Source organism: Corvus kubaryi, unplaced genomic scaffold (genome assembly GCF_017639235.1).
Source record: "Corvus kubaryi isolate FWS band 111438036 unplaced genomic scaffold, C.kubaryi_AGA036_p1.0 37385, whole genome shotgun sequence".
In the NCBI taxonomy this organism is placed as follows: domain Eukaryota; kingdom Metazoa; phylum Chordata; class Aves; order Passeriformes; family Corvidae; genus Corvus; species Corvus kubaryi.
In genome coordinates, this window is record NW_024581127.1 from 20073581 (window position 1) to 20145669 (window position 72089).

General features: G+C 35.0%; 1 long non-coding RNA gene across 1 annotated transcript; it reads left to right on the forward strand.

The window, feature by feature from the left end:
* Positions 1 to 38544: 38544 nt before the first annotated feature.
* Positions 38545 to 50279, forward strand: LOC121668406. Its single transcript, XR_006017364.1, has 3 exons — positions 38545 to 38790; positions 40986 to 41119; positions 47428 to 50279. It is a non-coding gene; the product is annotated as an uncharacterized LOC121668406 (long non-coding RNA).
* The last annotated feature ends 21810 nt before the right edge of the window (positions 50280 to 72089 follow it).

Sequence of the window (72089 nt, forward strand, 5' to 3'; positions counted from 1 at the left end):
TCTAGGATTTGAAAGCAAGAGGCATTCCACATCTTTATCAATCATATCTCTGATATTAGAAGGGATTCTCTATCTTAAACTGAGTCAGAAAAGTTTCATCTGATCACTTGTCATTTATTATACACAATATTTTGAAATGGAATCATCTAGCACTTAACTAGAGAGACTACTTGCAAAAAAACCCTACTTTGACAACTAGCCCGAGAAGCAGCATTTTGGTCCCACTGTCAACTGACTGAGCTCAGTGACCTCAGCCCCAGCTCATTATCTAATCTTAGGGGATGCTTGTGGTAGTAGTACCCATGTTATACACAGGCAGCTGCCTAGAAAACTTCTTTGCTTGTGTGTCAGAGAGTTCTCTTCTGGAAGAAACCTGCTTTTACACAGTATCTCTTGTCCATTGCACTGGAGGTAAGGATGCCACTGGATGATACCAGAAGAAAGCTTGTACAGATTCATCTTGTCTTTCCTCAAAGCTCATATGATGCCTGTAGTTCAGCATGGGCTTGGGGCCAAACTCTACTGAAAACATAAAAGAAACCACAATAGAAAAGCAATTCTTGCTTGAATTTTCTTATCAACCTTTATATTAAACACATTTACTTTTTATGTTTTCAAAATCCTGCTTGTTTTACCTCTGAGTTAATTGTATTATTATTTCCTATTTTTCTCTGTGTTAATTCTCTCTTGTTACTGTCTATTGTTTCTTACTAGCTACATTTAGTCCTTTCCCACAAAAATTACCATGAAATATCCCTTACTGCCATTCCATCCCCTATATCATCTTCTGATAATCAGTCTTTGTCTCTCTTTTAATTTCTTTGGGTTTTGGTTTTTGTTTAGTTTGTTTATTTGTTTGTGGAGTTTTTTGCTGTATTTCATATATATGGATATAATGTATGTATATATGTATACGTATTAAATATATATATGTGTGTATGTATATAAAATGACATCTCCACTAGTTTCCTCCTCACATTTTTCCCAGCCATTGTAAAAATGGTGAATCTGTACACTTTCATAATTTCTACACTTTCATAAATTACCCGAAAATATAAGTAAGGAAAATTGTTAGGAGCTGAAGTACTTCATTTCAGAGAGTATTTCACTTGTGTGTATGAAAACACATAATTACAAAGCAAGGCTTCAGAATACAGGGGAGTGGAGAATGTGAACACAGTGGATGCTTTTTCCAGTTTTTGTGAGGTGTTGGAATTTGGAAGATATCTAAGAATTTTTGTTGCTAAGGAAACTGCATCTTTTAGCTCTATTTGCAGACCTGTTTCTTCTGATTGTATTGCTATTAAATGTTTATTCAGGAAAAAAATCCATGTTCTAAATACAATAGAGTTAACATTTCTACCTGGGTAAAAATATTGGGAAAATGTATTTGGAGAAACACTTATGAGTAGTACAGAAATTGACATATACTGAAGAAAATGTATTCTGGCCTGAAAACATTCAAATTGCCATACTTTTTCAAACTGGTCCAGTCCCTCTATGTTGCCAATATTAAATGTTTAGAGATAGATGAATTTTCAGAAGGCACACTGAAAGGCCTCACTACAGGATTTTTAGTTCATTAGTTTTTTCCTAATCCTGGGAGGCCAGCATCTTTTCTGATAATAAGTTATTTGGTTAGTGTTTTCACATTGTTAATATTCTGTTGCACTACATTCTGTTGCTTATTAGGGCATCCCATGAATAGCTATTCTCAGAAATTAAAACATGTATCCCATTTGCTGTTCATTCTCTGTGTTCCTCTCTGCACATGTTATGGAAGAAAAATTAGGAACACACATTTTGCATTTCAAACCTATTTAGGTAAAATATGAAATAATTAAATCCTGATCAGATCCACTGTCTGGATATAAAGCATTTCTACTTCTATTTCATCTTCTCTGGGACAAGGTGAAAAGGATTGAACTTTGCATTCTGAGAAGTCTAACTTTACCTACCTGCCTTTACCTACCTTGACAACTCTTAGTAGTTTTGAAAACTCATTTATTACCCTAAGTATGGAATTGTTTTCCCTGCCAATTAGCTTTATACTCATTAAGGAAAACAGTGACTTATTTGGAAATTTATGTCTATTTTCAATAACTAGGACAATTAAAAGGCAAATTTGTAATTTTACTCAAAGAATTTTTATATAACTTGGTTTTTTGGGGTAATGTCTTCAGGCATTTCTCTTGACTTGAAAAAAGACTATGCACATAGAAGAACTCTTTATACAAAGTTCAGAATAGTTTATTTTGAGTTACAAGTTTTTTGGGGAAACCTGTTGTCCTGGAAAGCAATGGTTTGTATAATATCTGAGTTTGGAAATGTGTACTCAGATATATTTTCTGTAAATATTCTAAATGTGCTTTGACTTTGGCCTTGTAGGACTACTAAGGTGATGCATTTTCCATTTTGCTCATTCTCCCAGCTCTGCACCAATATTGCCAGTAATAGTTTGATTTATTTTCTGCTCTAGTTTTTGAATTAAATGCTTCCTTCTTGGAAAATTTGCAGCCTATAGGGAAGGTGTTAAGTATCAGAACAGTTATTTTTCATCATTATGAAGGCAATAAGAGCTATTATGAATAATCTTATATTGCTCCTATATTGGAGCACACTAGAAACTTCAGGGGATTTGAAGCAATATTAAACTGCCTGAGTCTCATGTTTGTAGTGAAAGCTGAAGGGGTTACACCAGTCCTTCAGTCTGCTGTATTATTTGGCTTGAGACACCAGATACTTGTAAAGCAAATGAAGTAGTGAGGTTTCCTTTTCATCACTGATCTCAACTCTCAAATTCTGAAAATGCACTTCTTCATTTTTGCCATTCTTGACATATTTCCTTTTCCTATCATATGTTCTTGGACAAATTTTTTTTTTAATTAATCTCTTACCCTTTGCTTAATATTTTAGATCCAATATCCTACACACTTGCAAAATCATTGGCTTAAAAACATAACTCAAAATTTAGGGTTCAAACTTAAGATCTTGCAAGGTTCCAAGGAATATTATCTTCTGGAAAATCCTAAATTCTTAGGTATTACAATCTCTGTGGAAAAACAAATGGGATTTATGTATAACCAAAGAGAACTATTTACTGTGCAATTGGTAGTCTTTCTCAATGCTAAAGAGAAATCAGATCAGTATATCTAGTGTTTATTTCACTGTTACAGAATTTTTGAGATGGTATATATAAGAAAATCTGTGGGTCAGTAGGAAGTGAGCAGAATGAGATAACAGAGCTGAACAAAACTCACATGATAAACTTTTCAAAGTACTGTTTTCTTCACAGAGGGTATAATTGTCCCCAAACTGGCAACTGTACAGATGGTCAAGATACCATGTTATTAGGATAATGCTGATCAGAACTATTATGGTGTTCCTGAGAAATGACTCTGCTCTGCTAGTCTGTCTCCAGTTAGTCTATTACAGTAACAATTACAGGTAAAAGAATAGAGTTGGACTGAGCTGAGAGAAATAGGAGAGGTGGGAAGAAATTTCTCTTGACGTTTGGATCTAACTGGTAACTTCACCTATAAACTGCTGTTCAGCACATTGGAAGAGCAGAAAATTTACAATGACTTCTAGAAAAAGCTTATTTCTCTGTATTGGCTGTGAAGATGAGTCCATTAACATAAGGAGTTTAGCTGAGCACATTGGCTCAGTTGGATGAATCAGATTTTCTTTTTGAAGATCTACATAAATGTAATGCTTGCAGTTTAAAACCTGTGGGATTATGAGCCTGGACTATTTGACATTTTAAGTTTTAGTTTTTGTATTTCAGAAAAATCAAATTATATGCTTTAAAATACATTTTAGGATCCTTAAGTTCAATTTGACAGAGCTAATATTTTTATGTAGAAATCTGTTAAAAACTGGATATATATTGATACAAAGTAAAGTTTTTCAGTTACCAGCAAATGCATCAGTTTATGCCTTTCTAAAACCCGTTTCCTTCTAGAATTTTTTGTTTGTTTGTTAGATAATGTAAGTGTAAAAGACTTATATTTTATTACTAGACAATTATATTAGCTAATTGTTTTGCACCCAGAAGTATACTGACAAAAAAAGCAGAGATTTTTTGTCAGTTTACAGGTGTTAAAATGTGTTGTAGGCATGAAGTATAATAGCTCACTGAAGTATAGTATTTCAGTAATAGCTTCTTGAAAGAGTTCTGAATTTAACCATAATGCTATTGTGTATTGTGTTCAGATTCTTATGCAATTACTTGGTTTTAGACTGTTGTGCTGTTGCTACAGAATTAATAGTAGTAGCAGCAGGTGAAGATGTACAGTGGTATATACAAAAAACTCATTCTCTTCCTTTGTGTTGTAACATGAGAAATGTTCAACTGCTTTATATTTCTGAGAGTAGCTTCCTGGGAACAGCTTAGGAGTTAGACCATTCCAAGGTTCATTCCTGTTAGGCTGCATGCAGCCAACCCCTGGTACAGCCCATGCTCTGTGAGCATCAGTTCAGGCCATTCAGTTATTGTCAGCCTCAGAAGCTGGGGACTTTCCTCAATAAGTATAGCTAATGCCAGCATGTTCTTAAGAATCATGCAGTACACTTATTAAAAAATAAAAAATGCCCTAACGTATATCACTGCGTCCCACAGCCGTAGGGAGGAGGAGAGAAGATCCAGCAGGCAGGAATTGTGCAGCAAGATTGATTTATTTATTTTAAAAACTCATTTATAGACTTTTTTCTTCATAGTCTAATTGGACAAAGGATCAGCCACCCCTTGGGGGTGATCGGCTAAAATCCTAAAACATCCATTGTCAAAATATTTTTCTACTATACCATAAACAAGACTTTCCAAGGTTGCAGGTGTTTGGTTGTTTACATAACTCTGCTACCTCTTCTGTGAGAGAGAAAAGTCTCTCACAGACTTAGAAAATAGCAAGAAAATCCTTGCTAGCAGCATTTTTGTATCTACATACACTTTTTTTTTGTATTCCTTATAAAGCTGTAATGACCCCCTTAGCCTCTTCATATATGCAGGCTAATAACACCTGGCTCCTTTATACAAGATATATATATAGATATATATATATATATATGTAAAATCCTGAAGTGTCACCTCTAAATACTTTCTTGTATCTGGACACAAGATAGTGACTTTGGAAAGCTTATGATGTAACAGTAAAAAAAAAAAAAAGAAAATAGTAGAAAAAACCCTGCAATTTTCCAAATTTATGAAACACTTCATCCTTATTGAGAGCTCAGGTGAACCCCCAAATCTGTTAATGAACTGCATACTATCATTTACCAGTATGAAGGTAACAATGGCTAGGAGTGGATAGTTTCAGACACTGAAGTTCTGCTTTAGGGAAACTCACCTTCACTCTGTTCTATCTAGGGCCAAGTACCAATATCCATGCTGGGGTTTTCCTTTGTAAATTAGACTTAAGACAGCCTATATGATGAATTGCTGCAGCAGTTTGTTACTGAGTCAGGCTTCAACATTACTGAGGTGATCTTACTTTAGTAAGTGGTGCCTGTGCTGGATTCAGCTGCTCAGTCATAACTTGAGTTGCTACGCCCATTGAAGTACACAGGTGGCACCCCTATGTCCCTGAGCTATGTCTAGATTAATGAAATAAACAGAACCATGTTTAATTACTGGGCATAGACATTATTTTTTCTTTACTAATGAATGATCAGAATAGTCTTTGACATTTAGGACTTTGGTACTGTGTAAACTAGCACTTCCCCAAGTGCTTCTCAGTCATAGTTTAGATGTTAGGTCAGTATTATCTCTAGCTGGTTTTGGAGAATGAGAGAGCTTATGAAAATATTTGCCCACTACTCTGGACCCATTGGCCTTTGTGTCTGGGAAAATGCCTCATCATACTTCATTTAGCACCACAAGTGTAATCATAGGGACCAGTGAGAAGGGAGTGGTGTATCTGCTCCATGTTAAAAAAGGTCTTAGTCAGTTTGAGTAGAAGGCATTGAACTGTATGTGTGAGATTCATGTTGTGTCTGAGTCACCTGGTCTAATGAAAGTTGTCCTTTCCTCATGACAGGCTAGCTGGAACTAGATGATCTTTATGATCCCTTCCAACCCAGGCTATTATTCTATGATTCTTATTTAACTTTTTTCTTTTGAATATATATTTTTGTGCTTAAGTATAAAAAAATTCAAGGCAAAAAGGCACCATGAAAGATATTTCCATATATAGATGTATATATTATTTTGTTTATGTCTTGTGAATAAATGTAGGAAATGTAGAAATGTAAAATGTAGGAAATAGAAAAATAATTTCAGTATATTTATTTACTGCACATTGTCAGTTTTTGTCTCCAAATTTCCAAATGGTATTTGATGTGAACAGAACTGATTTAAGTCTCGCTTTGGGCAAAAGGAGAAGAAAACAGATCCTGTCTAACCAGAAACTATAGAATTGAATAGGAAACATATTTTAGAGAGTTGTCTTTGCTGAAACAGTGTGACGCCTCAGCCAGTGGACATTAACTTTTAACACTGAGCTTCCCTGGAGTGCATTTCAAAAGAAGAATGTAGACTATGTTTAAGAAGAAAAGCAGGAGAAAAGGGAGGCAGACACCAGGAGCCATGGAGACTTCCAAAGCCTCCATGAATTTTAAAATATGATTTAGGTTGGTTTTGGCTCTGAGGACTTTCATTCTGTAATTTCCTAAATAAATAATGATTATTTGGTTCCAGGGAAAAAAACTATTTCTTAGAAATAATCACTGATGATCAGCTGAACTTCCCACTTTATTCAGAGCGAATTTAAATCCCTCTAGAGCACACACAATAAAAAGAGGTATTCTGACTCACAGTCCTACAGTTAGAGTCAAAGAAGCCATAAGCTTTAATAGTTAGCTTTGAGACTAATTGAAGAAAATACAAAAATTTAAAAATAAGAATTCTGAGCTAAAATCAGTTGTATAGTCCTTACAATGTAGAAATACCTTACTGAAATACTATACTACACCTTGGAAAATAGAGTGAGAAAAGCTGGAAACCCTGCTGTCATAGATAGAGTGATCATGAGAAAGGAGTGCCTTTCTCTAGACCTATCTGATATTTTCCACCACCTTGGGGAAAATGGAAGTAGATATGATAATCGAATAATCTTCCTACTTTCCTGTTCCATGCAGATAGATTATACTTCCAAGCTGTAGAAGCAATTATAAAAAGACTCTTTTGCTTCCTTGCAACTGTTTTTACAGTTGAGGAAGTCTCCAAACTCCTTCAAAAAAACTCAGTATGAGTAGGGAGAATCCAACTTTTCTGTATTACAAACCATAGATTTGGCTTGGAACAGCTGCAATCACCAAATTATTGAAAGAGTTAATCAAGATGTGAATCTGAGGCATCAGTTATCTGCCTCCTCACCTACTCCTTAGTATTAAAAGTGCCTTCAGCAATACACATTCCTCTAGCTGGAATGAAAATTTTTCCCAGGTATCTTATATTGTAAAAAATAAAAAGGTATTTAAGAACAATTTTAGAAAGCATCAAGGAAGTTGTAATTTAGGTAATTCATTTTCTGTTCTGGAATATTCTGCCAGGACTGATAAGATCTTCTGATATACAAATGAGCATTCATATATGGTTTTGCTTAATTAGAGAGTACCAATAAACATAAAAAGGTTTTGTTTAATTATAGACTCCCACTAAGAGTGAAAGAGGATTTTTGGGAAATATGAACAAAAATCATGATAAGACAGTCAATTTCCTCTTTTTCCAGGAAAAGTTAGTCAAATAGATTCTGCTTTTAGTTGTAACATTAAATTTTCTATTTTCAAGTGACCAGGTGCTTCCTTTTTTTAGTGGGGGAAAAAAAAAAATCAAAGTAAAACAGAAAGACAGAAAACTAGACTCTTTTTGGCCTGTTCTGCTACTGCTAAAAACAATCCAACTAAGATCTCATATCAAAGCTACACAATATATCTCATTTACATCTTAACAAATTGTAAAACAATTAAGATTTTAAAAGCAGGATAAAGCGCTTGTAAATTCTTGTAAGTGTTGGACAAAGGGCCATTAAGTATCTTAGAACAACAGTATTGTACTATAGAATATTGCATTTTAAAAAATCCATTCGTATGATGCACTTCCCTCTTAACAGGTACAGGAGTTTATCATGAAGCAAAGTGACCAATCATCAAAATCATTTATGATTGTTTATTACACCTAAAATTAACTATTAATAGCTTTCATAATCTCCTTTAATATTTTTAAGTGTCTTTTTGGCTTTTAATAAAGTAAAAAAAAATTTTAAAATCATTGCTTGCATAGAGAATATATTAGCACAATTCTTAGCAAAGTCATTAAAAAGAGGCAAATAGCTTCCTATATAGAAATAATATTTGCCACGATGCTGGCCGGGTGGCTCAGGGGCCGGGCACTGGGCAATAGCCTTGCCTGCCACAGTAGCAGAGGACAGGTGCCGAGGGAGAGCGGGAGGCTAAGCGAAGTCCAGGCAAGGCTCGCTTTAGCCACGGATGGAGAAGCCACAAGGAGAGACGAAGCAACGAGGGACTCTTCTTGAGGGGACAGGAATGGGTTTATTGGCGCTGGGGAGAGAGGGGCCGAGAAGAGCCAAGAAAACCTCTCTGACGGGGTTTTCTACCCCACTGCTCAGGGCAGAGCAATCATAGAACATACACTAACAGAGCAGACGAGTGTTACATGGGCGGGGATACATACAACTTAACCAGTGGGGAGAGAGGTAGGCAGAGAGGGTGAGCACGGGCCAATGACGGAGTGATGGGGTGACCAAGGGAGGGGAGAGCGGTGGCCATGGCAGACGTGCGTCTTCTGTGCCTTGGCCAACGAACTTTCTTGCCGGACAGCCTGAGGGTGTCTGTGTTGAGGCGGACAGCTATCTTAGGGTTCCTGGGCCTCATGGGAATTAAACCACTGGACCTTTTGTCGAGTGGGGTCCAGGACACCCTGGCAGGAGCCATGGCTCACCACAACAAATATTTTGTAAATCTTGATGACAGGCTTTTAATGAAAGGCATAAATCTAATCTTAATATTTGCAAAAAATCTGTTTCAAAAACTGCTTGGACACTAAAGACTTCAGTTTCATGTTGCAAATTAAAATTTCATAACCCAAAAGCTGTGAAGGTAGCTATAACAATGCTGTTTTTAAAGAGACAGAGAAGGGCTATGGAAATACAACTCCTATCTTATCTTTTAGGGGTTTGACTATAGAAAGTGAAATAGGAGAGTTTCAAGAGAATCTTTGTGATGAAAGTAGTAATTTCTAGGCACTAAGAGCAGGCTCATGTTCAAGAAAATTATTACATATGATAATATGGTTACCATTTGGCTTCATCTATTTTGCTAAAAGCATCTATCTCAGGGAGTAGTCTCTTCCTATGGCTAGTAATTTGAGCAGTACAGAGTGGATAACCCCTTCTGAGATGTCTAGTAACTTCACACCATTCAGCATATCAACAAGAGTCTACTTTGGGTTTCCTCTAATCTTAAATCACACGCACAGATACACACACACACACACACACACACATATACACATGCGCACACCCCTTTTTTTTAATCCCATAGAGAATGAAAAGCCTACTGGGTTGCCGTAGAAGCACATTTGTGCCGTTGACAAGGCACAAATAGGCAGACCTGCTGCAGTCAAACCCATATTTCTAGGATTCCCTTTTGTGAATAACTCCCCAAACCCAAAAGGTTTAAGTTGGAGGGAACTACTTAGGAGATACACATTCTTTTAGCCTTGGAATATGAAAGCATACATAATTTTTTCCCCTGATCTTCAAAAGCTGATAATGTTAGCAAATAAAAATAGGAATTGTAGTTTTAACTATATTTTCTGCAGATTTGGGTTATGCAGTTAATGAACCTTGTCTAGTGAAAGGTATCCCTGCCCATGGCAGGGGCATCTGGAACTAGATGATATTTAAGGTCCCTTTCAAATCAAACCTTTCTATGATTCTAGGAAATCTGAGACCATTTTCAAGCATATATAAAACACTAGTTTCAGCTTGAATTTGAAATATGTTTGCATTTCTGTTTGCAATACTCTACATCTCTTCCAACAAAGTATTGATATCCTGTATTTTAAATTAGATTTTTCTTTCATGCCACATACTTTCCTTACTTAATCTCAAAAGACTTTCTGAACTGCATTTCTGTTATTTAAACATCTATTTGTATTTTATTGCAAAATAAAATAGAAAAAGAATTATATACAAAAGCTGGAATGAATCATCTGAATTGGGTATCATGCAAAGTAACACAGTACAGAGTTGAAGAAATGAAACAGGTGAATAAATACAAAAAGAAGGATTATCCTCCTTTAATATTTTCTCTTTCTTTCCTATACTATAAAATTTATAACTATGCTGATGATTGAATTCAGAAGACTTTATGCACTAAATAATAACAGACCTTTTCTCTGAAGAGCAAATAATTCTTTTCCCCTCAAGTAGAAGTTTTTTCTTTGTAAAGAGAAAAAACAGGAAATACCCTTCTATTTCTTTGTTCTGAGAAAAAGCAACAAAATCAAGGTTTTTTACTAACATATTAAAGTGTCATTACTCCTGCTTCTGAATTGAACCTCAACTGAAGATGGAAGTAACTTCTTGCATATGTTATATGGCTTCTATGAAAGTGACAGCTGACTTGTATGTAGCAGGATTCCTATATATTCAGTGTGTCCCAGAGCCAGGATGTGAGAGCGTTTTCTTTTTAGACCAGCAATCACTAAAAGCCCTGATGCAAAACAGCAAGACACTTTCTGAATAATCTTTGTCTTCTAGATCACCACATGGTAAGAGGGAAAGAAATAAACAGTACAGCCAAATATACAGCTAATATGTCCAAAATATCCAGTAATAATTCAACAGCAGCAGCAACAACAGAAAGCAAGTGTTCACTGTGATGCTGACATGAAGTAAGCACTCATGCTGTGTTTCAGTAAAGTAATAATGATTTATAACGTAGCTTTAATGCTTAAGTTGGTGTTCACGTATGGTGCTCTTTGTTTCATGGTTTGAAGTATATGACAACTATAGTGGGAAATAAAATTAAAGATTTTAGAAAGAGATATAAATGTTGTGAGTATAAAGAGACTGTAAGAGCTGGACATGATGCATTGCAGCAAGGTTCAATCAATATTAAGATATGATCAATGTTTGAAATATAAGATCCTAAACCAAAACAATATAAATCAAAGAAAGGAGTTGTTCACAGTCTTAGACTATGACAAGAGAAAAAGCAATGGGAAAATCTAAAAAAGAAGGACTCCAAATTGTACAGAAAAAAACAAAAGAAAAAAAAAAGAAAGACTTATTAACAGGGAAAGTAGTCAAGAAGACTAGAAGACTCAGATTGCAAAGGAATTTGGGACAATCAGGATTGCTTGAAACTGTATTACTTTAAATAGTAATGAGTTCTCCAAAAAATGCTGAGGACCAGAATGTGCAATGAGAGAAGTCCTTCCTGATTCTGTCACTTATGATTCATTAGAATTTTTGTTTTCTTGATTTCCTTTATAATTCTCTCAGAAACGAACCTCTAGGCATTAACTGGATTAGATTACTTTATTAAAGTGTCATCAGTTTAGAAAACATTGTCCCTCAATCAAGTTTACTCTACGATCTACTTTCAGTGCTTTAGATGATTTTAATTTAGATTAATCTCCAGTGATTTAATTACATCCAAGTATTGTGGATGTCCTTATTTAATGTTGCCAGTCTTTTAGCTTTCTCACTGGAATTGGCTGCAGAAATCATACTGCCCTGGTTTATTTTGTCTGGTAGATGGTAGTTTCAGACAAGGCATGCTGCACCCCCACAGAGCCGTCACATCTGTATGTTCTCTATTTTGTATTGATTCTTGAGGTTTTTTTCTTCTTTTTTCTCTGGAAATGTGATCCAAACTTTACAGTAGCAATGCAATATTCATGTAATTCTGAAGATCAAAAATCTCTGACTTCAGTGCTCTCGATGAATACTTATTTTAGAATGGGGGAAGAGGATAAAATGGGAGTAAAAAAGCTAGTTCAGAAGTTTCATTGCACCATGCAAGGTTAAGGAAGCTTAAAATAAGAAAAAAGTGAAAAGATTTCAAACTTTGAATTTTAAGAAGACTAAGCACAGGCAGGAAAAACAACAAAAAAGAATACTTTATCTCTTACATTCAGAACTACAGCTCAGTTCTATTGCCACTCCTGTTCTCTAGTGCCATATTCCTACCCTTCCCTTATCTCAAATGCTCTTGCTTTGTCATTTCTTTAATCTATGGTAACAACATCTAGAGCTCATCTTCCACTTACAGGATGCCTCTATCAAATAAATCATTGATAAAGTACTTGAATCAAAAATTCCTTTTACTTGTTATTGCTCATGAGGTGTCACAGATTTCCATTAGTAAATCAGCATTTAAATTATGTGGGTTTTTTCTCAGTAAATATATTAATAGCAAAAATTGTTGCTATCTCTCCAAGAAGAGAGAGGGAATATTCTACTTTAAATATTTATATAAATACATGATACCTAACCTATTCTATGTATAACTGATAGTCAAATTAATATAACTTGTATCTAACCTTCAGAAACATCCTCTGTGACCTTAAGTACAATAAACACCTTTAAAATATAGATGAATGGTACTTATGTATTCACTTGCATTTCTGATGTCTATAAACACATCATATCAAAGACTGAGTGTGAGAACCCATGGTAATAAAACCTGGAATATCCTCTCCCTTTTTTTTTTTTTCTCTTCCTAAACATGTAGCTCATAAAACCTGATTTGTCTGTCATTGTGTTTGCACTTTTTTCTTTTGTACTGAACTTGCTTTAACATTTTTCACTGCCACATTTTAAAAATAAAATAAATTTAGTAAACCTGAAATAAATAAAGCAAATTTAAGCAACTGAAAACTTTTCCTTATCAGTAAGTGATACAACTTTCAATGACACACGTACATATCTTTTTCCTGCATTTGCATCAAAAGTGTTTGAATTGTCTGACCATTTAGTAGTTGTCTTGGAGGGTTTTTAATGATTAATGTCCCCATAGAGCTGTCTGACATCTCAATTCAATAGGTAATTTAGATCCCATTCTTCAAAAATACTACTCTTCCAACCAAAAGGCATGTAATTGTGATGAAATTTGGTGATCTAAAGTCACTACCTTACAAAATTATATTCAACTGTCACTTACCCAGACATGTCTGAAGTCCTTCAGTCTTGACTGATATGACCTACTGATATTTAGGGTGAATCTCAATGGGATAATTATCTGAATTATGTGATTTCTGTTTTATTATTTTTTTTAATTTGGACTTCGCTGTTGAAACTTGTCCTGAGACCATCAGCTGCAGCAATATTTGTGCTCACATCTATGTCTTAACTGCTGCTTCTCATTAGAGTCATCCAGCCTTGTCTAGACATCAACCATCCAGGCAGGGTCTACAGCAGTTTTGAGTTATGCTGGCTAGAACCTAAGCGTGCCACAACATCCTGAGCAGTCAGTGATACTCACAGACAAATTTGCCCACAGTTACCTTAGCCCTGGCCATACCACTCTGTTCTGTTGTATTCTTCAGAGCTCTCAGGAGAGCTTATTCATCAAGAGTGAAATCATCAAGGTGATTCTGATTCATAGTCCATCACCTCAGTGTCTTAACTTTTGTGATAGAAAACTAGCCAAGGAATGTATATATCATAGTATAATGCAGATGTAAGATAGTAAATGCTTGGTTTATGTGTTTGGCTCTTTCAGTTCTCTCTTTCAGTTCTTCTACTCTGACAAAATGAACTTTAATTTAGTAGTATGATGTAAATACCTACTTCAGATAACCCACACTTCAAGTACATGCTCCAGCTTTATGACATAAAACTATGTTTTGCTAATGGGGATGTAATTTATATTCCATTTGGGTCTTTTTAGAATAAATGGATGAATTGGCAGGGTAAAATATCCTTAAAGGCTGCTTTTCTAATACATTATAAACAATAGACTAAAGACAATATAACTGTAATAGTAAATCAATTGTTTGGAAATTGTCAAAATTATAGAAATTTCCAGAAATTTTATATCAACAGCTATATACTGAAATAACAACTTAGATTAATTGTATGTTATGAGCAGTGTGCTGGGAGTTTCAGATGAAAAGTACATTAATATGTAGTGAAAGTCCTCAGCCAGTCCTCAGGCTGGTCATTGTAACATATGAAATGATCTGTGTGATCTAACCGCATTGATTTCTCATAAGGAATATGTATTAACATATAGGTATACTCGAATGCTAAATATGGGTGGAAGATGTAGACATGTTCCTAAAAAGACAAAAAAATTTACTTTAAAGAAGAAAGCTAAAAAAATGAGTTAGTGTGGGGAAAGACATCTGAAGGTGTGTGAACTGAAGGAAGAAGACAAGGGAGAGGGTTTTAAAGAGAGCATGAACATTTATTTTCTTTTAGTTTCCATGGAAACAATGAAATTAACAAAATCCATTAGCCCAGCTCAGGAGAAAAAAGCAAGTTGGTGTGATCAGTGACCTACAGCCCATATTTAGGACTCTTCTCAATGTCCCTTTTGGCCCAACCAGTCATCCAGGGTTCCCAGTTCAACCCTGCGAGCTCATTTAAACACCGTGAACTATGACAATTCAGCCTATTTGGTCCAAGGCAGATGATCTCTAACTGTCACAACCACCATTAGGGAACTTTGCATCCCACCTGGTAGAAAGAAGGAGTGCTGGTGACAATGCTGACAGCCCTTCTCTTTGATGTTCAGCTTCTCATTTGTGCCAACACATGTTATTATACACTAAATCACAACAAGGAACTGATCCAGCTTTAAAAAAACCCCAAACCTAAAAGTCCAGAAATCACAAATCTATTGTGACTGTGTTTCTTAATGCTTTGTTCACATAATCTAGACACATTTCTATTGGGAACTTTTAAGGTGGAAAACTGGCCAGTCTCCAAGTGTTCTTTCTACTTTCTTAATTTCCAGATTCTTCTACTTTATAAAATTTCCGTTAATTTCTTCTTGCAAAATAAGGAATTAAACTAAAATAAAAATGACATGAATAAAGACCTTAACATCTTGGAATAGCAAGGCGCTAAAAAGGTTTAAATAGTCATTCTAAGGCAATTTATAATTGCGGGTACACACAAGGCAATATTTTTTTACTTTTCTACTGTTCTTTCAAATAGTAATCTTAAGAATAGGGAGAATTTCAATGTCATTATCAGTTCAAAATAGTTATGTTACCCTTTTCTCTTTCCACAGAGTTCCTTAGTATAAGTAAATGGCCCTGATTAGAGGTGTAAAATTCAGTGTATAAAAAAGCATAAAATACATAATATTCTGTAACTCTGAGCTTCTGTCTTTCCAGTAAACACACGATTTGTTATTGTTTAGAGATAAGAGGTGTCCTTCCCTAGGCAATGTTGGGTTTTTTCTTCACAGGGCTTTCTTGAAGCAAAAGCTGTCTCTAAGGTTCTTGTCCTTAGAGAAATGTATCAATTACAGAATGCAGTATTTTACATGGATTTGAATTAGATTAAGTTCATAGCAGATACTTATTGCATCTGCTTCTGTACTAGCAGCTATGCAATGCAGAGTTTTTCGTGGAAATAGTTGTTCTAAGGCCAGAAAACACACTCAAACTATTGTTAATCTCAGATACAGGCCACATAGGGGAAACTGCATCCAGTTTTCACTTCCAGTACAAAGAAATAATTAGATAAACGCTAATGGGTTTAGTAGAAGGCTACAAGTCTGGATAGGGCTACAGAATCTACCCTCAGAGTAACAGCTGGGGGAGCTGGGCTTATTAAGGCTGGAGAGATGTACTTGGGGTACCTAGTATAGCCCTGCCAGTACCTATGAAGAAGTTAATGAGAAGACAGAGCCAAGTTATTTATTGAGGACCAAGAATGGAATGAATGACAGTGGTCATAAATTGAAATGGAAGCAGTCTGACTTACAAGGAAAAACTTCTACTCCACAAAGACCATGAAGTGCTGAAAAAGGCTGCCTACTGAAGCTGTGTATCTGTTGTTGAAAGTTTCCAAGATCTGCCTGAGCACGCTGGTCTGCTCTTGCAGCTGAGCCTGTTTGAGCAGGAGGTTGGACTACAAATCTCTTGAGATTCCTTTCAGCCAGAATGATTCAGAAATTCTGTGATATTGCAGTGAGTGGCTACATAGACAAAGAGTCCAAGTCTTAAAAGGCACTGAGGTGTTAGATATTTTTCTATTTTCTGGTCTGATATAAAGAGAAAAGTACTTTGGAATGTTTTTTGGCTAAAAACCAAACAAAAACACCAGTAAAATTTCTTAAAAGCATACACTTCCCTATGACAAAAATCAACTACTAAGGGCAAGACTAAACATCTGCAATTTGTGTCTACTTGGGTAAAAGACAGAGAAATCACTGGGAATCTTTTTTAACTTTGAAAAAAATTATAATAAACACAATATTTCCCCTGAAAATTCATGACTGCATATTGGATGTTTCTTTCAAACAGTACTGAATTGTTGCTTCATTATACTTTCTCATTATTTTTTACCAATTAAAAGGCACATGTCATATCAATGTATTGGTCTACCTCATTTGTTCATGGAACAACAGCAAATAATGACCAATTCTTTACTTCTTATTTATTACTATTATCTAGTTCTTCTCTATCACTTGCCATATGTCATCTGGCCTGGACACCATATATGATTAATGTTTTTCTTATTTCTTCTGGATTTTAAAATAAATTTAACATTCCAGCTGTGGTTTCTTATAGATTTTATCTCCCATTTTTACATTATTGCTCTTCAATAGCTTCTGTGTATTTTTTTCTTCTGTTTTGATTTGTTTATATTCAGTTTACTTGTGTTTCTTCCTAAGTCTTGTTAATTAGTCTTCTTAATTACTGTCTTCATTTTCCCTCTTGGTTAGGGATTGGTTTTAAAACATGTGCTCCTATTTCTGAGGCCACATCTTTCTCATCACCTGACCTTAAAAATGTACTCACGTATGATAAAAATGGTTTTCTCAGAAAGTTCACAGAAAATCACAGAAGAAATAATAGGAAGTGACCCAGAAGACTTCTATTTCTGCTTCCATTTCCTTTGATTTAGTCATTAACCCATGCACAGAGAAAAGCTAAGGCAAAATATACTATACCAAAATGATTAGCCTGGTTTCTTTTCATCCTGAAATTTCAAATACATAGTAAAGTTAATGAAGCATAGATGAATGACTGCAATAGTTACTTAGAAAGACATTGCTGATGGACCATGTTTAATCAGGGTACTGTCAGAAATCAGGTACAGTATCTGCATATCACAGTAAAATGAATAGAGAACTTAATTAGAAAATCAAAAGGACAAATTTTGGTTTTATTTGATGGAAGGCATTGCTCTCAGACTTTCTACATACAGATTCATAAGTAAAATGTCGGGGGAAAAAGATGAATCTTGGCAGCATCTCTTGATGGGCATTTTGCACTAAAGCGTCAAGTCGTATTTCCCTGAGGACCAGCCCTAAATCTCTGAAAAGAGATTATTATAAACAATTGAACAGAGATGTCAGAAACCATATATGACAAATCCTTGGCTACATCAACGTATGTGCACACACACACACACAGAATGTATCCTGTGTGGAAATAAAATATTATGTAATTCAAGGCAAGCAAAACTTAAATCATAGCAAAGTTTTAGTTCTTATAGAATAGCATCAAGGGAAGAATATACAATAAAAATGTTGAGTAATGGAAGAGATAATTGTATTAGATAAATAGGCAAATATTTCTAATGCACTACACAGGTCTACATAATTATATGTAGATGGTCACAAACATTTGCATCTATGGAAATTATCTATGTACCAAGATTCCTATAAGGTTTGTGGATTCTAAATTGTCCTAACTTCATTTTTTTCTTATAGTGTCAATTATTGATATGGTATTGTTAACATAAGGGTCATTAATCTATTGGACTTTATCAGTAGCCTTCCTGAATATCACCTTTGGATATCACTATTTGTAATTTTCTAAGGTTGTTTTTTGTTATACAGAAGGGGTTAGTTTTAACCACATTTGATTTAGGTACAGCTGAAGATCAAATTAATTTTGTTTGTTATATATTCAGTACCATGAAAATAAACTTTTGCAAAAAATCCTTGGACAAACCTAGGACTTAGATTTTTAATTCAATAATAGAAAGAATATACTATATATTGTTGTTGTTTGTTAGTAAGAGCACTTCTCTCATGGCTTTTATCTACGCTATTCTGAACACCTCAAAGGACAGGCTTTTACCCAATCTACAGTGTCTTCCTTCAGGTTCTGCATATTGAAGTCTGATTTCACAAGTTATTCAGTGTAGTTCTTCGAATATGGGCAGCACATACTCTCTTCTTTGGACAGAACATATAGCTGGTAACAAAAGTACGTGTGCCATCAAGTCACTCAGGGAACTATAAGCAAACTTTTTTTAGCATGAAGTTATCAATTCTTTCTCTGAGATGATAATAAAATATTCTTGAAAGTCAGTATAAAGGAAAATTGACAATCAAAACTATGATTGTGAATATATATTACTCAGTTATTTTCTTGTCAGGTACTTTCCACCATACTTCACTTATGAATGATGGGTACAGCTGTGATCCTGTAAATCAGTCCATACTGGAAAATCAGTTACTGCACATATATGGGCCCAGAGATCTGGACATGGCAATCAATCTATCACACTGGTAACTCATACTATAAACTCTGGAGTTTGGGATCCTGGTTTTTATTGCAATGTCTCTTAGTATTTAAGGAGTACTTTCTAGGTAAATATATATGTAAGTAACCATGAAGAATAAAGGGATATAATTAATTACTTAGGTATATTTAGGGACATCCCAAATGCCTATTACTTTTAATGATCACTTTTAATATCTTATATTTACATTAACGACATTAATTCATTGAGGCCAGAGTTTAGTACTGTCACACTGCATACATAAAAATGGTTGAAATTTCAGCATTAAAACAAAAAATCTAGCCATTTAACAAAGTCTTTTTATGCAATGCTGTGATCTTTTGATTTTGAAGTGTCTCTTAGACAGAAAACTAACAGCTCTACCTTTTTATGTTTTCCAGGTAATTCTTTATATATAATTAACCTTGAGCAGGTTAGTTTATGAATGTTTCAAATCCTTCATTTTGAAAGGAAAAAATAAGATTAAGAGCAATGTGAACAAATTAAATTTCACTGACATACTTTAGCCACATTTATAACTAACTTACTTGAGCTTAGTCATGAATTTGTTTCCATTCTTCTCAGAAAGAAGAGACTTCTTGCAGCTTACCCTGCTTTAGTACACACTCACATCCAGCACAATAGATAATTATGAGTTCTACTTATCTTTTGTGAATGATTTTCTTTGGAGTCCATTCATAGTAAAAAATTATGTAATCTTATGTTATAGGGATATATTAGCTATTTGAGGGAAAGAGTTTGAAAATTTTTTCAGCTGAATAGAGCTAACAACAAAGTTGAAAACTTAAGGAAAATATGAAATTTCTTAGGGAGGCAAAAAGAAAAGATCTTAGAGGAGATCAAGAAAGCTGGGTGTATAGAGGGCACTATGAGGGGTCTTGGCATAGGTAAAATTTACCATTGAATGTTCTATGTAGGAAATCACTTCTACTGTTTAACAAAACCAAGAATGAATAAACAAATAAATAAACATTTTGTAGTCGGAATTTTTTTTCATTTGAAATTTCAATGTAATCTTCCATATTATTTAAGAAATTATTACCTGCTAAATATTAGCAATTAGAACCTTCCCATTATTCTGATTATAGTTTCTATTTAGAAGGCCATATTCAGGCTTTCAAGAAGTCTATGATCTTCTGTAAAGTACTTCTCAGCTGTCCAAGGCATAGCACAATTCAATAGACCTCTAGGAAATACTAGCAGCTGCTTAAGGGAATACTATAAAACTACAGGTGGTAACAGACATCTAATGCTCTATACTGAAACAGAAAAAAAAAGTGTAAACTTGCATAAATTGTTGGAAACTGTTTTGGGCATATGTAATGAATTTATTGGTAGAATATACAGATCTTGGATCTCTAAGGCATCAGACATGGGCAGATTCTGGTGATCCAGGAAAGAAGCCTTTTATCAGTACTATAGACCTAGCAAAGTAATCAGAGTACCAGTAACACTGAAATAATTCTAAGTTGTTGTAATTCATGTTCTTTTTATGCACAGTGAGTTTGAAAGAATTCAGAACATAAGTCATAGAGTTAATGAAGAAGAATTTGAATTTATGAGTCTCCTAAGGAATTCAATAGCCCTTTCTGAACTCTGTTAAATGGAAGAATGAATTTTTAAGCTGTCATTCCCTTTCAAGATATAAATTGTGCTGTTAAAACAATCAAATGGATGGAAAACTAGAAGAAAGAAACCACAATTGTCAGGCAAGAAAACTTGACTAAAATATTTTCAGAATTTTAAAGATTTATAAATTTCACATATACTTTTGTTAATAATTATAGTTATGTGTATTTTAAAAAAATAGGATACTTCAAAAACAACTCTGACATACTTCCATAGCTTGTCAAAAATATAAGTAAATTGAAATTCTCTAATTAGATGTTTGTTCTTTCATATTTTTATACAGCTTATTAATTTTAGATTATTTGATTTTGTTTTGTTGTAGGACTTTTTGTTTTCTTTTTTTTTTCTTAAGTCTTTTTATACTAGCAGCTCTTTTATGAAGCATCAGCCTGATGCATTTTGAAGTGACTGAGTCATTTTAAGACCTGTACTCAGGACTTGATTGCGGAAGAGTCATATCAGTCTTACCTACATTGACTTTTCTGGCAAAGTGATAACAGTAAAATAGAATATCCAAGAGGGAAAAAGTTAATCTGTCTTAGTCATGCTGCAAGGAAATGGAAATAAAAAAATTAAAAGGAAAAAAAAAATTGGAAGAATAAAAGGATTTATATAGGCAGAAAGGGAAACCTAGACATGATAGCTATCTTTCAATCATTTGATGTGTCCTGTGAGATCATACATACACACATACACCAGAAATTCAGTGTAATATCTGGCATGCTGTAAGAATTCTGTATATTAACAAAACACCCTGAATGTTATCTAATACAAGATACTGGTTTTATTAGTTTTGCTGTGGTTGTAAATTAAAGCTGAAGAAATGACCTGGGAAGAAATAGTAATAAAGAATAGCAAAAGACAGAATACCACAAGGCACACACAAAGTAGGTACACTGCAGTACTACACTCTGTTTCTAAGCTGAATCACCTTAGTAATAAATTATCCAGCTTTTTTGCCAGGCTGTGAAGTTTCAAGAACTGCAATAAAATATGAACATGTTTTACTCCACTTTATGGCAAGAAGCATGTTACTGAAAGTTTCAGAGACCTTTCTCTAGCTTTTTCATGAAAGTACTGAAATTGCAAAACTATGGAATTTCATATAATTTGATTTTCTAAGAAGACAAACTAGGTTTCAGTTAAAATTATTTTGTCATTTTTAATGAAGTCAGTGAACTAGTCAGTGAACTTAAAGATAGTGAAAATTAAAAGATTTTATTCAAGGTAATTCACAGCTAGTCAAAATTTGGACAAATAGTTTTAATGAGTAAACTATGTACTTATGAAGTGCAAACTTTACTCAGTATCATGAGTATCCATCAGTTATTTGACAGAGTAGAATGGATAGCATAAGAAAATCTGATTCCATGATAGTCCCCCACAGAACAGACTCCTGAAAATATTTTAGGTGAGAAATAGTTAAGAAAAAATGTGGGATTATGGGTAAATTATCAGATTTATGATTCATCAACTCCTTACCTCCACAATTGCTTGGGAAAAAACCAAAGCCGTGAAGAACAGATGAAGAAAGGAACAAGACAGTCTGTCACTTAAGACATGCCATTGTGAGATGGAGAAACATGAAGGGGTGAACTGAATGATTGCTCTGATCAAATGGTGCTAAGAGATGAAAAATACTGATTTTCAAAACAATGAATGAATGGATTTTTTATTTATAAGATACGAGACATAACTCAGAGACTAAGAACCCACACCCTTGAGAAAATTTTACAACAGGAAAGTGAAAAATGCACCAGAAAAATATAAGGAAAAAAAGAAAAAGGAAAAGAAAAAATAAAGACAATTAAAAAAAAAAAAAAAAAGAAAATAGAGAAGAAAAGAAAAAGAAAACAAAACAAGAAGAAAGAAAAGAAAACAAAACCAGAACCTTTTTTCCCTTCACTGAGACCTCTAGCATTTACATTTGGATATTGCTCTTTCAATGAACCAAGAATTAATACAGAGAGTGAAAGTGATAGAGAATTTGCAAGCTTAGGGAATAAAATGTAGGAAAGAGCTGTAACTAACCTGTCTGTATTTCAGTAAAGCAAAATAGCCAAAAAATATCAAGAAGCTTGATACATATATATGCTAACATGAACACTTTCCATTTTAACCACTATACATGCTACTGACACTAGTCAATAACAAGTTCACTTCCACGAGAAAGTTTAATCCTTATTAAATTAGAGCCACTTAGAAACTAAGATGGATTTCCTTTCTTTAAGCTTTGTTTTTTCTTTTTCTTTATTTTCATGTATAGCTCTAGACTCTGTCAAGGGACAAAGCAGTAACTCATCATATGTGGATATATCTGTCTGCATCTATTAGTAAAATTTTATTTTTTATTGACTCTGAATTGTCTTTTGAGTATACTGAGTGAGCGAATACTGCATCCATGCTATCTAGCACCTGATTTGCACTATGTCTGTTAATCTAAAGTTTCAGTTAAGGACACTTATAGACAAGAGCATTCTATCAAGGTTTAATCATTGATGTTCTGTTGTGAAGCCCAGATAATGCATTAATTTGCAGACTGAAATTCTGCTTTCAATTTGTATTACTCCATATAATCAAGAAGAAAACAGAAGAAAATGTACCATACTGTGAGAGTACAGTACCAGTAAATGTATTGGAGATTTTCCAGTAGGTGACAAGAGCATCTGGCTGAGACAGGTGAAAGAGAAAAGTTGTAGTATTTACTTAAAGCAATGAGAAAGAATCCTTCTCTGAAGCACCAAACATGGTCAACAAATAGTAATGTACATCAGAATTTTTCATCTTCCCATTGTAAATCTTTGTTCTCTAAAGGAATGTTCTTAAGTGATTTGAGGAAAAATTTCACCCATGAGGATTTCATGCATTGTGGTTTTTAGATGTAGCTGTTACAACAATAAATTAATACGAACATTTATATATTCTTGTCTTGCCTACATAAATATAAATTTAGAAACACAGAATCATAGAAAGATTGAGGTTGGAATAGATCACTGCAGTTCATTTGGTCCAACAACCCTCCCTGCTCAAGAAGGGCCACCTGGAGACGACTGCCCAGGACACGGTTCAGATGGATTTTGGTCTCCAGGGACCAGCAGGGCAAAGTATCTCTGGACAATTTGTTCCAGTGCTACATCACACTTACAGTAAACAAATGTTCTGTGTTGTTCAGAAGAAATATCCTGTGTTTCAGTTTGTGCCCACTGACTCTCCTGTCACTGGACACCTCTGAAAAGGGCCTGACTATCTTCTTTGCACACTTCAGATCATGATGAACTTGGTCTCCCAGGGCCTTTTCTGAGAAGCTCCTTTCCAGCTGTGTGGCCCTTGGTATATATTGTTGCATGAAGTTGTTATGTCCCAGGTGTAGGATTTTGCACTTTACCTTTTGAATATCATGAAGTTCCTGCTGGCTCATTTTCCACCCTGTCAGAGTCCCTCTGGATGACAGCATGACCCTCTGGTGTATCGGCCACTCCTGCCAGTTTTGTGTTGTAAGCAAACTGTCTGAGGATATACTCTGCCTCTCATTAATAAAGGTGTTAAACAGTAGATCAGTATTGACCTGTGGTGTACACACACTAGTGACTTGTCTCTAACCAGTCTTCTTGCCATTCATCAGTAGCCTCTGTACTGCTCTGAAAATTATTGAGCCAGTTTTCAGTCCTCCTTACTGTCTACTCATTTAGCGCAGGAGTAACTCCCAGGAAGGTAAATAAAGTACTATTGCTATTACAAGCATATGCTTTTGTCAGAAACAATATTAAATCCCTTTATCAAGAAAAAAAATATTTGTACCTATTAATCTGGCAGTATTATGTTCATCAACACTGTATTTTGTTTCACTGACACAAGTTTACTGGCCTCCAGGAACTCTCATCTAGAATGGTCTTGTCAATACACAAGTAAATGTGCTTATGAATTACAGTCTTGAAAATATGGCTCACAAGCCACTTTACAATTATTCTGGTTTTGGGGGGTTTTATAATCCACAAAAATTCAAACAAGTAACAAACAAGAAAGTTGTCAAGATTTATTCCTACATACATCAAAAGTAGCTTCTTCTGATCCTTCTCAGATCTGATAATATCAAAGTCAAGGGCTGTGAAATAAGATTGTGACTGAGAACTTTTTTTCATGCTCAACAAAAGCAATTTCTTTCCTTCTCCAGCTTGCAATCTCTCTTTCCACTTAAGAAGGAGAAAACCATGAAAATATTAATGCAGAGCACTATGCTGCTTCAGAAATTTTCATTGGCTACTTATGTTGAATTTAATTCTAACACTTTATATTAAACTATAAATGTATGGTGAATTCTATGCAACACTGAAGGCAATAGGAATTTACCTGAGCTTTAGTCATTCTAAAGGACACAAAAGTGTCTTCATGGCCTCCCCACCTCTAAGTGCAATCTGTATCTTCATGCAGCTTTAAATTGTAATGTAACTTGTATTTTCACCACTTCCCTGATACTCCATTCAACAGAAATAGAGGCTGGTAGCATAAGGAGATAAGTCTATCAAGACTGTGGTCATAACAGTGAAGATTCATTGAAGTATTTGAAACCAGACTTTTGCCTGTTATTTACTGGTCTTAAATTTTACTAGAAGATTCTCTGAGAACTCAGGGAACATAATGACTTAAAACATAGCATCAAGCAATGGTTACAGCTAGGAAAAATGAGAAAATGGAGAAATAACATAATAACCTAGTAGTTTGTATTGATGCCTTAGGTTTTAACTTTTATATTTTTTAAATCCTGTACTGTCTAGTGTGTAACTGAAGTTTCAGGTGGCCTGTTAGCTGCCGTTCTCTCATGCTGGTTAGACATAACAAGCCTCTCTAGGTTTCCACCTCAAGGACACCAGGCCCCAAAATGTGTAAACTAAAGCCTCTAAAGGGAGAGCAAACTTGGGGTAATTACGTAATGAACTGAGGTTATAATTGGAGAATTAACCCTGATATGCAAATGGACCACACTTGTAAAAGTGTGAAGAACCCGTGACCCAGGGTCCATTTTGGGTGTAGGCTTTTGACTGCCCAGGGTGTACCTTTGAAGGCCCTTCAAATAAATACCTATTTTTATTCTCTTATTCTTGTCTAGTCTCTGTGTTTTAGGTGGCCACCTCAGGCATCAGTATAAGTAAGTGGCCTTAGTGGAAATTTATTTTAGAAAATAAACACTAAAGAACTACAGTAGGTGAGACACACTAACCATACCAGCTTCTGAATCAAGGTCCACTCTGAAAATCTAAATAACATCCTGGAAAGTATGGCCCAATTTGTATAATACATTTAAATACGTGTGGTGCTTTAGTATCTTTTAGGAATTTTTTAGTCATCTGTTAGTATTGAAGTTCTTTTTATGTTATTCAGCCAATAAAAATCATGCTATAACTTAATAGAAAATGCACTGTTCACAGACAAAATTATGATAACAGGATGCGTTTTTTTCTGGCTTTATAAGCTGAATTATGCCAGTAGACAAAAGGATGCGAATAAAAATATTGTTTTGCTACAGTTCGTAACTAGTACTCTCAGATTTTCATATATCAGATAGAGAGAGTCTCATTTATATCTATTAGTTCAATTTTACATTAATTATTTTCTGAATCCAAAACAGTATTATTTTCAAAGTAAATTTGGGTTCTCACTATGGATGTAGTGCAACTCATATGGTGATTGCATTCTACAATGTTATTTTCTGACAATAGTTTAAAACTAATATTAATTAATATAAACTTTTTTAGTCCTTATTTTGAAAATCTTGTTTACAGCTGCTGTCTCAGAATAAGTAAGCCATCTGATCAACATATATTAACATTTTTTAAAAATCATCATCTCACTATATTACAGCAGAATTTCCTAGCAATATGTGTGAATATATATCCCACTGAAGAAGTAATATAAAATCATACAGGTCTTGAAATATACCAAAGAAGAAAATAAGTACTCTTCTGCTTGCTCTTAATTCTGAAAACCTGTACCTCCTAATAATTCAATGAATGTCTGAATAAATTTTTCAGGTGTTTTGTTTCACTATTTGTTCTAGCAGATACTCTGAATGAAGCGTACTTTTCATGTTTGGTTTCAGCTAATGTTGCATTACATATTTATCAAAATAATATGATGGCAGTGTTATAATCAAGGCCCTACAGACACTGTCCACATCTTAATATTTGCAGAAGAATTTAAGAACTAAAATAAAACCAAATTAAATTTCTTATGTGTTCTAATACCAGATGGATGTATTCAAGTTGACTATGCTCTAACCAATTAGAAATAATAATTCTTGAGTAATAGGAAAATCATACCAGACCACTATTATCCTCTGCCCTGACGATAAGGGGTGTCTTCTAGCCACACCACACTCTCCTCCTCCAGTTCCTGACAGGAATAGGTGACCTTATTTCCACATGGGACAACAAGCATTATGAAATTATCTAAAATGGAGGATTATCCTCAAGAATATCTCTAGACATTGCCAAAGTAAAATAAAATGGCAATGGTACATGACATGTTTTGTCTATATAGGAAAGACAGAAATTATAGAAGTCATGGGAAACTTACAGGTGTATTTGTTGCTGTTGAAAAGAGATTATAAGATGTATAGTTACAATTCTACTCTCCATTAAATTATTTCATTCTATCTTCAGGTATTACATTTTTTATCTTGTATGTTTCCTAGACATACAATTTACTTTCTGAATCTGAACTGAAACATGGGATCTGAGATGTAATTAAATGTTGTAACTGTATATTGTTCTCATTTTATGGAAGAAAATTTAGATGAGCATTGGCTGTCCATGGCAAGGTTTTGGTAGCAGGGATGGCTGTTTTAAGAAGAAGTCAGGGGTTACCCAGTGCCAGACAAAGACCCAGCACAGGACACAGCTGATCTCACCAGCCGAGCTCTCAGCACCTCTGTGTTAACATTTTCAAGAAACATCAAATACATCAGAGTAGAGAGGAAAAAGAGTAAGAAATGGCAGAAGGAACACCAAGGAGGAGAAAGAGATGCTTCAGGGCACCAAAGCTGATAGTTTCCCCAGTGGCCCATGGAAGAGCCCGTGCCAAAGTAGAGGAAAAGTGTGAGAAGGAAATGAGAGAGAATAACCACAGAGTACTCACCATAACCTCTCCATACCATCTGTGCCCCTTAGGAGAGAGTAGGGAGAGTAATGGGTATCAAAGGAGTGAAGCTGAGCCTGGGGGTAGGGTGGAGGAAAGATTTTTTTTTATTTTATATCTTTTTTCTCAGTACATTATAGAATGGAATAGAATAGAATAGAATAGAATCATTTCAGTTGGAAGTGATGTACAACTATTCTCTGACCACATCATCCCTGACTGTTTTAGGGCTGTCCAAAAGTTAAAGCATGCTGTCAAGGATATTGTCCAAATGCCTCTTAAACACTGACAGGTTTGGGGCATTTAACATCTCTCTAGGAAGCATGTTTCAGTGTTTGCCCATCTGAACCTTTCCTGAATAGACAATAAATAAATTAATTTAACCAAAGTCAATTCTGCAAGCAACTTCACTGTCTTTATCTCAGTGGGCTTTCATGTTCTCTGTCTCACTAAGGGGGGTGAGTGACTGAGAAGCTGGGTGGGAGTTACAGTAAAATAGATGAGAAGTTCTCAAAATGCAATGTTGTAAATTACTGTAATTACATTGCTGTGGCAGTGACAGCTTCCACTGTCAAAAAGAATTTCAGACTGTTAGAGCTTTTCTATCAAAAATATTCTTTGTGCATTCCCAAGAAATAAAAATATTCACTATATCTTCTAGTATTCAGACTTCATAATGATTTTTAAAGGTTATGGGGACAATTATGAACCAAAATTAACCATATATTAGCTGAATGGGACCACTCAACTCTTTCCATCTTCAGAAGCATGAGACTAAAAAGTTTAAAATGGAACCTTCTATTCTTGTTTTTCAACATACTTTTCTATTCAAAACAACTCTCATCCAGGTATTTGTCCCCAAATTACAGCGTTGTTTTCGTTATCCTGCATCACTATTTGGCTCTGTGTTTAGCAATGTAGCTGTATGGAAGTATATTACTTACTGCTGGACTTGAATGCATTTTTCATAGACCTTCTTAGACACATTGACAGTAGCAGAATTTGTAAACATTTTAAATCTCTGTTGCTTTAGCTCCATTGTAGAGCCTGTCCCGGACCTCTGGGAAGAAATGCCTTAGTCCGAAAACCTCCGATTTCTTGGCAGGACCCAAGCGAATGTGGGTCCTTTGTCAGTATGTAGCAAAGATATGGAACTCTGGATCATCAGTTCTTTGTGTAGAGTCAGTAATTTTCTAACATGTCCATACTGGCAGATCCTTATAAAGAGAGACTATCTGGTACTTGGAATATTGTTTTTCACCTGTAAAATGAAATATAGCAACTAATAATACTAGGTTACTTAAAATGACGCAAACACTTGTAGTTTTACTTACCTGATTATTAAAGTCTCATTTGTAATACTATTAATTTTTTTTATAGAAAACACCCTAGTATCTAGCCCTTTTTCTAGCATGTTAATCTCACATGTCCATTCTAATGGTGTTAGGTTAAGTCAAGCAGAAATTAAAAAAGGATGAGGTTGTCTCAGAGTTCTAAGTCCTTTGCTATTTTTCCCACTTTTTTTAAAAAAAGATTATGTTCTTTTCATCGATTCCTAGCTAAAGATTGAAAATTGTACAAGATGAGAAATTTAGAGTGGGATAAAAAGAAGATTCTAAAATGTGCACTTAAGGTGTCTTACCTTTACAATGTTTCCAGGTGTTGTGACAGTAATAGTTGGATTAAAAAGCTTCCTCTAAAAATAAGAAATACCCAATTCTTTCCCCTACATCCACCAACATTGTTAACAGCTACTCTTCATGAATGGTTTATCCATAAATAATGTGACCCATTGCATCAATAGATACTATCTATTAAATTTTTCTGCTAGGAGATGATAGTAGATCACCTATACATTATATTTAAAAAAAACACCAAAAAACAACATACGAAGTATCCTAATCCTAACTAGTTTTCTGCATGCAGCAGTGAACTTTCTTGATAATGATATATTCACCTCTACAGTGTGATTTCTTGTTCTAGCTACTGTACTTTACTTACAGGTAGCAGGATTGATAGTGTCACAGGGTGAGTGGGAGCTTCAGAAAAGCCCAGCCTCAGCCTCAAATTTTGGCAAAAGTTTAATTTTAAGGAACCAGCCTGGTCTGCGAGTTATAATGATGTCAAAACAGATCTGTTTATAAAAATTAATTATTTATTAAACAAACGAGATAACAGATGAAAGATCTTAATCAGAATTACTTACTACACAGTATAAAACTAAAGAACTACTAAGGATTACAGCATAATATAAAAGAGTGCACTTTATCAAGGTATCTATATTAAAGCTAGCAAAAGAAATAGAATTGATTAGGAGTCAAATGTAACTTACCACCAAAATGACAATAAAGTTCACAGATTCCTTCACTTAACCCCTGGGGAGTAACCATGAAGCAGGTGTTCGTAATTGTGCAAGAAACTACACACAGTTCCAGGAAAATGTAAACAAGATTTCTGCTTTGTGAAAGTTTAGTGTGGCTTTTATAGTTGTAAAGTGAATGGATGTCAGTCAGTCAAAAATCCAGCTTGTCTTTCCAGACCTCACTTTGACAGTAAGATATTTATGGGCACTTGGAAGATGCCAGACCAGTGTTAACCCCCTGGCACCAGAAAAACTCACTACAAGACAGCTTGTCCTGAGTTATCTGACCAGTTAACAAACCAGAGATAAGCTCTTGTGGGGGAGTGAGATGCTCTGCTAGAGATAGTCACAGTAAGTTGACTGAATGATTCAGGTGATTCTTCCCATCCTAAACAGAATCATAGAATCATAGAATGATTTGGGTTAGAAGGGACTTAAATATCATAAAGTTCCAACACACCTGCCATGGGCAGGGGCACATTTCACTAGACCAGGTTGTTCAGCACCTCGACCAACCTGGTCTTGAACACTTCCAGGGATTGGACACCCACTTCTCTGGGCAACCTGGTCCAGTGTGTCATCACTACCCTCACAGTAAAGAATTTTTACCTAATATCTAATCTAAACTTACTCTATTTTAGTTTGAAGCTATTCCCCCTTGTCCTGTCATTACACTCCCTTTAAAAAAATCTCTCTTCATCTTTCTTGTAGGTTCCTTTCAGGTACTGGAAGGTCAAAATTAGGTCACCTCAGAGCCTTCTCTTCTCCAGGCTGAACAATCCCAATTGTCCCAGCCTTTCCTCACAGGAGAGGTACTTCAGCCCTCTACTCATTTTTGTGGACCTTCTGGACTCTCTACAACAAATTGATGTCCTTCCTGTGCTAGGGTACCCAGAGCTGGATGCAGTACACCAGGTGAAGTACCACGAAAGCAGAGTAGAGGGGCAGAATCTTCTTTCTTGGCCTGCTGGCCATGCTGCTTTTGGTGGAGCCCAGGTGTGTTTGGGTTTCCGGGCTGCAAGTGCGGGTGGCCGAGTCATGTCCATCCTCTCACCCACAGCACTCCCAAGTCCTTCTCAGCAGGGCTGCTCTCCATCTGTTCATTCCCCAGCCTGGATACCAGGGTTTACCCTGACTGTCATAGATGCAGTACCAACACTTGTCTCTGTTGAACCTCATGAAATTTACATGGGCCCACTTATCGAGCTTGTCCAGGGCCCTCTGGATGGCATCCTGTTCTTCAGATACATAAACTGGACCACTGAGCTTGATGTCAGCTCTCTGAGATCATCATAAAGGTCATCAGAGGCCTGTTTGTCTTTGATTTTCAAGTATGAATTCTTCTGAACTCCTTATAAAAGTGTGTATAATTTAAACTTTTAATGCTGGTGTTTTCAGTTCCATTCTGTTAATGCACATTTCAGGACTTCCTCCTTTGGCTTATTAAATTATGTTTCATGTTAATCAAAAAATGGACTTATTAAATGTAAGTCATTCAAAAGTGCAGTGAGAAACAAACAATTTGAATTTTTTAAAGAAAAAATACCCAAGGAAAACTGTATTTTATGGGCAGTGAGAATATTTAATAAGAATATTTTATACATTTTTTGTTTACACAGACTTACAGAATCACAGAATAGGCTGAGTTGGAAGGGACCTTCAAGGATCATCAAGTTCAACTCCTGTCTCTGCACAGCACCATCCCCAAGAGTCACATCATGTACCTGAGAGGATTGTCCAAACATTTCTGAACTCTTGTCAGGCTTGGTGCTGTTTTTAAAAATTAATAAAAAAGGTTTTTTTATTGAATACTTTGAAAAAAGAAAAAGTATTTCTAAATTTTAAAAATATGGACACTTCCAACTCTTTGGAAAATATTTTTGAGTTCAACACTGAGCATCCCATTTTTGAAAATCTTTTCTCAACAGTTTGTGCTCAGGATGATCCAATCTCTGTGCCCTACAAAAAAAAATAGGACAGCAAATTCTTCTTAGGCAAAACATTTAAGAAGATGATTGCTCAGTGTCTCATTTTGCTTCTCTGCTTTCTCACTTTGACAACAGTAAACATGTTTATTTTCCCTGGAAATGCATGATTTCAAATTTTACTGTGAAATAATATAATCATAAACATGGCCTAGATGAAAAAATAAAGCAAAGCAAATGAGAAGAAAATATTTTTTAAGAAGGAATTGTAAAAAAATATTTAGGAAGGGACAAAAACATATATACACAAACTGAGAGTGGTATTCTGAACTCTGTTAAAATATACCTTGGACAGTACAGAATAATAGACAGTGACAGAGAGAGTGCAGTCAGTCTTAAATCACTGGTAGGTAAATTCCTAATCTATGAAAAGGCAAGAATAGGAGACTTGAAGATAAACTTTTTGAAACTGCCACTGTCAGTTGTGACATTGATAGGTTTTTTTATCCATATGAAAGAAATTAATGTTGGTTTTAATATATTTGGCAACATAAAGTCTAAGCTTTTAAGGCAGGAAAACACTACAGGCTCTGCTTTGAACTAGATCACCATTTGTCTCAGAGCTATGTTTATGTATCATCTTCTCAAAATCTCTAGCTGTCTGACATTTCTTATAAGTTCAGGGCACCCACTTTTTTCCTCTTCAACTCTTCTTAAAAATCATAATGACTTCAATGATAATATTTGAGCTGTTTTTCTTGTGGTCCCAGTGTCAACCTCCCACTGTCACATGACAATGTGCCCTAGGCATCCAGAGCATCTGTGCCAGTCCTCAGAAACCTGGCATCACTTGCATACAACATAAGTGTAAGGCACAAACTTTCAAAGTGTCCTCCTAATTCTCCTATTCCCACACCACCACCACCCATGCAGAAAAGATAACTGGTTTTGGATAGGAGAGAGAAAAGATGTAAAATAAATTTACAGCAAAACTTTGAAACCTAAAACTTAAGTCTGTACTTCTGGGCCTTACACAGCTGAAGTCAAACAAAAGTAGAGCATCATCAAATAAGGTGGCAATGAAAATGTTTCAAGACTAGTCAGATGAAAGAAAGGAACCCTTTTGTATGGGGAAGGAATGTTTTTTCACGTAACCTCTTTTATCTGCTTCAGTGCTTGAGTGACACTTGTGCACAGCTAGTTTGGATTGACATTGGATGAAAAAGTAAATTGTTAGACAAGTGTTTTTCCAGGAAAGTTAATGATAAACAAAATTCAGGAATACAGTCAGATAAACCCTAAGGAATCCTGGATTCTTATCAAGTTTCTGTATCTTCTGCATTTTAAAATTATTCTTCCTCAACAGATAAGCCTTTATTTTCTGCCCCTAATCACTTCTTTCAAGTTGTCTTATATCCAACTAATTTACTAAGATCTACTGGGGGATTTTTATGTTTCAATAGGGAAGCAATATCAACTCCATCAGTCTGGGTGTGGGTACTACCACTAGTTTGTTGAAACAATGGTCCAAAATACAGTATCGTCCAGTCAGCTGTCATATCTCAAAACATATGAAATAACAGTTTATCTTGACTAAGAACATATAAATTGACATAAACTTCAGCAAAAGACAAAGGGAAAATTTTTTCCAAATGCAAGCTCTAAAGCTCCAATAATTGCTTTGTCTCAAGTTGAGTGATAATGTTTTAAACAGTTTGTTTGTTTTCTAAATTGTCTCTGATTCACTAAAAATGACATTGACTAAACAAGACTGTTTCCCTGAGGAGACTGTGTACCAAGTTCCCCATTTCTAGAGGGCAAACGTGCATGATCTTTCTATGTTTCTGAAAACATTTTTCATTCTGTTTCAATCCAATAGAAAGCTGTGAGGTGGTTTGAAGGTCTCAGTAGAAAAGAAGAAAGGAAGTTGCTTATCAGAGTTGCTATGAAACACACAATCTTAATATTCTATCTTTATCGCATATACAGAAACAACAGAGAGGTATAAAAAGCTTAGTATGTACCAACAGCAAAGCTTGCCAAGCTCAAATAAAAAACCATTTAATTGTCGATCTGGATGAATAGAAAATGCTTCCTTCTTAATGCTACATTGGTGTTAAGGAGTTTTATTTTACCAATTTTTTTTGTAAAAATACTATTCTACCTTGATTTCTGCATATATTCTCTTAAGAGAAATTTTGTACATTTGATTTACTATATAAAAATATAATGAAAACTGTAATGAAATTGCTCAAAATAGAACTACTTTTATCTTGTGTTTTATGAGAATCAATACATTTGCATTTTTTCATTATATTTTTCCAACAGATTTTGATTTTTTCAGATGCTGCTCATACCTCTGTTTATGTACTGTGATGTGGTGCTGGTCATGTATATTCAGTGCTCATTCACATGACTGCTGTCCAGAAGACAGAAAAGTTACTTAAAACCACTTCTGAGGAAATGCTTCTGCTTCACTGACTTTTCAGTTATAGACATTAGCTCCATTAAAAAATGAAGAATTTTTTAACAAGCTGGCATGTCTTTCTCTTAGAAGGTTATTTTTGTATCGTTATCACTTGTATTCCAAGTGCTAATTCTAACAGAATTAAAGCAAAAAAGGCTATTTTTTAAATGTTAAAAATACAATTTTCTTCATACATGAAAATTTTTCACTAAGAAAATATTTTTCTGAATGCTTCTTGTTGTCTATTAACATATTGGTATATCTCATCAGAATGTGTATATAAACTAAGGAAATAAAGGCTAAAATTAATAAGCACATTGTTATTCTATTTATTTTTCTTTTAACTTTAAGCAAAATTAATACAACATTTGGTAAAACTAGTGAAAAACACAATCCAATAGGGAGAAACTCAATGTAGGTATTAATTACTATTTTTCAGACAAGCTCAGTGCCTTAGGAATAGCTGATTTTTAATCACTGAGAAAGGTTTTCTTCTGCTGACCATGTTAATAATATCATCTCTGCTCAGTACTGCAGCATAAGAATGTTTTGCATTCTGAAACAAGATCATTTTAGAATGGAAATAACTGTAATTTGCACTTAATAAAAAATTAGAGACAAAACACCCTCCTAATTAAACCCCAACATATTAGAGATGTCTTTCTTATCTTCAAATTCTTGAACTAGTCTCCCACAATATTCCTGTCTTCTATACAGGGTGAGCATGTGAACATACTTTTAGATTCAAAGTCCTTCTGAATACTCACTTTCTTCCTACCCTATTTGAAGAGTTTTGGGGGTCTTTTTAGTGTGAATACTGTTTTGTCAGCCCAGGTTCTTTAAAATGGGGAGGGAAATGATGTTCTGACACATTCTGTTCAAAACATGAGATGAGGAAGATAGTAAGTATTCATCAGAGTTCAGTAATGAGGGGAATTTCATGTGCAGCGAGAAGCAAAACAGCTATTATGAAAATAATACTTATAAAAGAAGGAGAAAATTGCAAAGTGAGTGGATAAAACCAGTAAATTCCAGCTTTCTTAACATTTGAAACAAAATGTTAATAGTATGAAATTAGGTTCTATAGAAAATATTTACATGGTTCCCTTTACATCCCATAACTTATAAAATAATATTTTCCATGATAGTTTAAAAAGTGCACTTATTTTATTTTTTTTCCTTTTACACAGCTCTGAAGCAAAATACAGCTTTCAAAGGAAAACCTTACTGCAAATCAAAGCAAGTAGATAAAGTCTTGTAACTACATTCACATGTTTATCAACAAATATAAATTTGTTTTATTGGTTTGGTTTTTTTGTTGGGAATGGTCCAATGTAAAAAAAAAATTGCTATATGTGTAATAGTAATGAGTTTAGCTCTTAGTTTTCTTGTAAGCTTTTCTTTCATTTGTTACAAAAATTACATAAAGTAAACATAAATCTGAATTATAATGACTATAGCAACTTAATTCTATCTAAGATAAAAGGAAGAGGTATAGATTCAATGACTAGTAAAGATATCACCATTAAGTGAGACATGGCTCTGCAAAACATGACTGATCCTCTGTGACTTATAGTAAAGACCGAAATGTCAAAATATGTGTGAATAATTCAAGTAAAATAGTAATAAAATAAACCCCAGAAGGAATAAATGACCACAGAATGGAACCATAATGGGGTTTAGAAGATTTTTCATGCTGAGTTTCTGAGAATCCACTGAAAAATAATTATGGAAATTTCTAGGACCATGTACCCACATCTGAGATTTGCTAAGAAGATCAACAGGAGTAGAAATATTTTTAAAGCGAGAATAAAGAGAACAACACTTGCTATGATGTACTCAGACAATTGAGAAAGCAGACAAACCTGTTCCCTCTATTAACAATACCACCATTTGGTTCGTCAGTGGAAGTAGATTAAAAGTCTGTATGATAAGTGTGATAAGAACAATAACGTAATCAGAGAATGTAAGACTGAGTTTGAAAGGGGTTTGAGATGTTGGTTTTAGTCTTTCCTTTTGTCTCTATAATTTTGTTTCTGGATCTCCAATTTTGAGCATATTCAAATTCCTTTTTTCTTCTTTTGGGGAATGTCAGTGTTGCATGGACAACCTGTCAATAGTAACGTGGGTTAGTCCTCACTTGAGGACCTGTATACAAGACTTACAGCCAATGGTCATTGCGTAGGGTACAGATAAAAAGGCATACCAACTTTTGGAAGACAGAGTATTTGCTATATATTTTTGTAGCTTTTCCCTCAATTCCTATGCTGAAACAAAACATTATATGTCTAATTTTTATTGGAAAACAAAGCCCTGATTTTGTATAAATCAACTCAATCCACATAGAAGCCTTGTTATAAATAGGCTAGCATTTCTTATGCTATTGTCAATACATTTACAAAACTGGTACAATGCACAAGAGCTGCCAGTACAGCTAAACTGAGTCTTCATATGTTTGTGGTTTGGAGGCACTCTGCTACTATGTCTGTAAACAAAACAAATTTGTAAAGTCCTGTACTCGACAGAGATATAAATTGGTTAGGAATCAGAAGCTTATTTTATTTATGAGTAATTGAATTTCATAAGCAATACAATCTGCCACGCAATTTTGGAAGAATCATTAAACTTCACATTCCTCCAGGCATGGTTTCAAAACTAAGAGAATTAAGGAAACAGTTTAAGAAAACCAAACTCTTATATAGAAAAGAAACATTTCTAAAAGAAAATTTCTGGAAATATTATTTATGGAATACTGTCATTGAGGATTTTGTGGAAGGGCCACACCACACCACACTGTGATGTACAACCTAAATTTATTTCCTAAGCAGGAAATGTGAGTGAATAGCAGTTCCTATTTGAGATAAAAATATATTTTTATTTCTCGTCGTGGAATCACAAAATCTTTGAAGATGTAAGGATTCTCTGGAGATCACTGAGTCCAGCCCCACTGCTCAGAGCAGGCTCAGTTGTCATATATTGCTCAGGGTTGTGTTGAGTTAGTTTCTGAATATGTCCAAGGATAATCATCCGACAGCTCGCCTTGTCCTAGGGTGCAAATCTCTCACAATTAAAAAAAAAAGTTGCTATGCTTAAATGGAAATTTCTGTATTTTCATTTGTGTCAATTGCCCCTCCTTCTCTCATTGATTACCACTGAGAGGAGTTTGGCTTCTGATTTTGCCTTCCCAATAGTTGATCTTTTTATACATTTGTGAGGTTCTTCCTCAACTTTCTCCTCTTTGGACTAAGCAGTGATGACTCTTCTGTTGCTTTTGTTATGAAAGATGTTCCAGTTGCTCAATCACCTTTATGATTTTTGTTGGCCTTGTTCCAATCTGTCCATGTCTTTTCTACTGGGGACTCCAGAACTGGACACAGAACTCTGATGGGGTGTCACCAGTAGTGAGAGGAAGAATCACTCCCTGCACCTGCTGTCTACATTGTTGCTGAGTGACCGCAGGATGCTGTTGGCCTTCTTTATCACAAGTGTACCTCACTTATGTTCGGCTTGTTGCCCATCAAGAACACCAGGGCCTTTTCTGAGCTTTCCAACTGGCTGGCTCCAGCATGTGCTTGTGCATTCGGCTATTCCTCTGTAGGTTCAGAACTTCATGCTTGTCTCTGTTAATCTTTGTGAGTTTCATCATGATATTTTACTCACACATTTCACATTCATTAAAGTCAAGTGCCAAGCCTCTCCTGTTCATTTGTGACAAGTCCCATGGACGAAGCAGAGTAATTACTTCAATTACTTGCTGTGTCCCCTTCCTGGATGGTCTGGGGTCTGGCTTTTACATGTAGTGGTTTCATCTTGGGTTTAGACTTCAGTAAGATGTCACATATCAGATGAATGTGTTTCTCCACACAGGGCTACAGTCTAAGTTTCAGGGTTGGTTTTTTAGTTTGGTTCTTCTCTTTTTGTTTTGTTTTCCTTTTGTTTTGTTTTGCTTTAAATTAGATTGTGAGCATAAACTGCCAGTTTACTTATAAGTTAGGTATCTTCAAGCTGGTCTCTCTTACTTTCCCATTATATAATGCCAAATTGTTATTGTTACCTTTGTGACTATTTTCCTTTAGTTTCCGTCCCAATTGATTGAGAAGAATGTAAATCTGGCAACAGTTGCACAGCAAAACCCGTCCATGCTTCTCTGTGTAGTAATCTAATTACAGTAGTAATCTAATCAATTAGGGTTTATCTATATATAAATACTGAACATATGTAGTCCAGGTCCTCTTTGAGCAGTGCTTTCAGATTTTCTTCCTCTTGCAACAAATACAGAAGAGTAATGCAAATATTTTAATGTAGAATTTTAAAGTTTTTGAGAAACAAAGCAAGTAGCAAATATTTTAAGGATAAGCTTTGTCCAAATTTCAAATAACTGCTATGTATATATAAATCTCATGCTGATGCACGAGGCTCTCTGTGCTTGGTCAGCATCATCTAAGCTCTAACATGGTTGACTGCTATGAGATCCATTGAAGACTTGAAGAAAAAATCCACCCAGAGCTGGTCATCTGCTTTACAAAGGTAACAGTCTGAGCAGCTAGTGGGTAAAGCTTTATAAGCTATGTTATAGCTGTGCAGGTTCTTCTTGGACACTTCCAATGCATCATTGAGTGCTGACAATTTGATTGTTACTGCATGCATCCTTTCCTAGAAAGTTCGCAAAAGTGTTGTATTGCCACCCAGTGACATTCTTCTTGTATTTAATTAGCTTAGTAAATATAATAGTTGGATGGGAAATTTCTGAAAAGGACTAGAATTTTCTAGAAAATGTAAACAGGGAGAGATAAGAAAGGGGATGGAGGGAATGTGTCATGTACTAGATAAAAGAAAATAGACATAGAACTTTAATATCAGTTTTGTTAATGAAGAATTTACTTGTCTGTTTTTTTCTTTAGGATTGAGAAATAGATTGGCTTTTACTGTTGTTTCTTTAACAAATGTTATCAGTGTTATGCAAGAACTATGTGTGTGTATGTACATTATCCATACCTTGGTTTCATAATCTTCTGTACTGCAACATATTCAAACCAGCAAAGAAAATCAAAACTGCAAGCGTAAACCTTAAAAATGCTTAAAATAATGATCTCTGGTTGAGACCTACAGTAAAAGACTACAGGAAATTGAAATATAGTTTATGAAGAATATTTCACAACTATGCTTCAAGCTAGTGTATTACAATCAGGGAATGTAAAAAACAAGCTTTAATGTGAAATTCAAAGAGTGCTGCTCTTTCACCATTTTACACCCCCATCACCTTCTCTGTGAAACTCTAATTAGGCCTTTTGACTACTGTTATCAAGTGACTAATGACTAAACTCAATAGCTAAATTCTGCTTTGGCTTATATTCAGAGCAGTCATGCTGAAATCAGAGCAAGTCAGTGAAGAATTTATTCTAAATATGTATTTAGAATACTGAACAAATTCTGTCTACATTTTATCTACTCCATCTGTATATTCATGCTCTATGACTTTTCCTTTTACTGTGCCACACTATATTTTGGAAATAATAAGTAGGAACCATTTATGAGGACAGAGTTAATGGGTATTCTTAACCCTAGCTGAAAGCAAATACAGGTTCAGGTAAAACTTTGGCATCATGCTTAGCACACTATGATAGGAGCTGCAATGCAGAAAGGCTTATTCTCGAACACAGAGCAAAATGGTAATTTTCTGGTGGCTGTATCTCAGGAATAATTACACCTGCCATCATAAAAATAAACATGCAGCACCTGAGAAGGTCAGTTCCCACAAATGTTTAGTCAAACTTTTTCCAGACTTTTCAATTTTGCAAATAGGTCAAGGTACCATGGGGTTTATATATGTGCTGAGATATCATCATCCTCTAGGATGAACCATTTCCATTAGTGGAAAAAAATAAAAAAGATGAAATTCGTCTGACTGAAGAGTTTACCTCACCAGAACAGTTTGCATTTTTTGAGAAATGTTTTATATATAATTTTTTTTAAAAGTGTTATAACTTGAAATAAAATTAAGCAGATAAAAATCATACATTTATTATTACTTAAAAGTTAATTTGTACTTAATGCAAAAACATAAAGTTGACTAACAGATTCTGATGAACTAAGCTGCTAAAAAATCTTCTGCAAGAATTAGTCTATTTTTGGGCACAAAACAACTATGGTTTTAGTTAATGGAAAAGCTCCAGTTGTTTGCAGTGGGAGTAGACAATGGGCAGGCTCTCAACAGAAAGGAAGGATCAGAAGATTTTGCTGCCTAAAGAGGGATTAAGCAACTGTGAAAAATCAAAATGCCAAATGCAGTGCTGGCACAGTTAGATGAATAAAACTCATCTTCCTTAATGTAGGCTGAAAAAAGGACAAAACCAGAGGATATAACAAATTCCTTTACAACCATTTGCAAAAATTTTAAATTTAACATTGTGTAGTTTCATTGTAGTGTGCAGACCTGGCAGGTAGGCCCTGACAGATTAGCAGTAGAAATACCAAGCTGATTCCACCCCAGAATCAAACCACATCAGTGATGGCAGGAGCGGCAGGCAGGGGTGGTTTTACCTCTGGCTCAGAACAGCTAGTATTGATTCCTCTTGACAGAAGTTGACAAATAGAGGATGATTAAGAGCTACCATTCTTGAAATACAAAGAACTAGAATTTGCATCTGTAAATCTGTAAAATAGATGTTCACCGAATGTCTGATGACCAGCTTGCATAATGTAGTTCACATCCATTTTTTCAGATTCTCAAACATTCTGAAAGATCACGGCCACATCTAAATTCACTGAGCAGAATGGTCTCCAGCCTCTGCTAACTTCTGCCTGTGTCCAAGTTCAGTGTGAAAGAACTGGAAGAGAAGAACCAAGACCATGAGAGGTACTGTTCAAACAATATGAATATTTGCTTTTTTTTCTTTTTCAGCTATGTATTTAAAAATAAAAACAAAAATTATCACATCCCTACTAGTGTCAACATCAAGCCAGTGAAAAATCAGCTGCAAAGACAGCTGCAAAACATTTACTTTTTTTTTTCTTGGAGTCATGGAGTACAATATAGCTCTGTGTGTAGGCTTTACTGTAGTCAGCTTTCTTATAGACAAGAACTTGTGAACAAGTTGGACCTGTCTTTCCTGATGTTTCAGACCTTAAAGCTTAACCATTAATGTGTTGCAGTGCAGAAGAAAAATAATTTTATATTTCGTCTGCATTTCTTTCAATAAAATGTCGAGCAACTTCATCACCAGAAAACAAGTGTGACTAACTATACATTTAAGGTGACTTCTCTGTTACTTTTTCTAAGAAATTTCTCTACTAGCATGTTTAAAGATTTTGAATTAAAGTACAATCAAATTTATGAAAAGGAACATTTAAGAAAAAGTACAAAACACAGTAATAAATTTTACAATGTCTCAACAAACTGTGGTTATTCTAATGATTGATATAAAAAAGTTTCAGGATGCTTGTTCCATAATTTCATAATTGAATTAATTTTATTGTGATGGTTTCAGTAAAAAACACAAAAAAACATCCTGCAGGTAACATGACTTAAAGGAATACAGACCTGTTAAAATAACTCCACAAAATCTTTAAATCAATATTCAACTTTTCTTAAAATTTGACTTTCTGAAAAATGAGTCAAGGTCATATCAACTTTTTCTTTACTCCAGTTGAACAGTTTTACCTTGTCATGTCTCCTTTATTCCCATTTACAATACAAAAATATTAACTGAGCAATTCAACTGACTCTCAGTAAGGTAGTTTTGAAGGTTCTTTTTCCCTTTGTTTATTCACTTTCAGTCCAATGAGCTCTTGTGTTTTGAATTGGGATAATTCTTCTGACAAGTACTAGGTGCCTTTTCACTATAAAAAATTTGGAGGTGTTTTCACAGAAGTGAGTGTTCATCAAAACTCTTTAAAGAAAAGGGGAAAATATAATGGCCATGGCTTGTAAAAATGGGCCTAAATCCAGGTTCTAGAAGTTGCACTGCAATTCCCAGAAACTTTGTCAAACATGTGATTAACACTTGTTTGTAGAGTCTCAGCTGAAGGATGCTAACATCCAGCTGATGACATAAACTACATTTAAAAATGGAAATTCCTAAGCCAGGATCTTGCAACTGACTTGAATTTTCAACAGTGTTGAAAACTCTGTTCAAGGTCTACTTCAGGAGTGAAGTGTTGTGCCAAGTAAATAATTCTCATAGATTTTGACATTTTAAAACACAGTCTTTAAAATGGATGTTTTGTTAACAGTTGCTACATACTGATATACACTGATCAATTTATATCAGTCTAGAGAAGACAGCTTTGAATTTGGAAGGTAAATGTAGACAATTTTGATTGCTTCTGGAGGAAAGTCAATACTAATACTTTTGCGTTCTCATCAACTACATAAGCTAAAAGCATCAACCCTCCAGCCAAGTCACTCAATCTGACAGCAGGAACAATACTGAAGAGGCTATTACCCTGCAGTTTACCAAGCTAGTCTGACATGTGCTGCAAAATACAGATTGGAAAAAAAAGTGATCACTTGATGGATCTGATGTTTAATTGTGTTCAAAATAGAAAAACTATTTTTTAGTGTCCTTGCAACAAACGGTCTTATTCTTCAGTCATATAAAGAACTGTATTTTCTTTTACTGTATTTGAAGATTTATGATTCTAACAATCTGTTTCTGTGATAAGAATTACTTACCAGATTTTAAAATTATGGATTACATAAAATACATTAGCATTAACTCTATACAGGCTTCAAACAGCAATTTAATCAACCTTCCAATATCAAGCACAATAATTAATGGAGACTTAAGATGTAAATGATTTTGAAAATATAAGCAAAGTGTACCTTTCCTGAAATTTTATTTTTTTCATGAGTATTATCTGTGAGAAGTGCTAGGTTGACAGTTCTAGTGGTTTAATTCCTTTCTACTTACCTACATTTCGATACTGCAATTTTCTTCTACCTCTAAACTGGAGGAATGTACACAGGGAGAATAGAATGGGTTTCAATTGCTGATAAACTCCACCAACAAAAGAGTTGCCAAAGTCAAGAACAGCAGTCATAATGTTCTTTAGGATAATAAAAAGTGTTGCAATATTACTGTAGGTGCTAATTATCTTATCTGCTTGTCACTTTCTTTAGTAAGGGGTACTGTGATGTTTCTTAGCTGAGCCTTCACCACTTCAGGACCATCACAAAAATTCTGCTTCAGACACCACTTTTGAACTTTTCCTTTTTTCTTATGAAAATATTCAACATTATTAATTAAGACTTTAGGGAAATAGAACTGTCTAGATTTAATCTACATTTGCACGAAGTAGTGCTATCCTTGTGAGCTACCATGCTTAGGTTGCAGTTAAAAAAGACCACGTTATACTACACATCTCTACTTGATGATTCTAAAATCTACCATTTTCTTTAGAAAACAATTTAGTGACTTTTCTTTTTAGACAACTGCCAAATAGTTTCACTATTTCTCTGTTTTAAATTTAAGCCTGCCAACATTATTATAACCATGGTACACTTGTTTCGAGAATGGCTACTTTACCTCTGACCATTTTTAACTAATATTGTGGACTTCCCTGGTTAATAATCCCCAATAAATCAAATATAATCCCTAATAAATCAAAGTTGGCTAAATCACAGAGAATGTAAAAATGTGTGCATCTTTTTTCCTTGTTCTGTGCCACCTGCCCAGCAGACAACTGCTTAATGACTTGTTTCGTGATTGAAGCTGCTCATTGAAACAAATCCTGGCAATGCTAAGGTACATACAAGACAAGGAGGTGAACTGAAACATCCAGCACAGCTTCACAAATGGCAAATTGTACGTGACCAGTCCAATAGCCCTCTATGATGGAGTGATGGCACTGGTAAACAAGGGAAGACTGACCAATGCCACCTACCTCGACCTCTTAACTGCTGAATACTTATGTACACAGAACAAATGTGTATCAAATTTCACCATATTTAAAACTAAAATGCACCAGGGCTCCATTAGACACTTCAGTTCACAACAAGGATGTTTGCGTAGGAGATAGGCTGTCATCGACAGTGTTGAAGTTCGGACTGATATGAAATAGAAAGTAATTTGTAAACATTTATTTTAGTACAGCTAGACCCTTCAAGACACTAAGCTAAAAAAAAAGTCAAACCCAAACCAAGCACAAAAGAAATGTTTTTCTGTTCCCATCAATTGCCAAAGCAACCAAGTATGTGACAAAGCCATTGATAAGTACAGCAAGGTCACAATCTAAATAAAAGAAAAAACCTTTCAGAGGAAATATTAAACAAATGCTCTTGGGTTTTTATCATCCCCTGGTTTCCAAGGAGTAGCCAAAGACTGAGGACCCTTAGGAATGTTTAAGAACTACTGAGGATTGAAGGAAGAAGATATTTCTTCCCCAGTCTGTGAAGCCTTTCGGCTGTGTACAGGCAGAGTCTTCCTAGCTGATGACAAATATTTGGGTTTAGTAGTGCAGACTATTTTACTATATCTCATTGATTACTGTATCTCGCATCCACATTACAGTGATGGACATATCTTGCTCAGCTACCTGTAGGTCCTAGCTGACTGGCAACAAGTTTTTAATCTAATCCCAACCATGTAATGTTGCTCCAAGACAATACAGGGAGAACTTGTCTAAGCAAGCACAACCACTGCATTGCACAGCCCATCTGTGGTAACTTAAGGCTTTACCCTTCTTTCCATGACTTGGAACTTTCTCAAAGGAAAGAATTTTGAGTAGAAGCCAGGTATATTTGAGCTTCAAAATTAAGATTTGTTTTCATTTCAACATCCAAAGCATTTCCCTGGCTGTCTTTACTCTGTGACTCTCAATTCACTTGTGATAGCAGCACAGCAGTAGTAAAGTAGCTAGGTCAGCATGTCTGAGGGCACTGACATGGCTCAAACTTTCTCACCCAACAAAGGCATAAGTAACTCTTCAAAGAATCACCAAAGTAACCATGCAGATGCAGTCTGAGGCTTTCATGTTTGATGACTTTTAGCCAGCATCTCATCTTCAGAGGGAAATAGATTTCTCTGCATGAATGGACCTGAACAAAATCTTACTGGGCAAGCATACCACAAAAAGTGTCAGGGGATGATTTATTCACCAAAACACAATGACTCACAAAGACAGACAGTGAAATGTAGAAAAATTTTGGATTCAACAAGGGGAAGAAACCATGTTACACCTCTCAAAGAATAATGTATTTGTGATTTTTTTTTCCCTGATTACTTCAAATATTTTTCAAAATAAGACATTTTTAGGGCTCTTACAATATTTCAGAGTTTACAGAAAAGAAATTATATTAAACAGGCTTTTTTACTAAGAAGAATTTTTTAGAGTGCTTTGTGCTCTCAGGACTTCAGCTATGCAGATTGAGAAAAAGCAGTTGACAGAAGCAGCACATGAGCAAAATAAGCTCCATGTTAATAAAAGCATTTAGAATTTGCATTACTGTGTTCTTGATTATGATAGTAATGGAACATAAGCCCTTCACTCTACGGATTTAAATCTGATCCTCTATTGAATTTAAGAGTATAAGCATTGCATCAAGGTCATCTTGTGCTTGTTTTGGTTCTTCAGGCTTTTTCTAAAAACTAGGGAAGAGTACAGACATTCTTTTCATTTCATACCTGAACAGACCAAATCATACTTTTGTCAGTGAATACAGTTACACTTACAGAAGGTACCCTCAATATCATGTCAACCACTGATCTGTATTACTTACATACAGAACTGATCTTCTGAATTTGCTTTCATGCTAGCACACCATGGATCATTTGGTTGGTTGTACTGTTAAACACAGAGTTATGAATGGATGATGTGGGTTTAAATAAGTCCCTGCCTTTTTCCCAGGCCTCTGGCAGCAGGCAGTAGCTTTATTGAGGTGGCCAGCACCCCAAGACCCACTCTCATTCATAAGTTCTCTAACAATGGCTGATTCAGTCTATTATAGAATGAATTATTTATTTAATAGACACGAAACTAACATATATAAGACTTAAAACAGACCTATTACTACACAGGAATAAGACAAAAGGGAATACTATTATTATACACACAGGGTTAAAGGTACCATTAATTTACAGCTAGCTAAGAAATACTATAACTTAGGATCCAATGTTTCTTACCACCAAATTGCTGAAGGTGCACACATTGAAATCTTTTCCCTCAATTTCCAGGAAAGTAATCATGAAGTTGGGTCCAAGCTTTCGGAAGAAATCGTCTAGCACATTCCCAAGGAGTGTGTAAGAGATTCTGCCTCTGTGTTAAACTGTAGTACTTTCATAGTGTAAAACAAGCGTTTTGGTCTCCTATGTTTTTTTATCTCTTCCCACATCTGTTAAGCTGGCACATCTTTTGGTGCCAGGAGATGATACCTGCTGGGTCTTGTCCGCCTGGGTTATCTCTCCTATCTGCACCGGCCACCCGTTGTGGGGAGAGGGGTGATATGCCCTGCCACACACAGTTTCTTTTATAAAGTTGTAACAGTTTAATACCTTTAGTTATTTTTCTTCTATCCATCTTGCTATGATGTGGTTTATTTTAATTCAGTACCCTTATTCCCATCTAGAAAACATGATATTAGATTGTCACTTGGTTCTTAGATACCTATTCATCATAAATGACAGAGAGGACTTTTTTGGTTGTTTTTTTGTTTTGGTTCGGTTTGTTCATTTGTTTTCCTAAAAATAGTAAGCTTAAAAAAATACAGGCTTTTTGATTTCTTGTTTAAGTGGCTTTCATAAGCAGGTTGCTTTCTGCAAATATTTCATATGGTTTATATCAGATGGTTTATATTTGTTGTACCTCTTCTTTTTACTGAAGCTTCCAGATATGATTCTTTCTTCAAAAACATGTACAAAGACACTACTTCTATTATTCTTCAAGAAAGCTGTATCTTTCCTTTGACACTAAATATTTTTCCTTTGTCACTTGTAGAAATAAACAGTCAATTAACCATAGACATTTAACACAATACAAGACAGGCTGTAGAGTATTTTTATCACTAAAATTCCCCAAGCCCACATTCTGATATTGTAATTCATTTTCATCCTCACACTGAGAAAAAAAGAATATGCAGCATGAAATTACCTCTTGCACTCATCTAGGTGGTTGGTAAATTCCTTTCATGCCTTCCTTACTTTCTGCCTATTTTTTTTTTTCTTGAAGGATTAAACCAGAAGTCAGTGTGGTGACTTTGAGTATCTCTAACTGCAGAAAGAAGTTAGACTGGACTGACATGCCATCCTACATTATATCTATTTAAGCTGGAAGTGTATGAGATGAAGTTAATGGATTCTGTAACAAACCTAACAGGCAAAATATTCTCATTTCACCAGCCTATTACGCATTATAACAGGTGGGTTTGGGAGAAGAAGGAGCTCATGACCTCTGAGGAGATGATATAGGAATGTCACTGCACATTGAACTACCTTAGCTTATTTCACAGGAAAAAAAAAAAAAGAAAGGAAATTTTTGTCATGTGAACAGTTGTTTTGAACTATCAGCAGGGATTCAACCCAGAGAGAAGAAAGAAGCCATTCAAACCTGAGACCAATCTCTGCATTGAGTTATTAATTATATTCACCTTGTGGCATCATAATCAATAAGCATAAAGCTGTCTGTAAATTTACAAGGAAGAAAAATCATGCTTGGCTATCTGTAAAAGGCTTCACTGATCTGACAGCAGTATTTTCAAACTTAAGAGAAAAAGATTTGCAAAGAATTAAACTGACAAAGAAATGGGAACAAATTTGCAGTCTTCAGTACTTTTGTTCTGATGTGAAATCACTTTTTTATTCCCTCTGATGATTTTCTTTGCATTTAGTGTTTCTGTCCTCATCTTAACCACCGTCTTGTCTGATTATCTCTCCAACCCTCTCTCTCATAAAGCTTATTATGTCACCTTTGTAATGCAGTTTGTTCCTCATTCTCCCTACTAGATATATGGGGGGTCTTTTGTCCTCTTAGCTCTCTCTAGCACAACAAATGCCTTTTAAGCTAAAAATTTCCTTACCTCCATTTTGGATCCACCTTTCAGAAAAACTTCCACAGTGTTTTAAAATATTAATCAGTCAAATCAAAAATATATATTTTGTGCACTGTTGTTTGAGGAAAAAAAACCTTTCATTTGCAAATGGATTTGGAAAACAATATCTCTAATGTTTCTGTGGCAATTGTATTGCTGCTTCCTACTGTTTAGTCTTCTTACCAGAATATATCTGAAAATATTAGACTGAAAAACCTCATCTAAAATACTGGCCTTTCTTTTTGCATTCTTTTTGCAACCTTTATGAGGATGTAAAATTATACATTAAAATAGAATATCAAGACTATCTTTTATTTCCCACGCAATAGGTAAGAGAAGAAAGATGAGTTTTGAATGAAGGAATCAACATTTGTTTTGCTTATGTGAGCATTTCCAATAGAGTAGAAATCTTAGAGAATTAGAATTTAACCTTTAGTTATTATCTGAGCATTATACTTACTATGAGGCTGAATGTGTCTTAAAGTATCTGAGTAAATATGTAAGTATAAAAATTAAGAACATCAACCATTTTTTCATATATTTGACTTTTTATAACAGGGCCTAGAAAAGTGAAAAACTGACCATTGCTTACTATAAGGACATGGTTTCATTAAGGAGTGTTTTTCACAGAACTTATTCCTGCTTGTCAACCCTAATGTATGTTTTCTAATTAATTAAAGACTAATTGAAGAAATTTACTGTAAAATGTAGTGCAGAGGCTATTAGTATGGCTGAAAAGAATCTCTGATTGAGAACTCACTGAAATCTAAAAACAAAATAGAAATAATATTCTCTTCTCTCATGCATGCATATTTTAAACATGTAATTTATTACTGACTACTTTTTGAGACATTAGGGGAAAGGGAATCTTACCTGTTCCATTAATGTATTTACTCAGCAGTTTATTTTTTTATAATATGAAAGAAGGAGACATTATATATATGTTTTCATTCCACTTCCTTTTTAGTTTCTTCAGAAGACCCTGGTCATGTTGCTTAAATGTAAAATATCAAGTTTATTCCTGAATGACTAAAGTTTCTATATTGATTTGTGTGCTTGTGCATGTGTGTAAGCATCTGCTTTCATAAGTAAAGATGTCCATGTCAGTCTGGACATAAGAATATCTCCCCTCAATGCAACATACATAGCTCAGAAACGAACTGTGAAGAGACTCCTATTTTAAGGCTCCATCAATGGACCTCAGAAGCCTGTCTTAAGAAACCTCGTCATGTAAAGAATTGAGAGAAAGAGGTAGAAATAGTATCCAGGATAAATTTGTGTTTTGCTTACTCAATCAGCCACTATATATCTATGCAAACACTCCTTTTAGCTGTGATAAGAATGAGAACTTCCCATGTTCCCAGACAATACAGTAAATAGAATATTGTAGAAATCCTTTTTTAAGTCAGTGTTTACTTAGAATCCTAAAGTTTGATTAAATTTTAATCAATTTGTTAGATACACTTAATTACACATGGACCATATAATTGCATATGGGTGTGCCTTAAAAGCCTCCTGTAGATTCAGCATACTGGCCCTTATAAATCTCAGAGAAAAGGTTTGAGATTAAATGTATTGTAACGTGATCAGATATATATAGTAAAAGCTACTGGGGAGAAACTTCAACTTCTGTCAGCTGAGTCACTGTAATTCTGATAGCCTGTGGGTATTACAGAAATAATATAGAAAGTAACACTAATCCAGTAGTGGCAAAAATTATTTTTAATGCATAGAGGAAGACTGTAGAGCGGATGATTAGTTTAAAATTAATTTCTCATAAACTGGTGATTCATGTCATAAGAAAGTTCTGTTATAATGATGGAAATACCACTGTATCCCAGCTATAAGCTTGTTTTTTGGATGTAATATTAAAATGTTAAACAATACTTCCTTGGGAAAAAAAGAGTCAATATTAGTGCTTGCTGCTCATTAACTAAGAAATTTATTGCACGTACACAAATCTTCAAAAATGCATATATCTATAAGGAGATGTAGAAACACATGTTTATGAAAAGTGCACGCACAGGTATATAATTTTGTAATCTGCACTGTACTTATCTAATACTTGTAAGAAAGTGTCTTAAAAATTTATTTGCCTGGTGCTTTTAAGCATGGATCTCTTCCTTTTTCCTGTTATGTAAGTTTAGTAACATATATATGTGTATGTGTTCCATTTAGCATTGAGACATCTGGTCACTCTTGTGGTCATCATCAAACATGCTACTAGCAGAGAAAAGTAGATGATGCAAAACTTCTGTCTTATTTTCCATACACAGAAAATTCTACTAATACATCCTGATATCTAATTTAGGTTGTGATGGTTTAGTCCATTTCAATGACTATATATACATTTATAAAATAGACCAAAAAACAATTAATGCTATTTCTTAATACTTATCTTAACACAGATTGCTCATCTGTTTGTGTAAGTATATATTTAAAATAACAGCCAAGGGCCACTGAGAAGATATCTAAGAGTAGGAAAAAGGAAAGCACCTGGCATATTTCATTACCAGTCCCATGTTACAGAGATCTTCCTTTTTACTTAAACAACATTTTCTTCTAGATTAAGATTGGAGAATACTGTAATAGGCAACAAAATCCCTCAAAACAGAAGAATTATTTTTTTTAATAGCATTATATTACATTGCTCTTACCATGATTTCCAATATTTCAGCAGCTTTGAAAAGGCCAGATAAGAGTTTTCTCCAGAACTTGTTTATTGTAGGGAAGCGTTAATGGACAGCTTTTCTATTATTAAAGAAAAACTCTTAAAAATAGAAGTTCTTACAATTGGATGCTGTTTGTTTTTTGTTGTTGTTGTTTTAAACAACCAACATGACCAAGTCAAAGCATTCAGGTGTACTCCCTGCCTGAAGTTCTTTAACTGGGAAGAGTATGCTTACCTTTTTGAGGAAACAGTGACATTTAGATTTTGGCCCTCTTTTGCAAGGGCAAAATTGTATGTAAGTTGGATACCACTCTTCTCCTCTTCAGAATGTTTTGCAATACATCTAGCTCACATGAAACATCTAAATCTCTGGGAGATGCCAGTTCTGACTAATAGGATAAACATTCCTACTGGTCTAACATTTAGCTTAGCCACATAAAATCTTACTAATCCTGTGAAGCAAAATAAGCTCATGAGTTGTACTAGATGGGCAGATGTTACACAGGAACCTTCAGCTATGTGGGGAGAGGTAAAGCATGAAAACCAGAATTTACATTCAGATATTCAGCATCTGCTTTCTTAATGATGTTAAGTTTCACCTTGTGGGGAGTGTGTATATTTCAATGTGTTCTCATAAATATTTCTTTATCAAATATAGTACTAAATTCAATAGTTACCCCAGGATAAGAACAGGTAGGCTCATGCCTCACACTCAATACTGGTCTCCTAGGAAGAAAGAAGGAAATACACATGAAATCACCAACTCATGAGTGCACTTGGAGGCAATAGATATATTTGTACATACAACCAGAAGAATAACTCAAAGTTATCTATGTTTTGGGTAAGATCAGCCCCTTTTTAAATGGTGTTTACATCACATCCTCATGGGGAAAAAAACTCCAAAAACATTCTCTCAAAATGATTTCATTGTGTAATGAACAAAAAGTTTAGAAATGCACTAGAGAATGGAATTCCGAGCTGGTAAATTCATGTAGTGTTGTGAAATGCTGTATAGACCTTATCAGTAGAAAGCCCAGGAAATCAGTTTTCACTGACAGTTGTGAAGGTCAGCATTTGGCTGCCTAAACTCAAAAGCCTTCTCCCTGATACTCAGGGCTATTTGAGAAGCTTCAGATGCCCTGAAGCTCAAGGAAAGTCTGGAAGAAGCATCAGAGAACTAGCTGCCTCAAATATTTCTAAGCCTCAAATACCTCTAAGAAGCCTCATCAGAGGCTTCTGCCTCTTTTCATGTGAAAGTTGTTTTTAACCTGAGGTTTTGTGTATGGTTCTGGCCCAAGCTATATGCATCAGCCTTACAGATCCTTCATTCAGTCACTAACAGTAAGCCACATATTGGCCTTCCAGGTTTGACCTCAGACTTGTTTCATCACAATGGACTTGTCTGGCAATTTCTGTATGGTTTCTAATCCTGGCTAATTATTTCCAGATCTATCCTGACCTTGACTTGCAAACTTAACTTCCTGGGTTGACTTCAGGACTGCTTTTTCAAGATGGACTTGTTTGGCTACCTCTATTCTTTTTTGAACCTGGTTACCATCACCAGATCTGCTCTGCTTGCCTTTCTGGGGTCCTGTGAGACTGGGCACTGCCTGTGACACAGCTGTCTGTGCCTCCCCTTGCATTGTCCTTGCATCCTGCTTCCACTTGCTACTTGTTGATAGATCTAATTGCAGACTTCCATGACTTAAGGAGGAGGATGCTTGGAGAAGATGGTGCCTGGTTCATCTTAGGGGGTCACCAGGAAAATTACCAGAGGCAATAAACACAAGCTGTTGGAAATTCCTACTGAATGTAAGGAAAATTTTATGATCAGAGTTATTAAACCATGGAAAAGCTTGCTCAAAGCATTTTCAGACTTTCCATCCTTGGGGGTTTTCAAAATTCATCTGAAAAAGATCTTTAACAATCTACTCTAATTTTCCAGTTAGCCCTGTTTTGACTAGGAGTTTGGATTACAGGACTTCCAGGGAATTAACTAGAGGACTTATAATTTCCTTTTCTAGGATTATATAGTATAATATAGTATTTCTTGGAGACAGTGCAGAATAGCTTGGATATGTACTGACAATGTTTTCAATAATAGCCCTGAATATAGTTTTTGAGAGATAATAATGGCTCTTTTGTTCAAAAAGGAGAATGCGGTATATACATGGAAAAAAAAATCTCCAATAAAATCTGTATACTGTTCTTACTGTGTCTTGCTGCATGCTTTGGAAAAATTGTGGTGGCACTTGTGATCTCATTATTCCTGGTCCCTTCTGGGAATCATACTTTTAGTGCCTTTGTTTTTGTTCCAGCACAGAAAGCATTGCTGTGACGAGCTTTCATACAGATTGCGTGGGTGCACAATTATCACTCACAATTTAGCTTATTATACTAAAGCAGGTTGAGTGTGCTGCAAACCCATTAACTCTTAGCAGTAACTTTCTGAGTTAGAGTACACTCTCTCCTCTGTCAATAGGGGTCAAATTTTCTGAAGAAACAGGAAGTAAATTTTATTCTCTTTGTTACTTTGAACAGTTAAAAAATCTTGCTGCAAGACAGCAAAAGAGATAACAGAGATGGAATTATTATAAAGTAACTGTAAATGTGTCAACATAGGCAAATTAAACTAACAAGAAGCACACCCAAATGAGATAAATATTTATGCAGCATTCACATTGAAAAGAAACAAACTAGGGTGGAAAACCTGAATACTTTGTCTGTACAAATTAGCTTAATTTAGATAGAGATTTCCATAATTTACTATATTTCCAGGTTGTAACTAATTTTTTTTAAGTATGCTGACAGCAACTGGTGAAATATACCATTATTATGCAAACATTAATCTATGTTTCCACAATAATAATAAAATTTATCAAATTATAGGAGCCCTTTTTTAGATGATGGGTAATGAAGATCAGTGACATTATGTCTTCAGTAATGATTTTTCTCTAATTAATTTTCTCAGTGTATTTCTGACTGATATCAAAGCTCCTAGCAACAGGAGTTTATGTCACTGGACTGATATCACTGCATATCCCACTTGACTTGCTTTGTCTTTGATCATCTAATTACATGAGATATTTTCATGTTTTCTATGCCCAGTAAATCAAGCATTTCTTGAAAAATATTTTTCTTTTAATAATACCATAGTCTAAAAAAAGGTGAATTCCCTCAGGCCATTTATTTAATATTAATCAACTGGCAATTACTTTTCATTTTAGCTGTAATGTGCAATCATTTAATTAAGTATAAAATAAATTTGCAGGCATGGTGATTCTGTAAGAAGGGAACTTCCCTAAATGGCTTCTGTCTTCTGTTTGTTTTGAACAAATTTATTAGAACAAAAGGTATTTAAAACTCTGTTAAATACCAGAAATCGTTACTGCTTATCGTGATCTTCAATTGAATATTTCTCACTAAATCTTTTTCCTGATAATTTTAGAAATAATAGAAGCGAAGTCTAAAATTCTGAGGATTTTTAAACCGTATTCTTTGGGTGAAACAGTGGATGAAATAATTGTTTAGGTGCAGGATATATCAACCTGATTCTTGGCTTTGCAGTACTCTTCTCTATTGCCTTAAGCATCTTCATTAGTGTATCTCCTCTTCCTTTTAATGTCCTTAAAGTGTCAGTATAAATCTTAAACCCTCCCTTTGCTGCAGTGAACTTTGCTAAACTTTGCTGTGGGGTTTCTACTTGGTCCTAGTAGGAAATTCCAAACTGGTCTTACTGGAAGATGACAAGTTATTAATTTACATTTACAAAGTGTTCATGGTGCATGTTGGGAAAATAGACTGTGGAATACATGTATAAGTATTGAAACAACATTATTTACAGATAGGCACAGAATTAAAAATTAATTTTTACACACTTTATTCTAAGATAAGTTTTAAGTGTTCCTTAAAATCTGCACTTCACTTTGCCAAGACACGTACAAAGTGGGGACTTCTTTTGGCAAAATGCAGACTCATACTTTGACCGACATACTCTGCACCTTGCTATGTCTTCAAATCTACATTGCATTTGAAAATAGCTACATAAGTATGTTCAACATGCATTTAATGCCTGTTCTCTGTTTTCATCGCCATCCTTTATCTGATTTTACCCAGGACTCCAGGTGGTATCCCTATGATGTCCCTATAATGACCAGTAATCACTGGTCATGAAAGGTTACTATTCTTTTAGAACAGATATACCACTTAAACTTGTGCTGGATGAATCTATTCAGAAGTCTCTCAGAGATTAGGTAATCATGTACTTAAACTGTTAACAGAGATAAACATTCTAACACTATTTTTTATTAGAATTTTTGATACTCAAGGCAGCAATAAGATTTGTAGTATTCATTTCTACTTAAAATGGACAACAAAGGATGCAAGCAAAACAGCATGACTGGTGGCAGTGAACCTGTTCTCCATGGTGCACATGCTTGACTCAGACATGAACTATTGACCCACATTTAAATGCCAATTTGTGAATGAGACCAAAATATTAAGGTCTTAAGTTCCCTGGAGCAGATTTCTTTGAAATCCTTCAGGTTCAGCTTTCAGACTTGACCTCTGGTCACAAAGCCAGCAGACATACAAAGCAGTTCTGGCTGGGAGTTTTCTGGGATATAAGCATCTGGGGGTAGGCTACTGAATACAGTCCACATGAATTTCTTTTTAGTAAATGGCAGCACTTGCTGAAAGATAACACTGATTTTTTTTCAGATTTTTTAGACTGTCGTTACACTAAAAACAATGAATATATGGGAAAAGAAAAACCCCACTACTGTCTTTGTATGATATCTCAAGGCAACTGTGGTGGTCTTATATGCCATTTTGTGATGTCCAAACTAGTCATCTAGCATTACAAATTTCTGCATTACATTATCAAATATTAAAGCCATTCCTCCTCATTTCTGAAAACAATAAGACAATTGAAGAGTATATTATATTCTATTATAGGCAATGACAATAGGCAGTGTACAGATTTCACTCATTTCATTCAGTATTCAGTTCTGATTACATGTGAGTTTCTGTGACATGCTGCAGATACCCTTTTTTTTCTCTCTCTCTAATCTTAAAAATGTCTACAACTTCCTGTGATAAAGCTTAATATTTATGGACTTCAGCAAATGGATATAAAAGAAAGTCCATTTTCTGACTTCTATTATTTATTGAATAGAGCTGGACATGTACAAAATACTCTGGTACGTCAGTGACCTTACAGATGAGGACAAAGAGAATAAAGGCAAGAACTAGAATAGAAGGAGTTGTGAAGAATGCCACAGGGAAAATTACCCTGAAAATGTACAGGAAGTACTGTGCTCAGTGAGGAAATCATAGATTCCTTTCTTGAGTCTAATTAACATCACTCCTTGAATACTGCAGAAGTTACAGTGTTACCATGACTTTATTGTCCTAGACTGGGCAAGCAGAGTTTATTGTTTCTCTTGAATTGATTTCATACCTGGAGATTTATATTCTTCTGGAATTATTGGCTGTCCCCAGGTGCTGTTTGCGTTAGAACTAGTTATAGCAGCCTAGTCCTTTCGAAACTGAATAATAGAACTATAGAATGATTCAGGTTGAAAGGGATCTTTAAAGGTCATCTCTTCCAATCCCCCTGCCATGATCAGGGACAGCATAATCTAGATCCAGTTGCTCAGGGACCTGTCCATGCTGACCTTGAATGTTTGCAGGGGTGGGACCTCCTTGGGAAACCTGTTCCAGTGTTTTACCACTCTCTTCATAAAAAATATGGAGTCTAAGTCTAGCCTTTTTTATTTTAAAACTGTTACCTACTGTCACATCACTACAAGACCTATTAAAAGGTCTGCCTCCACCTTGTTTATAATACCCCTTTAAGTACTGAAAAACTTCAATGAGGTCTTCCTGGAACCTTTTCTTCTCCAGGCTGAACAACCCCAGCTCTTTCAGCCTTTTCACACTGAAGAGGTGTTCCAGCCCTATGATCATTTTTTTGGCTCTCCTCTGGACCTACCTCAAAAGGTCCATGTCTTTCCTGTACTGATGACTCCAGAGCTAGATGCAGTATTCCAAGTGGGGTCTCAGTATTCCAGGTGATATTGAGGGGTAAAATTACTTCTCTCAACCTGCTGGCCACTCTGCTTTGGATGCAGCCTAGGAAACAGTTGGCCTTTTGCCTACAAGTGCCCATTGCTGGGTCATGTCCAGCTTTTCATCCACCAGCACCCCAAGTCCTTCTCGGCGGGGATGCTCTCCATCTGTTCATCCCCCAGCCTGGATTGATACCAGGGATTGCCCTGATCCAGGTGCAGCACCTTGAACTTGGCCTTGTTGAAACTCATGAGTTTTATGTGGGCCCACTTCTACAGCTTGTCCAAGTCCCTCTAGATGACATCCTGTCCCTCCAGCATGTCAAGAGCTCTTCTAAGCATGATGTCATCTGCAAGCTTGTTGAGGGTGCACTCAGTCCCACTGTCTACATCATTGATGAAGACATTAAACAGTACTGGTCCTAATATGGACCCCTGAGGGACACGACTCATCATTGATCTCCATCTGGTCACTGAGCAGTGGTTAAATTTATTGTGGGAATGGTCAAATTCATTGCAGAAATTACTACATCAATGCCTTCAATGAATAAGGTTATAGGGAACATGGAATTATCTCTTTGTTGTAGGATTTTCCCTTATATATTCCATAGGATGAATTTGACTGTATTAAAGTTTAGACTAGAAATCTCTTATAAGAAATGTCATGTCTCAGCTTTTTCCAGGTTTGAAGTATTGACAGTAAATGGACATGTGTTTGTCTCCCAAATGCAAAAAGTGTGATTGCTGCTGTTGTCTCATTACTTTGCTATATGAATTGTTTGACTCCGTAGCTAGTTAGGTAGATCACCAAATGTTACTGTCTATGGTTGAATAGCTATTCATTTCAGGATATAAACTCACAGATGTTTCACATTCATATTTTGTTAAAATAAGAATTTAATAGTAGGCTTTCAAAATGCTTTACCTATAATTTATACATAGCTCTCACTAAAACAGAAGCTATCAATATTTTGTCAGGAAACAAAAAAACAACCAAACAAAACCAGATAACCCTAAATAGCTGTAACTGTTAAGATAGGTTTTCAAGATTTTACTGGAGGCATTCAAATTTCTTTTAGTGTAACCAAAAAGTTAAATTCTACTACCATTGGGTCTAAGAGTACCTAGGAAAGAAATTTTTCCTGAGAAGAGGGGAGACACCAAATCATTCCGTGATGTCTCTTAAAGTCAGACAAGACTTGGATTCATGGCATTCTGTGACAGGATTCAAGGGACAATACTTTGTAGTGAACATATTTGTTAAGCCTGAAAAACCTGTGCACGCTTCTCACTAGTGAAATATTCTATAGTCATCCTTCTAGTTGCAGTGCTTGCAGTTCTACTATTGGAACAGAGAAAAGTACTTCATCCATCCTTCTAGGATGTGCTTTGAATTTTTGTAATAACAAAATTGGATTGACATAGTCCCTTGTATTGAAAGGTCTTCATGACACCCTGGTGAAATTGGATTAATAAGTGTTTAATAAAGTTAAACAGAGGCATGATTATCTCAGTATAGCACAAAGCAGAAGCAAAAGTTCCATTTTTCTTTTCATTCCTTAATGTGTTCTGAAAATCTTCAGCATACTCTTATATATCTATAGTGAAATTTTTCTTTATCTGTGTAGATACATATGTTTGTGGTTTATGCATGTTGACCCATTAAATTTAATCCCAAGTGTGTGATCAGATAAAGACTATAAATATTTGTGACTTTAATTTAGTGTCCATGAAAAGCTGCATATCAAGTAACAAAGTAAGAATTCTAAAAATGAGCAATAAATGAAAAGCTAAGGTATTTTCTTAAGAACAGGAGTAAGAGAATATGTTTTAATCTTGATTAAAACTCATTCATATCTCTTAAATGATTGCACAAAATAATTCATTACATTTCATCCTGTTATGAGTCATGCGTTACGAACAGTATTTACAGACTTCCTCCACAAAACAATTTACAATTTACCTTCATGTCTGTTAGTATTATTTCCACTAAAATGCTATTTAGTCCACAAAAATACTGATTTAACAGATAAATACGGTGCCAAACTAGGAAAATATCTGGTAATATAGTTTAAACAATGATTTTATTGTCCTAAGGCCTCTGAGATTGTGTATAAATGTTCTTTTCCTTACTTTCTTTTCACCATTATTTTTCAGACTTGATAGCAACCGTCAGTAATGCTCTCTGCATCAATCTCTCACATTCATGCTTCCATTCCTGCTCAGCTGGAAGGTCTACCTCTGCATAGTAAATTTTCTCTAAAAGGCATGCACTGTTTCCCACACTCCTGTTGTTCACTTGGCATGTCACAGATTGCCAATCAGTGTTATTCTTTTTATTTTTTCCCTCAGTACCTTTATCAGTCTGTGTTATCTATGGCTTCTTGAGTGATATTTGCTATTTTAGATGCCCATAATATGCTTCTGCTTTGATTTTTTTGTGCACTACATATTAACAGACATGATTGGTTCAACTTCATCTTCTGCATGCATGATTATAATTTTTCCCTTCATCAAAATAAAGAACATTTCCAGGAGTGCACTGGCCAATTCTCTAAGATGCTGGACACTGTGAAAATAGTCAGCAGTCCTCAGCAGTTCACCCTCACCTTGGAAGTACAGATACTGCCTGAAAACACATTCTGAAAGATGAAATACTAACTAGAAGAAAATGTTATGCCTTATATGCAATTTTAAACAGCAAAAACACTCCAAATGAGACAAGATTTCAGCCAAAAAGTCTATTCACAGTTCTGATACAGCTTGCATTAAATACCTAACTTCAATTCATCTTTGAATTGTGCTGTATCCATAATGTCAGACCATTCTTAAATCATTCAAGGACATCCTTTCAAGTGCATGAGTCTCAGAAGACTATTCCTTTTTTATGGTTTTGCTCTAAAGGGGTATTGTAACATTTTTCTATTTGTCTCATTCAAGCAGTGCTTTCCCACACCATGCACAAAGGAGCAGTGAGAAAATGGTTGTAGCCATGTGTGATTGGGAAAGGCTGATACCAGCACTCTTGAGGCTGCTGTACTTCAAAGGATTTGAAAGTTTTTTTTGATAAAAGATAAAGGTACCAAAGTTCAGGTTCTGTGATCAGAGGCATGAAAAAAAGGGTAACTTCTGATAAGCTCCACTTGTTAGCTTTGGACTGGGAACACTCAGACTGTCAAAGTTGCCAGCATGGCTAAGCTGGATAAGAAAAAGAGTGAAAAAAAGGAAATAAGAGCCACAATGAAAGTCAGATGAGAAATATGTGAGCACTTTTCAATGCCGGGAGCATAGGAGAACTGAGTCTGCCTCGGTATCTCTAAGTGATTTGTACAAGTATTTCATACGCATGAACTACACAAAATGCTGTACTTGCAGTCTTCCTAAACTGGTAATGCCTGCCTATAATAAAGGAGGATCACCCTATAGACAGGTTATTGAATGGGTTTGCCTGCATGTACTCCCTTCAAGGTACTTTTTTTTTTTCTCTGCAGGGCCTACGAAGATCTGAAATTTGATTTTCATTCTGCAAATCATAGGATCACAATAAAATTGCTCCAGAAAGAGACCTCCAAAACTCATCTGGTCTGACCTCCTGCTTAAGGCATGTTTAATTTCAAGGTTGAATCAGTTCCTTCATGGCACATACTCCAGACCCCCTTACCACCTAAGCTCTTCATCAGACTTTCTTCAGATTGTCAGAGCTTGCCTTGTACAAGGTGGCCCAAAATGGTGTCTGATTCTTCAGATAGAGATTTGCAAGTGCTGCGTAAATGTAAGAAATCACCCTCATTGATTTTCTGGTCACATTCTTTTTGATGAAACACAGTATGCTGTCTAGGAGCTGAAGATACCCTCTCTGACCATCACGGAATGCCCCTTTGGCCAGTTTTCAACCATTTATGTTGTTTCTCACTACAGAAATTAAGTAATTACCCACTGAAGCTTCTCATTAGAGCTGGCATATGTAAGAAGTCTCTAATGAAACAGGCTTAAATTCAAACAACTGCAATGTAAATATATAGAAATGCAAGTTATAATGACAAAGATCTTGCCCGAATGACAGCCTGCTGCTTTTTGACCGATCCTTTTCAAATGAGACAATTGCTGTAGTGATGACTGATTTTATCTCATTTTCTGTCTGCACCAGGGACTACCTCCATAGGATAGAACTATCATTTTCTCTCATTTCCCTCTTGCTGTGGTATAAAAAAGCTCATTAGTTGGTAGCCTAAAAGTCTTTATTTTCTTAAGATAATATTTCATTTATCTCAGAATATGACTGCTATCATTTACACTGCAAGCAAAAAAAAGGATACAAAACTAAGAAGTGCAATATTTAATATTCTCTTTGCAATATATTTTTTTTGTTTTGTTCTGTAGTCTCTTAGGCACTAGAAACACTCCTGTAGTTACCTTTTAAAATGAGCAATGATCATACCTTCTCAGTATGGTCCTCAAAAACATATAATTTTATCATTGCAGTTTAGAGAACCATTCAGAAAAAGAATCCAGTAAAGACTTTTGGAAAAGTGAAAAGCCCATTAAAAACCCCCAAGTTTTATAACTGGGAGCTGATCACACAATACAGAGTTTCTCTTATCAGTTCAGCATGCACTTTCCTGTGTCTCTCACTAACAGGTTCATCTTCACATTTTATTTTGTCATTTTCTCTTTGAGCTTTTTCCTTGGCAGTTTTCCACTTATTTTATCTTGTGGTAGCTCCTTAAATTTCTGTACCTACATCTGCCCTGAAGACTAATCAATTTAAAAAGAACAGCCAAAGAGAGGAAAGAATAGCTCCCTCCTTTAAAAACTTTTGAATTTAAAAAAATTTTGGATGGTATCTGGACTTATTGGTGGTAGTTCTAAGCAGATTTTTAATCAGTCAGCATTGATGTAGACAGTTGAGGTGGTCAATATTGCCTCGTTAAGTCCTCATGCAATGTTAAGGAAAATAGATCCTTTACACTTTCCAGCACACATTCACCTTAGCCTATATGCTATAATGTTGCCATTTTGAAAAGAGGTATAACAAAGTAAAATTTAATATATTTGTTTTGTGTCTGTGCCTCTAACCACAGTATGAAAAATGTAAACAAAGCAATTGACTGAATCTGTCCTGAAAAATTACTAGAAATGCAAATATAATGGCTTTTAAAGGGTTATTCCTTTGTAGTTCAATTGATATTGTGCAATTTTACATTTGAGATTTGTAATTCAAAGTTAGAGGTAAAATCCTGTGGTACTGAAGTGGATGGGAACAGAATGTTAAATATAGACATTTTCTGCATTAATGTCATGCAGCTCCATTTTCTGTTCCATTAACTTTCATACTTTTGCATGTTGGTTCACATGTAGATTTCTAACTAACTGACAAGCAGAATTTTAAGCCTTGTATAATGTTTCTATAAAAATACATGGTGCTCAACTCAACTTACCCCTTCTGGCATCTCCAAACCAAGGATGAAGAGAACAAGCTACACTAAATGGGCATTATCATGCCTGAGTGCTCAGGTGTCTCCTTGTCTAGACTAGCCAGTCTGAAGTACACACTTTATAGCCATAATGCCTTGAGAAATATTGGAAGTATATGTGTAAGGTGGGTAAAGGACAGCATCAAAATTGTTCTATGACATTACAGAAATAATTTTTGAACACAATTTACTACACAGGTGCTTGGGATCATACACCTGAAGAACTCTTGGAGGTTTAGTGAGTAAGGGCACAGTCAGCTAAAGGTAGAGGTGCTGAAGGAACACCTCCTAGAATATTTCTGTGTATCGTTTTTGTGAAGGATCTGTGTATTAATTAAAGCCATAAGGCTAAAATCACTAAGGAGCATATCCATCTAGTTATTATTTAGGAAGACTGAGACAAACATAGAAGTGGTAATAAAAACTCTCAAAGGAAGCCTCAGTCATATCTTCTGTGTCAGTTCTACTAGATTTTAGTTGTCTAAGGTTTTCCTGAAAGCAGTGTTATCCTTCTTCCAATACTGATTCATTCCACTTTGGTTTGTCTCCTTCTCTTTGCTGATCATTCTACGGATCCAGGCATTATCTTCACATAAGAACCTATTAATCAGACACTTAACATGCATTAAAGAAGTACCCACTCTGAAAATTTTAGATGTAATATACTTATTAGACATTACAGCTCATACATAAATGGTCTAACCACCACTATGATAGGTCTTTGATGGGTTTCTCCTAGTCTCTTGTGATGGAATTCTGTCACTTCATATGGATTCTTTCACTATAAAGAGAATGTGAACAAGTGATCAGTTATTTAGTCATATGATAATCCTCATCTTAGAGATGCCACAATGGGATATTCATCAGCTTACATGTGGCCTTTTCAGTCTGAAATATGCTGCCAGATCACATTTCTGCTATTGTCTTCCCCAATTGCCTGTCTTTGGGAGCTGGGCAGCTTTATAATCCTCAAGCATCAGTGCATTTTCTTGAGAAGCAGTAGCCTTTTGGGCTTGTTTCTTTCCACCCTTTGATCAGCAACGTCATACTCCATTTTTACCACAAAGAACTGTGATTACATAGAAGTTCTAGCTCTCTTTTTCATCATTTCTTATTCCCCCTTAAACTAAATGCAAGGGTAGTTCATCAAAAGAATTGAAGTTTTAATCTCAATAGATGCATTTCTGTTTCACTGTCATGATGCTTCAAAGTGTATTCATATTTTGAATATATTCATTCTTCCCTCTGCTGAAAACCTACAGTATATGTGATTTCTTATATAACTTGGAATTTTTTTCCACATTTGAAACACAGAGGATTGGATACCTAATAATGTTACTGTACTATAGTAGTACATAAAATATTATATGAGTAACTTTTTCTTAGTCTTCAGTGATATATTCAAGCACTTCTTAATTTTTTAGAATTGTTATTCATATGTCATTTTTGTTCAATTGCTGTTTCAATTTCTATCTGGTTCTTTTTGACTAATCTGCAGGATTAAAATCCAATATTTTATTAATTGGACTATGAAATAGTACTTATTTTTTATTTTCCCAAAATTTTCACATGGGTCTATATAGTTACTGATACTCCCTAATTCTAGATCAGCAGAACAAGTATGATTTTAGCATGCTTGAGTTGTTCAGGTTACTGTGTATCCTCAGATGTATTCTCAGCACACATAGTTCAAAGACGTTATTGTTTATACATCAGTTTGGTTTGATTTCCGAATGGTAACATTGGTAAATTTTTCACACAAGTAACTTTATGATGAATAATATACATGTGTTGTTTGTGTTGGTTTATGTTTCAGTTGATATGACACTTTTTTTTTGCAACTTTTGCTTATTTAAATAGCAAATTCCACACCTAAACTTACAGTTGAAGTAAAAGAAACTGAACTTTTCTAGAAAAAATATTTACTTTTTTCACTATATGTTTAGATGGAAGCTGAGCCCTAGTTGGCTGCTCTATAATCAGGTAATTACGCATATGAATTTTGTTATATTAGAAATATACCAATATGTGCAACTATGAGACATAGTTTGCCATGGGAAAAAAAAAAAAAACAAACATAAACTAACTGACAGAGAACTTCCCACGACAACATGAAATGCATCTACTTGGTTATTTATGTTGTCCAAATTCTTTTCCTTTTGGCATACTCCTAACAGACATTTATAACAGCAGAAGTTGTAGCAGTGGTCCTGTGAAAAGAGAAAATAATATTAAATAAATATGAACAGCAAAAGAAATTTGGAAGACCATGATAAATTGAAGATACCTGCAACTTTTTTAGAGTTACGGAATGCAGAAAAGGAAGCCAAGTAAGAGTATAGAAGACAAAGACAAAGGACAGTTGAGAACATGAGAAGCCTTAAAAAAATTGAGATATTAAGAAAACATCTGTGAGGAAACAGGATGGAAAAGAACAGGATGCAGTCAGGAGCTGCAACAGGCAAAGGGTGATGAAGTAAATGTTCTTAAAGAACCACAGGAAGAAAGTAAAATACAGTACCCATGTCTGGGGACATCACGAGCTAGGATATCCACAAGTAATGGAAATCAAGAATATTTTCTCAGTGAAAATAAAAATATTAAATTACTAAGGATTGGTAAGGATAAATACTGTATACATTTCTGGAAAAGAGCTATATATTTTTTTTTCCTTGATGATTGCTTATGTTTGAAATGGGGCATTTGTTGGTTAAGATCAGTATCTGCTTTTGAGCATCATGAAAAAGGAATTTAATGTGGTTTTCTTTTCTCCTGTTTATGAAAAGAGTAAGTACATGGAGAGGAACTGAAATTTTATTTACTCTGCAAAGAATTTTACTGTGTAAAGATTTCACTATAAAATTAGTGTCAAAGAAGCTTTTAATTCTTGAACAGTAAATAATTAGAAGTCAGAATATAATTTAACCAATTAAGACAGAAAGAGAAAATAAAGTGTTACTGACATTTCTCCTGGGATACTTGGCTTTTTTTTCAGTCCCGACACATCAGTTTTAAAGAAAAGCAAAATGTATCTATGCACAGAAACGCTATCATTGTTAGCAATGCTGACCAATCTTCCAAGAGGAAGAGGAATTTGATCTTTAAGTATAACTTGTATTCTTCATATGCCTCTGTCAGAGGTGAGAAGCAGAAAAAGACGATGCCATACATTTATTTTTATCCTGCCAGCATAATAATATAGTTGATATCTACACTAGTAGAGGTGAACACAAAGAGGAGAAAAAGACCAGCTTTGTAATAAATTTTCTACCTCTGATTTTTTATGAAATGTCTTCAGATATGAGAGAAGCAAGAAAATGAGCATATGCTTTCTTAAAAAATTAGCTTCATGTTATATATGCAGATATGTTCTAAAGGTCATATAAATTTTGCAATCTCCTTTGATGTACATGATTTCAAAGGATGCACGTACAAATCTTTTTTCTCATGAAGCGGTATTCATTGTCTTGATCACCAAAATAAATTATATGTGAAAATTTTTTTAAAAATATTTTCTGATCAGGGCACTGTATTGTAAATTCAGGATCAAGAGAACCATTAGTTACTCATAAACTGACAAGGCTCATGATTTATTATTATTATTATTTGCTATTTCAACCCCAGGTGTGGCCTCACCAGTGCTGGGGAAGGATCACCTCCCCCATCCTGCCACACTCCTCCTAATGCAGCCCAGTGTAACATCAGCCTTCTGTAAGGACTTAAAGAGCACATTTGCCTGTCTCAAACACTGTTACCACAGAAGGACTTTGCCATGAGATAAGCATAGAATGGAGTGACAATGTGGCACTAACTCCAGGACTGGGCAGGCAAGATCTGGTTAGCACATCCTGGCTAATGCATCCACACAAAATTCACACAATGGCAAACTGTGTAAAGAAGCAACTGGTTGTACACATACCACTGGTCAAACAAAAATCATTGTCAGTTATGGGACAGATGGTATCTGTGACCACCAAAACCCCCCTACCCCCTGAATATGCCTCCGTGGATACCTGGAGCTTGGACTGTAAGTTAAGCCACCAGCGATGGGAACTTGAGATAAGATAAAAGTGGTACTATTGTCCAAATATTATCTCAGGCCTAGGGAGAGGTAAACAAAACTGGGGAAGAAGAATGTATTGCTAATAATGGCAGAATTTATGGGCCAGAAGGAAAACCAGCTCAGCAATTGTGCTGAAATTTGCTTGGACTGAGCAAAAGGTAATTCTGGCAGGAGAAGACCACAGCCACCAACAACTCAAAAGAAGATAAAGACTGAGAATGTGACTAATTTTCATTAGAAGCAAGGGAATCACTTAACCAAAAGAATAAGAGAATTCTATAGCCAATGAGCATAAATTCCTCTGCAAAAATGTATAAATAGTGAAGTTTTGAAATACCTTGGGATCCCCATTACCAAGAACATCAGGGTGAAGGAGGATCAACTGCACACTGCTGATCCATGGATGGTGACTATCTTCTGCCTGATCTCTCAATCTCTCCCCCCATCCTTTTCTATGTCTTTTTCTCTCTTTGCTTCTCTTCCTCACATTTATTGTATCTGTGTTATTGACTTCAGCATATGGTCTTGTTTGCATGCTAATTCATGCAGAGCCATCTCTCACTAATTGGATCTTAATATCTTATCTGTGACAAGGGCACATTGCTGACTCATGATTGACTTGGATCCACCAGGAGGCCCAGGGCTCTTTCTGACAAGGAGTTTTCTAGCCAGTTAACCCTCAGCATATTCTGGTGCATGGGATTGTTCCTCCCCAGCTGTAGGACTTTGCTGGACTTCCCGACATTGCCGTCAGCCCATTTCTCCAGCCTGTCAAGGTCCCTTTGAATGGCAGCAGGACCTTCTGACATACCAGCCACTCTTCCCATTTAGTGTCATCTTCAAACCTGCAGAAGCCACACTCAGTCTCATCATCCTGATCATTAATGAAAATTCAAATGAAATTAAAACAGAATGGAATGTGATATTGTCCTATGAGGTACATTGTTACTGACTTGTCTCCAACTAGCCTTTGTGACACCAATTATCATGTCTTTGGGTCTGGATGTTCAGCCAGTTTTCATTCCAATATATTAGGTATTTTAAAAGAATAACCTTGTGGGCTTTTATGTTGCCCTGGAGTACCCAGAACTGCCAGTTGGATCAATCAAATTTTCCAGTTAATGTGCAATGTGAAGTAAAAAGCTGTGAAGCATACAGTAAAAGAGTCATAGTCCTGTGACTAGAGCTGTCAAGTGGATTAAATATGTAAGGAAAGGTTATATGGATAACAATCTAAACTTTTATAGACTATATAGACAGTGTATTTTCAATCACATTTTCAATCTGTGTTTGCAGAGAAGAATGTTAGAACAGATTTTTAACAACCACAAGATATTGGATCCAAAGCCATGTGAATATAGAAGTCATTAAAGTAATACAGTGTATTATGGTTATTTAGACATACTCTTCAGTATCTTTAAAGAGATTGCATTTTCTTTCTGGATAGATTCTCATAGAAACAGCCATTATACCATTGTGCTCCGTGTGTTTACAGTGCTTTGCAACTGTACAACTTAGCAAAGTTTGTTGACAACTTTAAGATTTCAAAGAGGTATTTTCTCATCTACATTTGAATTTCATTCCAGAAACTGTCAGAATCTGTTAGAACTATCTAGTGAGCTTATTATTCAGCAATTCTCATAAATAGATCCCCAAAAGTTTGAAGTAGCATTAAGAGTAACATCCAAGATCCTATGAAAACAACTCTACTTATAAACCACTAGGGAAGAATAATATTGCTTCAATGGAAAGCTGAAGGCAGAGTGAGTCTTTTCAGATAAATGTAATTGCAAGTATACTCTGCAAAATCTTTTCAAAGAGGAAAAAAGGGCCCAATTAAATATTATCTAGGTTTTTAGAACATGTAAAGACAGGACTGTTTGAAACTGAGAAACTTCACGTAGACTGTAACTAACCATACTAACTAAAGGAAAAGCTGAGAGAGATTTATGGTGTAAAAACAACAGACTCAAATTTATCCTGCAAATAACACAACATACAGTTTTATGGCTGATATCTTCTTTTATAGAAACTTTATTCAGCTGACATTCTTTAACTGCTTATAGGCCAAGAGAATACGTCAAACTTTTGGTTAAATATATATTGTTAAACTATAATGATTTGAATGTTACTTTATTTTACATAGGAGTTATACACACCTAAGCATGGTATTACTTCAGAAAATAAAATGCCACAAAAATATTACTTTAGGCATTTTTGTTTCTCCTTTTGAAGGACCTTACAGTGTTCTGTCCACTAAAAATTACCAGAGTTTACTACATCAATATTTAGAAAAGAGATTTCTAAAAATCTTATCAGTAAGTATTTATGGTTATCTAAAAGAAGAATAAAAATTATAACAGTGGAAATACAGGCTTGATTTTAACATACTTAACATGTCAGTTCATCAGCATGACTGTTAATTTGATGATTTGAATTACTTGTATTTTTCACCAGTGACTTGTAGCTGGCACAGGAGCAGACAGAGCCTATTGCGAGCACATCACCACCTAAGTGGGCAGTGGATCTAAATTTGCCAAATATCATATTTCTTCTTCTCTCTTGCAAACCTTCATGCAAATTCAGACCAAATTTGACTGACCTGAGATTCATTAAGCCAAGATTAAGCCCCATTAAGGTGGGATATGGAGAAGTGTTAAACAAACGTAAACTAAAGAAAGTCAACCAACCAAAACAAAAAATGGACATCACCATAGCAACCAAAAAAAAAGAAACAAAACCAAAAACCCCCAAAAACCAGAAAAAGAAAACCAAAGCAAACCAGGAAAAAAATCAAACAAAACTAAAGTTAAGCCTATTAGAAGCATTATCAGTTGTCTTGGAGAGTAAGGCACAGATAATTCTCACTGTCAATTCCTTACATTTAGATCTTAATATTTTTTGGTCAAAAGTTTCAAAATAACTTTACCTTGATTTGTCACATCCACTGTAAAAAACCTGTATTTTACATGTCCTGCAAATCTAAATCACAAGTGATCTAATAATTTCATAATTAGCATTAACTTTTCAGTAAGATTAGATAGTTTCATCTTCAAAATCTGTAAGCAGAACTGTTATCACAGGTGTGTTCTACATGAATTTTAGCTTCAGTCATTGAAATTGCTTTCCACTTCAAATTTCCATCTTTAACCTGAAATCCTGAATCTTCCTTGATTGAAATGACACAACTTTCAAAATATGAAAAATAAAAACTTAAAATTTTGAAGGTATTTAAAAGTTTTTGGTTGGAGTTCCACTTTTTATTCCAAAATATTTTCCTTTTTTTCTCATTTATTTTGCCATAGTGAACCAAGGTATTCAAGTACCTCATAATTGTATGTATGATACTTGTTTTAAACAAATGGACTAGTTTTCACTCTAAAACATATATAATTATCCAAAGTGTTACTTCTACGTTATACTATTTTAAAAATTTTCTTACACTCAAGTAAAAATACCCATAATATTGTCTTTTGTAATCATAGTTTAAAAACTCTAAAACATGTAAAAGAAAGTCATAGAACTCCCTTAGCAGAAAACTGTGCTGAAAATATAATTGATGTTCTGTCTGATAGAACTTTCCTGAAAACACATGACGGCAAAAAAATTGCATGCTCTGAGAGTATGACAAGTTAAATATTGTCTTAAGATATTTACAGGAATGTAATTTTTGTTATATATTCAAAGAAGAGATGAGGAAAGACATTTATTTAATCACAAAATTTTCTCTAAAGACCACTAATATTGTTGACAATGGTCTTAAGTGCTTTTTAAATCACACTTTATGTATGAACAAAGTTAGAAACTGCACTGTTTACAATGGTGAAACATATGTGTGAGCAGTCTGGTGTCTCATGTATGGGTGTGAGATGAGAACCATTTTAGGGGGGACCACAGTATCTCATAAATTCAACAGTTTCACATCATAAATCATTGCCTAAACATCATTTTTGGTTTTGGGGTTTTTTTACTGACATTTTTGCTGTTTATTTTCACTTTCAACCAAGGAAAATTTATTAATCTGATTGTCACATTCATGACTAAACTAGTAAACTCATACACTGTACATTTATATTCAAGCACAACCCAATAGAAAGGGATAGAGTTTTTTTCATCTTCTTTTACTTCTTGCTGCTGTTCATAATATAGTCTTATCTCATTTGCCATCCTAATTTTCAAAACAGTTACTAGAACTATCCTCTGTATAATATATGCAGCAAAGAATATACAAACTGGCAATAACAATTTATTAGAAAGAAGTAGCAGGGTTTATATGGTCAGATCTTCAAATCTAAGGGCCAAAAAGAAATTCTTTCATTAAGAACAGCTTCATTAGGTGATAATACCAGACTGAAGGAGGAGCCTCTATAGCTCATGTAAAGTATGTGCTTCAGATGAGGCTGGATAATGCTCAATGCAATTGGGTTAATTTGCTATCAGATTTCAGAGATAGCTGAGAAAATAACTTTGCTAGATCAACGTGATTTTTTAAGGAACTTATCATAGAATACCTTCAAATATATTGAAAAAGGTACATATTTTCTGGTTGCACTTTTATCTTTACATTTTATTAGCATGTTACAATCATAATTTGAAAGCTTTAAAAGAATGCGGTGGTCTATTTTACTTTAACTTGGAGGCTTATATAAAAAAATTCTTCAACATGGATATACAGGTACTCAAATTAAGTTACTCATGCTGAAATATGTTCCTTCTATTTCTCAAAGAACGAGTTTTGTAACCGGGTAGGTTGGGGTTGGGGGGAAGATTGTATAGGATGACCCAGGGAGTCGGTATTCAAATGTTTTCTTACAAACCTCCAGTGTCTCTTACAGCTTTTGATGCAGGACACTGGTGGGACAAGCTGAATATGTGGAATCTATGTTTGCACTTAAAAAGTTACCAGCAGAATAAAACAAAACAGGTGGGTCTACAAGACATAGACATGGCAAACTTATTAGGTTAAAACAAGAAACAGCAATATTGGTTCAGCCCAGTACACATGGAAAATGTGTGAGAGATATAAAAATTTAGAGCCCTTGATATCAATATGTGTAACTATTTTTTCATGGCAACTAATAGAATTTGTTATGTAACAAGAAAAAACAAATTCACAACCAAACAAAACATAGCAGAAGGAAGTAAGGCAAGGGAGAAGAGCTTTCTCTTTGAAATCCTGTGTGTGGGGAGAGAAGGGAGTAAGGAATTAAGTTGATTTATGAAGGAGGGAAGGAAAGTAGTTTAGGAAAATAAAATCAAAGTACTGTCATTTTATACCTGTACTGCTTGACATCTCTGATGACATACACCAAAGAAGCTTGTGTATTTCGAAGGCACGGACAACTTAGATAATAGAAAATTTCAATCAATGAATGCTAAAGAAATGGGAGTGTGGGCTAACACGAGATTTCGCTGGAATGAAAATATTCTACTGAAGATTGCAATCAACAAATATTTTCAGAGAGAAGTTAGTTAATACCAGGTTTATGCTCACTTGATAGTTGATTAAAGATCAAATAGGAAT